This window comes from Oncorhynchus nerka, linkage group LG5 (genome assembly GCF_034236695.1).
Source record: "Oncorhynchus nerka isolate Pitt River linkage group LG5, Oner_Uvic_2.0, whole genome shotgun sequence".
Classification (NCBI taxonomy): domain Eukaryota; kingdom Metazoa; phylum Chordata; class Actinopteri; order Salmoniformes; family Salmonidae; genus Oncorhynchus; species Oncorhynchus nerka.
Genome location: NC_088400.1, coordinates 65351374 through 65423462, shown reverse-complemented (window position 1 = coordinate 65423462; position 72089 = coordinate 65351374). Strand labels below are relative to the sequence as shown.

At 41.1% G+C, this 72089-nt stretch overlaps 2 protein-coding genes across 5 annotated transcripts in view; both read right to left on the bottom strand.

Moving 5' to 3' along the window:
• LOC115119454 (uncharacterized) overlaps positions 1-4902 on the bottom strand; it is a 22064-nt gene extending 17162 nt beyond the window's left edge. Inside the window, exon 1 of the mRNA XM_065018946.1 lies at positions 4710-4902. Coding sequence (XP_064875018.1) covers positions 4710-4776 — 67 coding nt within the window. The 5' untranslated portion in view covers positions 4777-4902. The remainder of the gene's footprint in view (positions 1-4709) is intronic.
• A 26549-nt stretch (positions 4903-31451) lies between these two features.
• LOC115126052 (uncharacterized) lies at positions 31452-65831 on the bottom strand. 4 transcript variants are annotated; one of them, XR_010463995.1, is made up of 16 exons: positions 65506-65831; positions 58652-58930; positions 57346-57597; positions 57128-57196; positions 54719-54745; positions 54512-54580; positions 50018-50062; positions 49759-49803; positions 45413-45697; positions 44033-44116; positions 41244-41331; positions 41023-41091; positions 34087-34113; positions 33770-33898; positions 33173-33228; positions 31452-32863 (listed from the first exon to the last, which is right to left on the bottom strand). XR_010463995.1 is itself a non-coding variant. In XM_065018945.1 (12 exons), exons 1-11 carry the CDS (start codon positions 65570-65572, stop codon positions 41252-41254), a joined length of 1302 nt encoding a protein of 433 aa, XP_064875017.1. In that variant the 5' UTR covers positions 65573-65831; the 3' UTR covers positions 38073-41091; positions 41244-41251. The 4 variants fall into 4 exon arrangements, 2 of the variants coding, with proteins under 2 accessions (XP_064875017.1, XP_064875016.1); XR_010463994.1 differs by having other exon boundaries at positions 41023-41095; positions 65506-65829; XM_065018945.1 differs by lacking the exons at positions 31452-32863; positions 33173-33228; positions 33770-33898; positions 34087-34113 and having other exon boundaries at positions 38073-41091.
• Positions 65832-72089: the final 6258 nt, after the last annotated feature.

Below are 72089 nucleotides of genomic sequence, written 5' to 3'. Positions count from 1 at the left end.
TGCGAAAGTATTCGCCCCCCTTGAACTTTGCGACCTTTTGCCACATTACAGGCTTCAAACATAAAGATATAAAACTGTATTTTTTGTGAAGAATCAACAACAAGTGGGACACAATCATGAAGTGGAACGACATTTATTGGATATTTCAAACTTTTTTAACAAATCAAAAACTGAAAAATTGGGTGTGCAAAATTATTCAGCCCCTTTACTTTCAGTGCAGCAAACTCTCTCCAGAAGTTCAGTGAGGATCTCTGAATGATCCAATGTTGACCTAAATGACTAATGATGATAAATACAATCCACCTGTGTGTAATCAAGTCTCCGTATAAATGCACCTGCACTGTGATAGTCTCAGAGGTCCGTTAAAAGCGCAGAGAGCATCATGAAGAACAAGGAACACACCAGGCACTGTATATATATATATACACACAAACTAATGTAAAGTTAGAAATTGTGCTACTAATGCACCTGATGGCACAAACACATATCGTAAAAGTAATGATGTTTTTGTTTGGTTAGCTTTTGGAAATTGTATAAATAAAAAAATTTCCTTCTTCAGAAATTCCAGCTAGGCAGGCTAACACTAGTTAGCTAATTCATTTTCTAGCTATTATACAGTATTAATTATATAGTTAATATAAGTAGACATGCAATCATAATTGACTGTACCGCATTTGAAGTACCCACAAGCTACCGGTGGCTGAAAACATAATCGCGGGACGAAGAAGTGACAAATTTCTTGCCCTGCAAGTGTAGATTCGTCAGACGTCATGATACGTCATCAGAAGTGTCCACTTAATTTGTGGGGAGTGGGTGCAGTGATCCCAATTTAGCAACTTTTTTTTCAAACAGCACCTAGCAACAAATTAACTATTTTTAAAAATGTATTTTGAACATTTAGCAACTTTTGAAAGGTGACTCAAACGCTAAAATGCACGCATTGTCCCTCTAAATGACACAAAAACGATTTTCTCTGTCACACGCTCAGTCACAACATACGTGCCTGGCTGCAAAAGTGCGTTGTGAGTGACGGCAGCAGCAGGCGCTCAGCTCGTGCACAGGCAGCAGCAGGCCAGCAGCAAATTGCAAATCATTGTTGGCTGACTGCAGCAGCAGTAATACGGCTTCGACGAGCCAAACCCAATGAATATACACTGCTCAAAAAAATAAAGGGAACACTTAAACAACACAATGTAACTCCAAGTCAATCACACTTCTGTGAAATCAAACTGTCCACTTAGGAAGCAACACTGATTGACAAACATTTCACATGCTGTTGTGCAAATGGAATAGACAACAGGTGGAAATTATAGGCAATTAGCAAGACACCCCCAATAAAGGAGTGGTTCTGCAGGTGGTGACCAGAGACCACTTCTCAGTTCCTATGCTTCCTGGCTAATGTTTTGGTCACTTTTGAATGCTGGCGGGGCTTTCACTCTAGTGGTAGCATGAGACGGAGTCTACAACCCACACAAGTGGCTCAGGTAGTGCAGCTCATCCAGGATGGTACATCAATGCGAGCTGTGGCAAGAAGGTTTGCTGTGTCTGTCAGCGTAGTGTCCAGAGCATGGAGGCGCTACCAGGAGACAGGCCAGTACATCAGGAGACGTGGAGGAGACCGTAGGAGGGCAACAACCCAGCAGCAGGACCGCTACCTCTGCCTTTGTGCAAGGAGGAGCAGGAGGAGCACTGCCAGAGCCCTGCAAAATGACCTCCAGCAGGCCACAAATGTGCATGTGTCTGCTCAAACGGTCAGAAACAGACTCCATGAGGGTGGTATGAGGGACCGACGTCCACAGGTGGGGGTTGTGCTTACAGCCCAACACCTTGCCAGAGAACACCAAGAGTGGCAAATTTGCCACTGGCGCCCTGTGCTCTTCACAGATGAAAGCAGGTTCACACTGAGCACGTGACAGACGTGACAGAGTCTGGAGACGCCGTGGAGAACGTTCTGCTGCCTGCAACATCCTCCAGCATGACCAGTTTGGCGGTGGGTCAGTCATGGTGTGGGGTGGCATTTCTTTGGGGGGCCACACAGCCCTCCATGTGCTCGCCAGAGGTAGCCTGACTGCCATTAGGTACCGAGATGAGATCCTCAGACCCCTTGTGAGACCATATGCTGGTGCGGTTGGCCCTGGGTTCCTCCTAATGCAAGACATTGCTAGACCTCATGTGGCTGGAGTGTGTCAGCAGTTCCTGCAAGAGGAAGGCATTGATGCTATGGACTGGCCCGCCCGTTCCCCAGACCTGAATCCAATTGAGCACATCTGGGACATCATGTCCATCCACCAACACCACATTGCACCACAGACTGTCCAGGAGTTGGCAGATGCTTTAGTCCAGGTCTGGGAGGAGATCCCTCAGGAGACCATCCGCCACCTCATCAGGAGCATGCCCAGGTGTTGTAGGGAGGTCATACAGGCACGTGGAGGACACACACACTACTGAGCCTCATTTAGACTTGTTTTAAGGGCATTACATCAAATTTGGATCAGCCTGTAGTGTGGTTTTCCACTTTAATTTTGAGTGTGACTCCAAATCCAGACCTCAATGGGTTGATACATTTGATTTCCATTGATAATTTGTGTGATTTTGTTGTCAGCACATTCAACTATGTAAAGAAAAAAGTATTTAATAAGAATATTTCATTCATTCAGATCTAGGATGTTTTTTTTTGAGCAGTGTAGTTGGTCATGAATGTTTGATCTTGAACAGAACTTACAACATCAATCAACATGCCTCAATCAAAAATGTACAGCCAGAAGTAAAGAAAAGAGTGGGAGTCTGTACCTGAACAAATGTCAAATCATATTTTTTGCCGAGATGGCCAGTCAATTTGAGCAACGTTTGTGTATTCTACGTAATGACGCAGTTTTACGTTACCACGTAATGACATCACAACGTCATTTAGCAACAAATCAACCTGCCTCTAGCAATGTGATACAATCATTTTCCAAAGCGTCTGGTCTATATCTTAACATTAATAAATGTGAACTCATAGCTGTCAAAGATTGTGTGACACATTCATATTATGGTATTCCAGTAAAAGAAGAACTTACATATTTAGGCAGAACCATTACAAAGGATCAGAAGTCTAGAGGCTTACTAAATGTTAACCCTCTTATTAAAAACCCCCAGAAGAAGCTAAATCAATGGCTACAGAGGGACTTATCTTTAAAAGGTAGAGTCCTAATAACCAAGGCTGAAGGCATCTCTAGACTAACATATGGTGCTCTATCTTTATATCTTGACAGTAAAATAAGCAAGGAGATAGACCAGATGCTTTTCAATTTTCTTTGGAGAAACCGTACCCATTACATTAGGAAAACTGTTGTAATGAACACTTATGAGAATGGTGGACGAAATTTTCTGGACTTTACTACTTTAAATAATATTTTTAAGATCAATTGGATAAAACAATTCCTAAGAAGACCCACTTCTATCTGGAATTTTATTCCTCATCATGTCTTCTCTACTTTTGGTGGCCTCGACTTCATGTTGTTTTGCAATTATAATATTGACAAAGTTCCAGTGAAACTTTCTGCTTTTCATCTGCAGGTTTTCTTGTCATGGTCCTTAATTTATAAACACAATTGTTCTCCACACAGATATTATATATGGAATAATCGGGATATATTGTATAAAAATACCTCTCTGTTTTTAGAATATTGGTTCCAAAATAATATCCTGGTAAATACAGAGGGTCTTTTACTCAGTTATAAAGAATTCTTATCACTTTACAAGGTCCCTGTAACACCTAAAGATTTTGCAATTGTTTTAGATGCCATTCCCTCAGGTGTTGCTATGTTATTCAGGAACATGTCAAGACCTGACCCTCAGAGCCTACCTTCTATTGACCCTGTTGACTCATCAGTAGGAAAGATTTGTTTCTCTTTTGGTCCATTCAACAACAGAGCGATGCGATCCTTGTTTCAGCAGGATGTTGTATCTATACCTTATGTCATGCCTTATTGGATCGGATTTATTGATAATATCTGTTGTAAAGAAGTTTGGATGTTGCCACACACTTACCTACTTGTTAACAAAATTAAGGAAGTTTCCTTTAAAATTATTCATTATTCATAAATATTATCCTGCCAACCACTATATGAAGAAGTTTAAGGAAAACATCAACTCAAATTGCTCCTTTGATAATGACCACCCAGAAACAGTGTTGCATCTTTTTTGGCATTGTATGCATGTAAGAAAACTGTGGCAAGACATCAGTAGGTTTATAATTGAACACATTTATGAAGATTTTACAGTATTGTGGAGAGATGTACTGTTTGGATTCTTTACATACAATAGAAATAAGCAGAAACATGTTTATGTAATTAATTTCATTATTCTTTTGGCCAAATTTAATATACACAAATGTAAACTTACAAACAGAAAACCACAATTTCGTACCCTACAAAAAGAAATTGAACTGTATTTTAAGACGGTTAAATGCTCTACTGAGAGGGTGTGTCTTAAGTATTCTATCGCTCCCTGAAGCCTGTGTGTGCGTAGTTAAACGAAATAAGGGTGCGTTCCGACCTTATTTCTCATCGAAACCCACCGACTACGTTAAAAATCTTTCTAACTTTCCATGTTGAAAATCAATATGAAGAGTGTGTTAATGCTGTTGTACATCCATAATTGCGCTATACAAGTTTGATTTCAGAGTGCCATGTTTTTTTTTCAGTGTGGCAGTCGGCTCAACTTACCTCGGGAGACCACCGTTCGCGCCAGACAAAGCCAGAAACACAATCTGATGAGGTTTAGTTTAGGCATATGCGCTAGTTAGCTAGCCTACTTCTGATCTTAATTTCCCAAGGCTGTGAAAGTGAAATGTGGTTTAGTTCTTCCCTCTGCATGCGTCGTGACCGCTTGGTTGAAAATAAAGTAATGTTTTCTTGTTCTGTGATCCAACTTTAAAGTGCATTACCGCCACCAACTGGACTGGAGTGTGGACCAGAGACAGTGAAGGTCTAAATCCTACACAATAATCTCGTCTCCCTAAGGAAACGAAATACATAATTAAATACTACATCCCCTGAAGATTTCCCCAAAAGTTACCTTAATCCTGTTTTATCAACCGCATTACTCCTCAAATCTAATAACAATCGCCCCCTTTCTCGCACATCTTTCTGGCACTGAAATGGAACATCTTCCACTGTCTCCATGTCCTTCTGACATTGATTACACCTCCCAGTCGGATGTTTCCCCACCACTTTCAATGTACTATTTAGCCTTGTGTATCTTGTGTCTCAGCCTTGTGACTAAACGTTCCTCCCTTCTCTCTCAGCCTCTCACCCTGAGGACCTCCCTACCCCCAGCTTTTCCTGGGTCTTATTCTGGTGTCTTCCCTTTCTCTCCCTGTTCCTCATCTCTTGCCACTTAGTTTTAATCACTGTTCTTATTAATCCCCTGGCTTCTGCTTTACTGATTGACAGTATCATCTCAACATTAGGATGTTTAAGAGCCTGCTTGGCAATAATATACACTTCCTCATTCCCCTCTACTCCCACATGAGCTGGTACCCCCATCTATTTCACCCTATACAAACACTGTAAAACCTCATACAATACAATTTAAGCTCATCAGTGCTGCACAGGAGTCAGAGCAGATGACTATCCTGTCTGGCCTCACCTCCTCCACCCACTGCAGCCAATATTTGTATTTTTTTTTAAAACATTTATTTAGTATGGCCAACAACTCCATTGTGTAAACAGATAAATGATCCATTGCTCTTTTTGCCACTGCCACCTTCAACTCAGGAACACTAAAAGCTGCACCTGTCCTCCGTGTTTTAGGGTCCTTAGATTCATCTGTGAATATATTCAAGAAAGCATAGTATTGTGTTCTTAATAAAATTACGTTCCATTTGACTTGTAAATAATGTTTAATAGCTGCAATACAATCCCACTGTATACCAACACATTGCATTATGTTTATATATTATAATAACTTTTATTTTTAAATTCTATATTCCTTGCTGTATTCGTGCCCATACCTGGTCTTTGGCACCTCTCTGTGTGTATAATTGGCTGTAGTATAATGCACACACACATATATATATATAATTTAGCATTGATAGGATCTCTGTACTATAAGGTAACAAAAGCTGGCAATACTGTAATATTCAAAGGTAAATGATATATTTACTATATTCCATAGTAAATGAAATGTTCCTCCTGTCCAGTGAGTGTGTGAGGGATTTTGATTCACCAACCTAGCCATTGACCTATAGACCTAGGTGGCATACACACAAAAACATTCACACAATGAAATATTTTCCTCAAAACATATAATACATTATGGCCATGTTGTTATATGGATCAACATTTCATTATAATTCACATTATTCTAAGTTGAAAAATGATAATTATAGTAGCCTAGGCTAAACATGACAGCACATTACATAACAGGATAACAATATGATACATAATAGACAGAAAGAGATTGAAAAAGAGAGATGAGTTTACTGAATGGGAAACAAACCTTCCCAGTAGAGAATCTAAATACAGTATATCCTTCCTCCTCTACCTCTGCTTTCCCTCTTCCTCCCCCTCTCCATCTTATCTTCCCTCTTCCTCCATCTCGTCTTTCCTTTGTGTCTCCCTCTTCATCTTCCTCATTCTCTCCCTCTGTCTCTCCATCTCCACAGTCTCTGCATCATAACCTCTGACCCTTGTGTCATGTGACTCCTGGCCAGATCCAGTCCCATAATCCTATCTCCCACTGTGTATCCTAATTGTGGGTCGGGCTGTATCCATTGCTGGTATGTGACATCCGAGGGGGCTTTGGAGGGGGTGAGATGAGCCTGTGACATGGACTCCTCCTCCCCCTCACTCTCTTAATTCACTTCTCTCTCTCTTTCTCCCTCTCTGTTTCCATTATACCTTAGTCAGTATCCTCACTTGAGATCTATGCTGGAAGTCATTGGAATTCCGGCCCTGATTCGGGTCATTTCATTTGAGGTGGCTGTTACTCACAACATCACCTGTATTATCAGTAGATCCTGCCTCATTTAGTAACAGCTTCTCTTCCTCACTCTCTCTGGTTATCACAGCCTTGCTGGTGTGGGTAACCTCTGGGGTTTGTGGTATATTGCCAATATACCATGGGCTGTATCCAGGCACTTCGTAGTATCCAACAAGCTTTCTCTACCCTTAACCTTGTTCTGAACACCTCCAAAACAAAGGTTATGTTGTTTGGTAAGAAGAATGCCCCTCTTCCCACAGGTGTTATTACTACCACTGAGGGTTACCTCATACAAGTACTTGGGAGTATGGCTAGACGGTGCACTGTCCTTCTATCAGCACATATCAAAGCTGCAGGCTAAAGTTAGATCGGCAGGTAAGGGTGCTCTCGAGCAGCTAGATGTTCTTTACCATTTGGCCATCAGATTTGCCACCAATGCTCCTTATAGGACACATCACTGCACTCTATACTCCTCTGTAAACTGGTCATCTCTGTATATTTGTCGCAAGACCCACTGGTTGATGCTTATTTATAAAACCCTCTTAGGCCTCACTCCCCCCCCTATCTGAGACATCTACTGCAGCCCTCCACATACAACACCCGTTCTGCCAGTCACATTCTGTTAAAGCTCCCCAAAGCACACGCATCCCTGGGTCACTCCTCTTTTCAGTTCGCTGCAGCCAACGACTGGAACGAGCTGCAACAAACACTCAAACTGGACAGTTTTATCTCTTAATTCAAAGAATCAATCATGGACACTCTTACAGACAGTTGTGGCTGCTTTGTGTGATGTACTGTTGTCTCTACCTTCCTGACCTTTGTGCTGTTGACTGTGCCCAATAATGTTTGTACCATGTTTGTGTTGCTACCATGCTGTGTTGTCATGTGTTGCTGCCTTGCTACGTTGTTGTCTTAGGTCTATCTTTATGTAGTGTTGTGTTGTCTCGTTGTGATTTGTGTTTTGTCCTATATTTACAGTTGAAGACAAAAGTTTACATACACTTAGGTTGGAATCATTCAAATTTGTTTTTTTAACCACTCCACAAATTTCTTGTTAACAAACTATAGTTTTGGCAAGTCGGTTAGGACATCTACTTTTTGCACAAATCATTTTTCCAACAATTGTTTACAGACAGATTATTTCACTTATAATTCACTGTATCACAATTCCAGTGGGTCAGAAGTTTACATACACTAGGTTGTCTGTACCTTTAAACAGCTTGGAAAATTCCAGAAAATGATGTCATGGCTTTAAAAGCTTCTGATAGGCTAATTGACATAATTTGAGTCAATTGGAGGTGTACATGTGGATGCATTTCAAGGCCTACCTTCAAACTCAGTGCCTCTTTGCTTGACATCATGGGATAATCAAAAGAAATCAGACAAGAAAAATGTAGACCTCCACAAGTCTGGTTCATCCTTGGGAGCAATTGCCAAATGCCTGAAGGTACCACGTTCATCTGTACAAACAATAAGCACCATGGGACCACGCAGCCGTCATACTGCTCAGGAAGGAGACGCGTTCTGTCTCGTAGAGATGAACGTATGTTGGTGCGAAAAGTGCAAATCAATCCCAGAACAACAGCAAAGGACCTTGTGAAGATGCTGGACGAAACAGATACAAAAGTATCTATATCCACAGTAAAAACGAGTCCTATATCGACATAACCTGGAAGGCTGCTCAGCAAGGAAGAATCCACTGCTCCAAAACGGACATAAAAAAGCCAACCTATGGTTTACAACTGCACATGGGGACAAAGATCGTACTTTTTTGGAGAAATGTCCCCTGGTCTTATGAAAGAAAAATAGAACTGTTTGGCCATAATGACCATTGTTATGTTTGGACATAAAAGGGGGAGGCTTGCAAGTCGAAGTACAACATCCCAACCGTGAAGCACGGGGGTGGCATTATCGTGTTGTGGGGGTGCTTTGCGACAGGAGGGACTGGTGCACTTCACAAAATAGATGGCATCATGAGGTAGGAAAATGATGGTATATAGTGAAGCAAAATCTCAAGACATCAGTCAGGAAGTTAAAACTTGGTCGCAAATGGGTCTTCCAAATGGACAAGGACCCCAAGCAAACTTCCAAAGTTGTGGCAAAATGGCTTAAGGACAACAAAGTCAAGGTATTGGAGTGGCCATCACAAAGCCCTGACCTCAATCCTATAGAACATTTGTGGGCGTTACTGAAAAAGCGTGTGTGAGCAAGGAGGCCTACAAACCTGACTCCGTTACACCAGCTCTGTCATGAGGAATGGGCCAAAATTCACCCAACTTATTGTGGGAAGCTTGTGGAAGGCTACCAGAAATGTTTGACCCAAGTTAAACAATTTAAAGGCAATGCTACCAAATACTAATTGAGTGTATGTAAACTTCTGACCCACTGGGAATGTGATGAAATAAAATCTGAAATAAATCATCGTCTCTACTATTATTCTGACATTTCACATTCTTAAAATAAAGTGGTGATCCTAACTGATCCTAACTGATCTAAGACAGGGAATTTGTACTAGGATTAAATGTCAGGAATTGTGAAAAACTGTGTTTAAATGTAAGGTGTATGTAAACTTCCGACTTCCAACTGTATATTGTATTTATTTTAATCCCAGGCCCCTGTCCCTGCAGGAGGCCTTTTGGTAGGCCGTCGTTGTAAATAAGAATTGCCTGGTTGAATAAAGGTTAAATAAAAATAAAAACTTTGCGTATCATAACTAGAGAACCAGGGATGTTGGAGCTGGATTGGAGAGTATCACCTGGGGGGTTTAGATCGGGCAAAGTGACAGATATGCTGCAGTCGATGGTGATTCTTAACAGGACACAGAATACTGTTGTCTGTTATTAAATGTGATGTAGTAGATCATATGAAAGTCTATTTCACAAAAACACTTTCACTTTCTTACTTTCAAAATCTGAATATTTTGTTGACCTGGAATCATTCTTTGATCCTGAGATAGCTAGAGATACAATTGTTGATATGAAAAATACATTTCCATCAAACTTCAAGGAGACTCAAATAATGAAACATTCATGGTAATATTTACAGTAAAGACATGGACTTACATTCGGAACACTTCCAGCAGATGAGAAACATGGATGAACAGCCAATAGATCAGAAGCCAAGACATCAATCACAGCACCAGCTATTAGGGGGACGATGGAAACATACAAATACAGAAACAGTTGGAGATGGTCAGACAGACAAAAACATATGTTGTTGATGTCGCCCATATCTGCTTGTACTATCTATCTTGTTAAGCTGTGTCATCTCACTGACTGGGGTTTTGGCCTTATAAGTGTAGCTGTCTGTCTGACTCTGGGGATGTGATGTTGAAGTGCTGTCCAGTAAGCACCTGGCTCCACATCTCCCCCAGGTGCTCAGGCCAAGACCAACGGTACACCACCAGCGGACACTCAGCACTGCAGCAAAGTGTTGCCATGGTACTGTTCCATTCACAGGTGACTTCAGGTTGTGATACTGTGTCTGTGGATGGAAATGGATAAGTATGTCACATAGCACACACACTCTTTCTTTCGCTCGTTCTCATTCTTTACAATCTGTTTGTGTTCTCTGTTTCTCTCTTTCTTTTAATCTCTATTAGGCTGCGTTTCAAAACAGGTTTTGTGGGAGTTACAGGAAGAAGTGATTGTGGGTTTGGGGACTGCCTCTGTAAATCCAGGAGAGACTCAAAGAAAAAGCAGGAAAATTGCTTGAGCCACACACACACACACACACACACTGCAAACAAAGGAACCAACATGCACACACACATACCGTACACACATACACACACGCTTACTGAAAACAGACAGTGTATATGTATATGTCCCACAATAAGTTGTGTAAACTCCATTGTCTGTTTTCATCAAACTGGTGATTCTCAGCTCTCCAGTAGCCTGGTCCATGGTTGTGCCACGTTTGAAGCCACCATAGGTGTACAGGCCAAAATCCTTGTCAAACTCTGCTGTCTTGTTCAAGCCATGCTTCCATAGGATGCATGTGATGGAGTCAGGTATAGTGGACTTGTCCGGCATCAACACAAGAAACTCTCCCACTTTTCTGTAGCTGTTCATTTGGAAAACCAGACATCATACAGGTGAAAGTGAACTAGTGTCCAGGTTAGAGGTTAACATTCTAAATGGATCAACATAACCCTATTGACATTGAATGTGATCCATTCACAATAACAGTTACTCAGTTAACATGCACTTTTAAATGTGTCATTTAATCCCTATGTGGGAATTATGTTATGTGTGATTTATGTAAAGCCCTTAAAATAAAATGATGCCAAAATAAAGGGGAGAAGTGAGGGTTACGACATACAATTTCAGCTGTTAAAATCTCTCTCCTTGCCAATACAATAGGCCTATAACGTCATCATTGGGAGGCAGAAGTGGAAACCCCAAGGGTTGGGGAGTAACTGACTACATGTAACCTACCCAACCCTGGAAACTCCCTATTTATTATGCTAAAGCCACCCACACACACAGCTAAAATGTACCATAATGTTATGGAGCTGCAAATAGGTCTTCTGCAATCACATATTACAGTTACGGTGTACAAAAACGCAGCCTACTTGTGCGAATGTCTTATTATTTATTAGCAGTGTCGTAACATTATGTTTTATTGTGAAATGCTGGTTTGTAATCAGCACACATAACATACCAGTAACTTGTGATAAACATGATTGTGTCTTAAAAAGAAGAGTTTCGCGCCACCCAGACAACAGCCTGTGCAACAGAATTCAGTCAAAGAGACGCTCTAAAGTTTGAGCCTTTTTGCTAGTTTTTTGTAGCTACAGACAAGACCGTCGTGTAGTATGTTGACTCACTGTGGCTGTCTTTAGCCTACTTACCTAGCAGACATGACATGATGTAAAAGTGAAAGTAAAACTTAAATGTGCCTGTTGAGCCACTCGATTGAAAACAATATGTTGGATTTAGCCTATGGCCAGCGACGACCCGTCAAGTTTTGAGCCCCACAAAATGCCTGTTTTGCTTGTTATTTTGGCATTAATATGTGTCACATATCAGTTTGCAAACAATGTAAAAAATAAATAAATTAGTTAATAAAGCCGCATACAAACATGGTCTCTTTTGCTTTCTTGAGTAAGGCAGCTCCTAAATGCAGGGGTTTGAGCCTAGCTCAGTGCTTCCTGTGGTGGTGGTGGTGGGGTAAACCAGCAGAAAATACAGAGCATTGCGCCCCAAATCTAAGGCCAAAGTGAGTCCAAAAATGTATTGTATGCTGCTGCATAAACCATGTAATATGGTAGGGAGATATATATATAATGTATAGCCCATGTGCCTCACCCTAATAATTTGGTCTATTTTCACCTCTTAATTTCGCCTGATGTTACTATTCTGACTCGATGGTGATGCACATGTAGCCTATAACCTGTTTTTGAGAAATGTCATCATCTAATATTGTAAGAGGTTTCATTGTCTGCTTATATGCCTCCTTGATCTGGCTTGGTGTAAAGGGAAAATACTGTAAGAGCATCCCATGTTCTGCATTCTGTCACTGTACATTTCAAAAGTGCTGAACACATAGTTATATTGACTACGTCCGTAGTTGCTCGCTCATTAATGTCTCAATTGAAATTACGGAATGCCTCTTATCCGCTCATCGTTCCCATATGCCATAGTTTGTACATCTCAATTGTGAGTAGAAACCACATTTGTTTAAGCAAGTCAGCCATATCAGCTATGTATTTTTAAAGGGCAGTAAACGAGGCTGAATGAACTGTTTTGCTGCCATTACAAGGCTCTGCTGATTGCCAGGTGTAGCAGTGGTAAGTCCTGGAAAGAAGGTTCTGCTGTTGGGACAGCTTTATGTCGGTCCTAACAGTTTGTGGGCACCACTTGTTGCTGTTATAGTGTAATTAATGTATTGTTTAGTGTTGTGTAGTGTCTTTGCTGGCATGCATCTAAAAAGAAATTGGGGCGTTAGACCCACCAAGATTTACATGATAAAATCGCCACGGCCTATGACTAAGGTAAAAAATAAAATAAAAACCTAGCTAGTGACTTCGAACCAATAAAAATATGAATCAAAGGCTAAACACATGTTTGACAAAGTAATTACGATTAATTTTACTCATCAATTCAGATGAGTCTATACCATTCTGTGCAGTTGTTTGAGGCCTCCCTGTGCCACATGGTAGGTGGTGCATCTAACCTCCTGCCTGGAGCAGTAGTTGTTTATTTCAACACAAACATTGCCTGCTACAGTGTTTCATACAAAATGTTTTTATTTTTCAAGGTAAAATATTTCTCACACACACACACACACACACACACACACACTTGAATTTGTAACTCATGATTTCAAACTGGATTGAATGAATATTGCATTCAGTTTTAAAATGCTATTTTAATTGAATTTAATATTTAAATTGAATATTTATATATTCAGTTACAATATGGTATATATTGCATTCATTGTCTGTGCATCAAGTTTGCAAAATTATTTCTAGTTTATCAAAGTGTCATAATGTAATGTTTTACACATTCGAAAGTCTCTCAGCCTATCACACAATGTTATGCAAATGAGTTGCTGTGAGGATGCAGAAGGCATGCTGGGGGAGTTTTTGGGAAGGCGTGTGCGGCTGGTCAGTGTTGGGGTGCACTGTCTGTTCATTCAAATATAATACACAATGATTATTCCTTGGGAAATCAGTGTCCTAGACTGTTTACACAAGTCCACAAACAATGTGCTAGTTTCGGTGGCCTTACAGGTTCGTTAGAAATTGGTGGCAGCGGTGGGATCAGCACGTCAACTAGCTAACAGCAACTCGCGAGCTTGGCTAATTTTAGCTGGTTAGCTGTGTGGGAAAATGGAGGGAGAAGTCGAACAACCCGGGAACAGCAATCAACAACCACCGACAGCTGGTGGTGGATCAGCCGGGTGCCATGGACAGGCGGATTGACAGGGCGATGTTCATGCCATAATCTTTAGATGGGAAAGAAGTTGAATGGACTGTTTGGATTGAACATTTTGAGTTAGCAGCTCAAGTGAATGGATGGTGAGCGGCAGATCGTTTGAACTTTCTCATGCTTTTGCTGAGGGGAAATGCTCAGAGATTTTGTAGTACTTTACCTCAGGATACAAAGAACGATTACAACAGCGTGAAAGTGGCTTTGCAGAGGCTTTTTGAGCTGCCAGAACATGCTGACTGGAATCATGCCTTTTTTCAGGACAGAAAACGTAAAGTTGGTGAGTGCATTCATGATTTTGGGCATAATTTAAGAAAGCTAGCTTCAACGTCTTATCCAGATTATAGTGTGCGCACACGTGATCCGCTGGCACGAGACATTGGGTGCGGTGATATTTGTATGCACCTGCACAAGGCAGTACCAAAAACGTTGGAGGAAATTAGCATTTACTACAGAGCTTGATCCGATAAGGCAGCTAGAATTGCTCGAAAGCAAAGACACTTCCCAATACAAAGTGAACATGTGTGGGACAAGCAAGGTTCCTCTGCCTCTAGGATCGACTAGACCTTGGACTCGCTTGCCGGTGGTCAGTGGTTTTCCATTTTAGACTTAGCCAGTGGGTACTGGCAAGTCGAGAAGCACCCCGTTTTTCCATTGCAAAACTGTTTTTGTGACAAAGCGAGGGCTTTTAAAATTCCAAGTGGTGGGGTTTGGGTTGACAAATTCTCCAAGCAGCTTCCAGCATCTCATGAACCAAGTTTTGGCTGATTTACAGTGGACAACATGTTTGGTGTACTTAGACGACATCGTAGTGTTTGGTCGTACATTCCAAGAGCATGTGAAGCGTTTAGACGAGGTTTTCAGCAGATTGGAGCAGGCGGGACTTAAGGTGAAGCCATCTAAGTGCCATTTGTTCAGGTCACAGGTGAGCTACCTGGGACACATCATCTCAGGCTGAGGGAGGGTCCACTAACCCCATGAAAACAGAGACAGTCAGGTTATGGCCTAGTCACTGACAGACGCAAGAAGCTTTTTAGGCCTGGCGTCACACTTACAGGAGGTTCCTATCAGATTTTGCAGCTACGGCTGCGGAGCCTTTCTACAGATTGAAAGATAAGGGGGAAATGTTTGAGTGGAACGCAGTGTGTGAAGTGGCCTTTTAATGAATTAAAGTCCAAGCTTACCACATCCCCCATACTTGCTTTCCCAGACCGAAATCTAGATTTCATAATGGATACTGATGCATGTGACATAGGGGCAGTCCTCTCCCAGAAACCCAGGGTAGAGAGAGAGAGTAGTAGCATATGCCAGTCTGGCAAGGTCAAAACAGGAGAGGAAGTATTCAACTACCAAGAAGGAGCTTCTTGCTGTGGTAGTGTTTCTAAAACATTTCAGACACTTTTTGCTGGGGAGGACATTTCTACTGAGAACTGATCACAGCTCACTGAGGTGGCTGAGTAACTTCAAACAACCTGAGGGACAGTTGGCTAGATGGTTAGAGAAACTGGATCAGTTTGACTATGATATTGTCCACAGGCCAGGGAGACTGCACAGTAATGCAGATGGTGTGTAACGCCGACACACACAGACAGAGAGTGTAGAACCAGCCGTCTCACAGGAGGCCACTGTCAATCTGAGAGCCGTCGTAAACAAGCCTCAGGATGTCACTATAGAGCCTGTAGTTGGAGCTCAAACAAGCCAGGCAGTACCCAAAAACACAGCTTTCTTTTTGGAAGCACAGGATAGAGACCCAGTGGTCTCCCAGTTAAAGACATGGAAAAAAGAGGGTAGAACAGAGCTCCTTGAGAGTCAAAACTATGAGACAAATGACACCATCTGGAGAAGGGTTGTTCCAGATGAACTCATACATGAGATACATTTATCAACAATGATACAACAGGAAGCCATTTAGGAGTTGAAAAACTCCCCGTAAAATCTGAGGAAGATGTTATTGTCCAGACTGGCAGAGAGCCATAAAGCAGGGGTGTAAGGGCTGTGTTGCGTGCGCTGTATGCAAGTTACAGGGTCCAGCCTCCAGAGCGCCCATGACGAGTTCTGTCACAGGCCGCCCTTTTGAGAGGATAGCTGTAGACTTAATGGGTCTGTTTACAGAGACGGAACGAGGTAACAAACAAATGATGGTAGTGTCAGATTACTTTACTAAGTGGTCAGAGGCATATGCCATACCCAATCAGGACACAGTAAAAGTGGCCAAGGAACTGGTAGAGGAATTTGTGTTGAAGCTAGGCGTTCCTCTCTATTCGTAGCGACCAGGGGCGGAATTTTGTATCTGCTCTTTTTAGAGAGATCTAAATATTTTACAAATGAACAAAACACGAACCAATCCATACAACCCACAATCAGATGGTTTTGTGGAAAGAATGAACAGAACTCTGATCAATATGCTGTCACTTTGTGTTGATGACAATCAAAGAAATTGGGATGAGATACTCCCATATGTGATGATGTCATACAGGAGTAGTAGCAGAGCTCTCTCTTAGTAATAAAACATATCAGTACTGCAGAGCTCTCTGTTAATAATAAAACATCTCAGTACTACAGAGCTCTCTCTTAGTAATAAAACATCTCAGTACTGCAGAGGTCTCTCTTAGTAATAGAACATCTCAGTACTGCAGAGCTCTCTGTTAGTAATAAAACATATCAGTACTACAGAGCTCTCTCTTAGTAATAAAACATCTCAGTACTGTAGAGCTCTCTCTTAGTAATAAAACAGCTCAGTACTGCAGAGCTCTCTGTTAATAATAAAACATCTCAGTACTACAGAGCTCTCTCTTAGTAATAAAACATCTCAGTACTGCAGAGCTCTCTCTTAGTAATAGAACATCTCAGTACTGCAGAGCTCTCTATTAGTAATAGAACATCTCAGTACTGCAGAGCTCTCTATTAGTAATTAAACATCTTACTGCAGAGCTCTCTCTTAGTAATAAAACATCTCAGTACTGCAGAGCTCTCTCTTAGTAATAAAACATCTCAGTACTGCAGAGCTCTCTCTTAGTAATAAAACATCTCAGTACTGCAGAGCTCTCTTAGTAATAAAACATCTCAGTACTGCAGAGCTCTCTCTTAGTAATAAAACATCTCAGTACTGCAGAGCTCTCTCTTAGTAATAAAAACATCTCAGTACTGCAGAGCTCTCTCTTAGTAATAAAACTACTGCAGAGCTCTCTCTTAGTAATAAAACATCTTACTGCAGAGCTCTCTCTTAGTAATAAAACATCTTACTGCAGAGCTCTCTCTTAGTAATAAAACATCTCAGTACTGTAGAGCTCTCTCTTAGTAATAAAACATCTTACTGCAGAGCTCTCTCTTAGTAATAAAACATCTTACTGCAGAGCTCTCTGTTAGTAATAAAACATCTCAGTACTGCAGAGCTCTCTGTTAGTAATAAAACATCTCAGTACTGCAGAGCTCTCTCTTAGTAATAAAACATCTCAGTACTGTAGAGCTCTCTCTTAGTAATAGAACATCTCAGTACTGCAGAGCTCTCTATTAGTAATTAAACATCTTACTGCAGAGCTCTCTATTAGTAATTAAACATCTTACTGCAGAGCTCTCTCTTAGTAATAAAACATCTTACTGCAGAGCTCTCTCTTAGTAATAAAACATCTCAGTACTGCAGAGTAATAAAACATCTCAGTACTGCAGAGCTCTCTCTTAGTAATAAAACATCTCAGTACTGCAGAGCTCTCTCTTCGTAATAAAACATCTCAGTGCTGTAGAGCTCTCTCTTAGTAATAAAACATCTCAGCACTGCAGAGCTCTCTCTTAGTAATAAAACTTCTCAGTACTGCAGAGCTCTCTCTTAGTAATAAAACATCTCAGTACTGCAGAGCTCTCTCTTAGTAATAAAACATCTTACTGCAGAGTCTCTCTTAGTAATAAACCATCTGAGTACTGCAGAGCTCTCTCTTAGTAATAAAACATCTTACTGCAGAGCTCTCTCTTAGTAATAAAACATCTCAGTACTGCAGAGCTCTCTGTTAGTAATAAAACATCTCAGTACTGCAGAGCTCTCTCTTAGTAATAAAACATCTCAGTACTGCAGAGCTCTCTCTTAGTAATAGAACATCTCAGTACTGCAGAGCTCTCTATTAGTAATTAAACATCTATTAGTAATAAAACATAAAACATCTTACTGCAGAGCTCTCTCTTAGTAATAATAAAACATCTTACTGCAGAGTAATAAAACATCTCTCTCTTAGTAATAAAACATCTCAGTACTGCAGAGCTCTCTCTTAGTAATAGAACATCTCAGTACTGCAGAGCTCTCTCTTCGTAATAAAACATCTCAGTGCTGTAGAGCTCTCTCTTAGTAATAAAACATCTCAGCACGGCAGAGCTCTCTTTTAGTAATAACACTTCTCAGTACTGCAGAGCTCTCTCTTAGTAATAAAACATCTCAGTACTGCAGAGCTCTCTCTTAGTAATAAAACATCTCAGTACTGCAGAGCTCTCTCTTAGTAATAAAACATCTCAGTACTGCAGAGCTCTCTCTTAGTAATAAAACATCTCAGTACTGCAGAGCTCTCTTTAGTAATAAAACATCTCAGTACTGCAGAGCTCTCTCTTAGTAATAAAACATCTCAGTACTGCAGAGCTCTCTCTTAGTAATAAAACATCTCAGTACTGCAGAGCTCTCTCTTAGTAATAAAACATCTCAGTACTGCAGAGCTCTCTCTTAGTAATAAAACATCTCAGTACTGCAGAGCTCTCTCTTAGTAATCTCTCTCTTAGTAATAAAACATCTCAGTACTGCAGAGCTCTCTCTTAGTAATAAAACATCTCAGTAAAACATCTCAGTACTGCAGAGCTCTCTCTTAGTAATAAAACATCTCAGTACTGCAGAGCTCTCTCTTAGTAATAAAAAAACATCTCAGTACTGCAGAGCTCTCTCTTAGTAATAAAACATCTCAGTACTGCAGAACATCTACTGCTCTTAGTAATAAAACATCTCAGTACTGCAGAGCTCTCTTAGTAATAAAACATCTCAGTACTGCAGAGCTCTCTCTTAGTAATAAAACATCTCAGTACTGCAGAGCTCTCTCTTAGTAATAAAACATCTCAGTACTGCAGAGCTCTCTCTTAGTAATAAAACATCTCAGTACTGCAGAGCTCTCTCTTAGTAATAAAACATCTCAGTACTGCAGAGCTCTCTATTAGTAATAAAACATCTCAGTACTGCAGAGCTCTCTATTAGTAATTAAACATCTTACTGCAGAGCTCTCTCTTAGTAATAAAACATCTTACTGCAGAGCTCTCTCTTAGTAATAAAACATCTCAGTACTGTAATAAAAGAGCTCTCTCTTAGTAATAAAAGCTCTCTCTTAGTAATAAAACATCTTACTGCAGAGCTCTCTGTTAGTAATAAAACATCTCAGTACTGCAGAGCTCTCTGTTAGTAATAAAACATCTCAGTACTGTAGAGCTCTCTCTTAGTAATAAAACATCTCAGTACTGCAGAGGTCTCTCTTAGTAATAGAACATCTCAGTACTGCAGAGCTCTCTATTAGTAATTAAACATCTTACTGCAGAGCTCTCTATTAGTAATTAAACATCTTACTGCAGAGCTCTCTCTTAGTAATAAAACATCTTACTGCAGAGCTCTCTCTCTTAGTAATAAAACATCTCAGTACTGCAGAGCTCTCTCTTAGTAATAAAACAACATCTCTTAGTAATAAAACATCTCAGTACTGCAGAGCTCTCTCTTAGTAATAAAAAACATCTCAGTAAAACATCTGTAGAGCTCTCTCTTAGTAATAAAACATCTGCAGAGCTCTCTCTTAGTAATAAAATCATCTCAGTACTGCAGAGCTCTCTCTTAGTAATAAAACATCTCAGTACTGCAGAGCTCTCTCTTAGTAATAAAACATACTGCAGAGTCTCTCTTAGCAGAGCTTAGTAATAAAACACATCTCTCTGCAGAGCTCTCTCTCAAGTAATAGTAATAAAACATCTTACTGCAGAGCTCTCTCTTAGTAATAAAACATCTCAGTACTGCAGAGCTCTCTTAGTAATAAAACATCTCAGTACTGCAGAGTAATAAAATAAAACATCTCAGTACTGCAGAGCTCTCTCTTAGTAATAAAACATCTCAGTACTGCAGAGCTCTCTCTTAGTAATAAACATCTTATGCAGAGCTCTCTGCAGATTAGTAATTAAACATCTTACTGCAGAGCTCTCTCTTAGTAATAAAACATCTTACTGCAGAGCTCTCTTAGTAATCTCAGTACTGCAGAGTAGTAAAAACATCTCAGTACTGCAGAGCTCTCTCTTAGTAATAGAACATCTCAGTACTGCAGAGCTCTCTCTTCGTAATAAAACATCTCAGTGCTGTAGAGCTCTCTCTTAGTAATAAAACATCTCAGCACGGCAGAGCTCTCTTTTAGTAATAACACTTCTCAGTACTGCAGAGCTCTCTCTTAGTAATAAAACATCTCAGTACTGCAGAGCTCTCTCTTAGTAATAAAACAACATCTCAGTACTGCAGAGCTCTCTCTTAGTAATAAAACATCTCAGTAGTAATAAAACATCTCAGTAGCAGAGCTCTCTCTTAGTAATATACTGCAGAAAAACATCTCAGTACTGCAGAGCTCTCTCTTAGTAATAAAACATCTCAGTACTGCAGAGCTCTTAGTAATAAAACATCTTAGTAATAAAACATCTCAGTACTGTAGAGCTCTCTCTTAGTAATAAAACAAACACAGAGCTCTCTCTTAGTAATAAAACATCTCAGTACTGCAGAGCTCTCTCTTAGTAATAAAACATCTCAGTACTGCAGAGCTCTCTCTTAGTAATAAAACATCTCAGTACTGTAGAGCTCTCTCTTAGTAATAAAACATCTCAGTACTGCAGAGCTCTCTCTTAGTAATAAAACATCTCAGTACTGCAGAGCTCTCTCTTAGTAATAAAACATCTCAGTACTGCAGAGCTCTCTCTTAGTAATAAAACATCTCAGTACTGCAGAGCTCTGTCTTAGTAATAAACCATCTCAGTACTGCAGAGCTCTCTCTTAGTAATAGAACATCTCAGTAAAACACTGCAGAGCTCTCTCTTAGTAATAAAACATCTCAGTACTGCAGAGCTCTCTCTTAGTAATAAAACATCTCAGTACTGCAGAGCTCTCTCTTAGTAATAAAACATCTCAGTACTGCAGAGCTCTCTCTTAGTAATAAAACATCTCAGTACTGCAGAGCTCTCTCTTAGTAATAAAACATCTCAGTACTGCAGAGCTCTCTCTTAGTAATAAAACATCTTACTGCAGAGCTCTCTCTTAGTAATAAAACATCTCAGTACTGCAGAGCTCTCTATTAGTAATAGAACATCTATCTGCAGAGCTCTCTATTAGTAATAAAACATCTCAGTACTGCAGAGCTCTCTCTTAGTAATAAAACATCTCAGTACTGCAGAGCTCTCTCTTAGTAATAAAACATCTCAGTACTGCAGAGCTCTCTCTTAGTAATAGAACATCTCAGTACTGCAGAGCTCTCTATTAGTAATTAAACATCTTACTGCAGAGCTCTCTCTTAGTAATAAAACATCTTACTGCAGAGCTCTCTCTTAGTAATAAAACATCTCAGTACTGCAGAGCTCTCTATTAGTAATAAAACATCTCAGAGTAATAAAACATCTCAGTACTGTAGAGCTCTCTCTTAGTAATAAAACATCTCAGTACTGCAGAGCTCTCTCTTAGTAATAAAACATCTCAGTACTGCAGAGCTCTCTCTTCGTAATAAAACATCTCAGTACTGTAGAGCTCTCTCTTAGTAATAAAACATCTCAGTACTGCAGAGCTCTCTCTTAGTAATAGAACATGTCCGTACTGCAGAGCTCTCTATTAGTAATAGAACATCTCAGTACTGCAGAGCTCTCTATTAGTAATTAAACATCTTACTGCAGAGCTCTCTCTTAGTAATAAAACATCTCAGTACTGCAGAGCTCTCTCTTAGTAATAAAACATCTCAGTACTGCAGAGCTCTCTCTTAGTAATAAAACATCTCAGTACTGCAGAGGTCTCTCTTAGTAATAAAACATCTCAGTACTGCAGAGCTCTCTATTAGTAATAGAACATCTCAGTACTGCAGAGCTCTCTATTAGTAATTAAACATCTCAGTACTGCAGAGCTCTCTATTAGTAATAGAGCATCTCAGTACTGCAGAGCTCTCTATTAGTAATAGAACATCTCAGTACTGCAGAGCTCTCTCTTAGTAATAAAACATCTCAGTACTGCAGAGCTCTCTATTAGTAATAGAACATCTCAGTACTGCAGAGCTCTCTATTAGTAATAAAACATCTCAGTACTGCAGAGCTCTCTATTAGTAATAAAACATCTCAGTACTGCAGAGCTCTCTCTTAGTAATAAAACATCTCAGTACTGCAGAGCTCTCTCTTAGTAATAGAACATCTCAGTACTGCAGAGCTCTCTATTAGTAATAGAACATCTCAGTACTGCAGAGCTCTCTATTAGTAATGAAACATCTTACTGCAGAGCTCTCTCTTAGTAATAAAACATCTTACTGCAGAGCTCTCTCTTAGTAATAAAACATCTCAGTACTGTAGAGCTCTTAGTAATAAAACATCTCTTAGTCTTAGTAATAAAACATCTTACTGCAGAGCTCTCTCTTAGTAATAAAACATCTCAGTACTGCAGAGCTCTCTCTTAGTAATAAAACATCTCAGTACTGCAGAGCTCTCTTAGTAATAAAACATCTCAGTACTGCAGAGCTCTCTCTTAGTAATAAAAAAACATCTCAGTAATAAAACACTGCAGAGCTCTCTCTTAGTAATAAAACATCTCAGTACTGCAGAGCTCTCTATTAGTAATAAACAACTGCAGAGCTCTCTCTTATTAATAAAACATCTTACTGCAGAGCTCTCTCTTAGTAATAAAACATCTCAGTACTGCAGAGCTCTCTCTTAGTAATAAAACATCTCAGTACTGCAGAGCTCTCTCTTAGTAATAAAACATCTCAGTACTGCAGAGCTCTCTCTTAGTAATAAAACATCTCAGCACGGCAGAGCTCTCTCTTAGTAATAAAACTTCTCAGTACTGCAGAGCTCTCTCTTAGTAATAAAACATCTCAGTACTGCATAGCTCTCTCTTAGTAATAAAACATCTCAGTACTGCAGAGCTCTCTCTTAGTAATAAAACACAGCTGCAGAGCTCTCTTAGTAATAAAACATCTCAGTACTGCAGAGCTCTCTTTTAGTAATAAAACATCTCTTCTCAGTACTAGCAGTACTGCAGAGCTCTCTCTTAGTAATAAAACATCTCAGTACTGCAGAGCTCTCTCTTAGTAATAAAACATCTCAGTACTGCAGAGCTCTCTCTTAGTAATAAAACATCTCAGTACTGCAGAGCTCTCTCTTAGTAATAAAACAACTGCAGAGCTCTCTCTTAGTAATAAAACATCTCAGTACTGCAGAGCTCTCTCTTAGTAATAAAACATCTCAGTACTGCAGAGCTCTCTCTTAGTAATAAAACATCTCAGTACTGCAGAGCTCTCTCTTAGTAATAAAACATCTCAGTACTGCAGAGCTCTCTCTTAGTAATAAAACATCTCAGTACTGCAGAGCTCTCTCTTAGTAATAAAACATCTCAGTACTGCAGAGCTCTCTATTAGTAATAGAACATCTCAGTACTGCAGAGCTCTCTATTAGTAATAAAACATCTCAGTACTGCAGAGCTCTCTCTTAGTAATAAAACATCTCAGTACTGCAGAGCTCTCTCTTAGTAATAGAACATCTCAGTACTGCAGAGCTCTCTCTTAGTAATAAAACATCTCAGTACTGCAGAGCTCTCTCTTAGTAATAAACATCTTACTGCAGAGCTCTCTCTTAGTAATAAAACATCTCAGTACTGCAGAGCTCTCTCTTAGTAATAAAACATCTCAGTACTGTAGAGCTCTCTCTTAGTAATAAAACATCTTACTGCAGAGCTCTCTCTTAGTAATAAAACATCTCAGTACTGCAGAGCTCTCTCTTAGTAATAAAACATCTCAGTACTGCAGAGAGTAATAAAACATCTTACTGCAGAGCTCTCTCTTAGTAATAAAACATCTCAGTACTGCAGAGCTCTCTCTTAGTAATAAAACATCTCAGTACTGCAGAGCTCTCTCTTAGTAATAGAACATCTCAGTACTGCAGAGCTCTCTATTAGTAATTAAACATCTTACTGCAGAGCTCTCTCTTAGTAATAAAACATCTCAGTACTGCAGAGCTCTCTCTTAGTAATAAAACATCTCAGTACTGCAGAGCTCTCTCTTAGTAATAATCTCAACATCTCTTAGTAATAAACTGCAGAGCTCTCTCTTAGTAATAAAACATCTCAGTACTGCAGAGTAATAAAACATCTCAGTACTCTCTCTTAGTAATAAAACATCTCAGTACTGCAGAGCTCTCTCTTAGTAATAAAACATCTCAGTACTGCAGAGCTCTCTCTTAGTAATAAAACATCTCAGTACTGCAGAGCTCTCTCTTAGTAATAAAACATCTCAGTACTGCAGAGCTCTCTCTTAGTAATAAAACATCTCAGTACTGCAGAGCTCTCTCTTAGTAATAAAACATCTCAGTACTGCAGAGCTCTCTATTAGTAATAAAACATCTCAGTACTGCAGAGCTCTCTCTTAGTAATAAAACATCTCAGTACTGCAGAGCTCTCTCTTAGTAATAAAACATCTCAGTACTGCAGAGCTCTCTCTTAGTAATAAAACATCTCAGTACTGCAGAGCTCTCTATTAGTAATAGAACATCTCAGTACTGCAGAGCTCTCTATTAGTAATAAAACAAAACATCTCTCTTAGTAATAAAACATCTCAGTACTGCAGAGCTCTCTCTTAGTAATAAAAAACATCTAAAAGTACTGCAGTACTGAGCTCTCTCTTAGTAATAGAACATCTCAGTACTGCAGAGCTCTCTATTAGTAATAAAACATCTCAGTACTGCAGAGCTCTCTCTTAGTAATAAACATCTTACTGCAGAGCTCTCTCTTAGTAATAAAACATCTTACTGCAGAGCTCTCTCTTAGTAATAAAACATCTCAGTACTGCAGAGCTCTCTCTTAGTAATAAAACATCTCAGTACTCTAGTAATAAAACATCTTACTGCAGAGCTCTCTCTTAGTACTGCAGAGCTCTCTCTTAGTAATAAAACATCTCAGTACTGCAGAGCTCTCTCTTAGTAATAAAACAAGTACAGAGCTCTCTAGTAATAAAACATCTCAGTACTTAGTAATAAAACATCTCAGTACTGCAGAGCTCTCTCTTAGTAATAAAACATCTCAGTACTGCTTAGTAATAAAACATCTCAGTACTGCAGTCTCTCTTAGTAATAAAACATCAGTCATAGTAATAAAACATCTCAGTACTGCAGAGCTCTCTCTTAGTAATAAAACATCTTACTGCAGAGCTCTCTCTTAGTAATAAAACATCTCAGTACTGCAGAGCTCTCTCTTAGTAATAAAACATCTTACTGCAGAGCTCTCTCTTAGTAATAAAACATCTCAGTACTGCAGAGCTCTCTCTTAGTAATAAAACATCTCAGTACTGCAGAGCTCTCTCTTAGTAATAAAACATCTCAGTACTGCAGAGCTCTCTCTTAGTAATAAAACATCTCAGTACTGCAGAGCTCTCTCTTAGTAATAAAACATCTCAGTACTGCAGAGCTCTCTCTTAGTAATAAACATCTTACTGCAGAGCTCTCTCTTAGTAATAAAAATCTCAGTACTGCAGAGCTCTCTATTAGTAATAGAACATCTCAGTACTGCAGAGCTCTCTATTAGTAATAGAACATCTCAGTACTGCAGAGCTCTCTCTTAGTAATAAAACATCTCAGTACTGCAGAGCTCTCTATTAGTAATAGAACATCTCAGTACTGCAGAGTAATAGAACATCTCAGTACTGCAGAGCTCTCTATTAGTAATAAAACATCTCAGTACTGCAGAGCTCTCTATTAGTAATAAAACATCTCAGTACTGCAGAGCTCTCTGTTAGTAATAGAACATCTCAGTACTGCAGAGCTCTCTATTAGTAATAGAACATCTCAGTACTGCAGAGCTCTCTATTAGTAATTAAACATCTTACTGCAGAGCTCTCTCTTAGTAATAAAACATCTTACTGCAGAGCTCTCTCTTAGTAATAAAACATCTCAGTACTGCAGAGCTCTCTCTTAGTAATAAAACATCTTACTGCAGAGCTCTCTGTTAGTAATAAAACATCTCAGTACTGTAGAGCTCTCTCTTAGTAATAAAACATCTCAGTACTGCAGAGCTCTCTGTTAGTAATAAAACATCTCAGTACTGTAGAGCTCTCTCTTAGTAATAAAACATCTCAGTACTGCAGAGGTCTCTCTTAGTAATAGAACATCTCAGTACTGCAGAGCTCTCTATTAGTAATTAAACATCTTACTGCAGAGCTCTCTCTTAGTAATAAAACATCTTACTGCAGAGCTCTCTCTTAGTAATAAAACATCTCAGTACTGCAGAGCTCTCTCTTAGTAATAAAACATCTCAGTACTGCAGAGCTCTCTCTTAGTAATAAAACATCTCAGTACTGCAGAGCTCTCTCTTAGTAATAAAACATCTCAGTACTGCAGAGCTCTCTCTTAGTAATAACACAGTACTCTCAGTACTGCAGAGCTCTCTCTTAGTAATAAAACATCTCAGTACTGCAGAGCTCTCTCTTAGTAATAAAACATCTCAGTACTCTCTCTTAGTAATAAAACATCTCAGTACTGCAGAGCTCTCTCTTAGTACTGCAGTACTGCAGAGCTCTCTCTTAGTAATAAAACATCTCAGTACTGCAGAGCTCTCTATTAGTAATTAAACAGAGCTCTCTCTTAGTAATAAAACATCTCAGTACTGCAGAGCTCTCTCTTAGTAATAGAACATCTCAGTACTGCAGAGCTCTCTCTTAGTAATAAAACATCTCAGTACTGCAGAGCTCTCTATTAGTAATAGAACATCTCAGTACTGCAGAGCTCTCTATTAGTAATAAAACATCTCAGTACTGCAGAGCTCTCTATTAGTAATAAAACATCTCAGTACTGCAGAGCTCTCTCTTAGTAATAAAACATCTCAGTACTGCAGAGCTCTCTGTTAGTAATAAAACATCTCAGTACTGTAGAGCTCTCTCTTAGTAATAAAACATCTCAGTACTGCAGAGCTCTCTCTTAGTAATAAAACATCTCAGTACTGCAGAGCTCTCTTAGTAATTAAACATCTCAGTACTGCAGAGCTCTCTATTAGTAATTAAACATCTTACTGCAGAGCTCTCTCTTAGTAATAAAACATCTTACTGCAGAGCTCTCTCTTAGTAATAAAACATCTCAGTACTGCAGAGCTCTCTCTTAGTAATAAAACATCTCAGTACTGCAGAGCTCTCTCTTCGTAATAAAACATCTCAGTGCTGTAGAGCTCTCTCTTAGTAATAAAACATCTCAGTACTGTAGAGCTCTCTCTTAGTAATAACTTCTCAGTACTGCAGAGCTCTCTTAGTAATAAAACATCTCAGTACTGCAGAGCTCTCTCTTAGTAATAAAACATCTCAGTACTGCAGAGCTCTCTCTTAGTAATAAACATCTCAGAGCTCTCTCTTAGTAATAAAACATCTCAGTACTGCAGAGCTCTCTCTTAGTAATAAAACATCTCAGTACTGCAGAGCTCTCTCTTAGTAATAAAACATCTCAGTACTGCAGAGCTCTCTCTTAGTAATAAAACATCTCAGTACTGCAGAGCTCTCTCTTAGTAATAAAACATCTCAGTACTGCAGAGCTCTCTCTTAGTAATAAAACATCTCAGTACTGCAGAGCTCTCTCTTAGTAATAGAACATCTCAGTACTGCAGAGCTCTCTATTAGTAATTAAACATCTTACTGCAGAGCTCTCTCTTAGTAATAAAACATCTTACTGCAGAGCTCTCTCTTAGTAATAAAACATCTCAGTACTGTAGAGCTCTCTCTTAGTAATAAAACATCTTACTGCAGAGCTCTCTCTTAGTAATAAAACATCTTACTGCAGAGCTCTCTGTTAGTAATAAAACATCTCAGTACTGTAGAGCTCTCTCTTAGTAATAAAACATCTCAGTACTGCAGAGCTCTCTGTTAGTAATAAAACATCTCAGTACTGTAGAGCTCTCTCTTAGTAATAAAACATCTCAGTACTGCAGAGGTCTCTCTTAGTAATAGAACATCTCAGTACTGCAGAGCTCTCTATTAGTAATTAAACATCTTACTGCAGAGCTCTCTCTTAGTAATAAAACATCTTACTGCAGAGCTCTCTCTCTTAGTAATAAAACATCTCAGTACTGCAGAGCTCTCTCTTAGTAATAGAACATCTCAGTACTGCAGAGCTCTCTCTTCGTAATAAAACATCTCAGTGCTGTAGAGCTCTCTCTTAGTAATAAAACATCTCAGCACGGCAGAGCTCTCTCTTAGTAATAACACTTCTCAGTACTGCAGAGCTCTCTCTTAGTAATAAAACATCTCAGTACTGCAGAGCTCTCTCTTAGTAATAAAACATCTCACGGCAGAGCTCTCTCTTAGTAATAAACCATCTCAGTACTGCAGAGCTCTCTCTTAGTAATAAAACATCTTACTGCAGAGCTCTCTCTTAGTAATAAAACATCTCAGTACTGCAGAACTCTCTCTTAGTAATAAAACATCTCAGTACTGCAGAGCTCTCTCTTAGTAATAAAACATCTCAGTACTGTAGAGCTCTCTCTTAGTAATAAAACATCTCAGTACTGCAGAGCTCTCTCTTAGTAATAGAACATCTCAGTACTGCAGAGCTCTCTATTAGTAATAAAATAAACTTAGTAATAAAACATCTACTGCAGAGCTCTCTCTTAGTAATAAAACATCTTACTGCAGAGCTCTCTCTTAGTAATAAAACATCTCAGTACTGCAGAGCTCTCTTAGTAATAAACATCTCAGTAAGAGCTCTCTCTTAGTAATAAAACATCTCAGTGCTGTAGAGCTCTCTCTTAGTAATAAAACATCTCAGCACTGCAGAGCTCTCTCTTAGTAATAAAACTTCTCAGTACTAATAAAACATCTCAGCAGAGCTCTCTTAGTAATAAAACATCAGTACTGCAGATCTCTTAGTAATAAAACATCTTACTGCAGAGCTCTCTTAGTAATAAAACATCTCAGTACTGCAGAGCTCTCTCTTAGTAATAAAACATCTCTTAGTAATGCAGAGCTCTCTCTTAGTACTGCAGAGCTCTCTTAGTAATAAACCATCTTAGTACTGCAGAGCTCTCTCTTGGTAATAGAACATCTCAGTGCTGCAGAGCTCTCTCTTAGTAATAGAACATCTCAGTACTGCAGAGCTCTCTCTTAGTAATAAAACATCTTACTGCAGAGCTCTCTCTTAGTAATAGAACATCTCAGTACTGCAGAGCTCTCTCTTAGTAATTAAACATCTTACTGCAGAGCTCGCTCTTAGTAATTAAACATCTTACTGCAGAGCTCGCTCTTAGTAATAAAACATCTCAGTACTGCAGAGCTCTCTCTTAGTAATAAAACATCTCAGTACTGCAGAGCTCTCTCTTAGTAATAAAACATCTTACTGCAGAGCTCTCTCTTAGTAATAAAACATCTCAGTACTGCAGAGCTCTCTCTTAGTAATAAAACATCTCAGTACTGCAGAGCTCTCTCTTAGTAATAAAACATCTCAGTACTGCAGAGCTCTCTTAGTAATAAAACATCTTAGTAATAAAACATCTCAGTACTGCAGAGCTCTCTCTTAGTAATAAAACATCTCTCTTAGTAATAAAACATCTCAGTACTGCAGAGCTCTCTCTTAGTAATAAAACATCTCAGTACTGCAGAGCTCTCTCTTAGTAATAAAACATCTCAGTACTGTAGAGCTCTCTCTTAGTAATAAAACATCTCAGTACTGCAGAGCTCTCTCTTAGTAATAAAACATCTCAGTACTGCAGAGCTCTCTCTTAGTAATAAAACAGCTTACTGCAGAGCTCTCTCTTAGTAATAAAACATCTCAGTACTGTAGAGCTCTCTCTTAGTAATAAAACATCTCAGTACTGCAGAGCTCTCTCTTAGTAATAAAACATCTCAGTACTGCAGAGCTCTCTCTTAGTAATAAAACATCTCAGTACTGCAGAGCTCTCTCTTAGTAATAAAACATCTTACTGCAGAGCTCTCTCTTAGTAATAAAACATCTCAGTACTGTAGAGCTCTCTCTTAGTAATAAAACATCTCATTACTGCAGAGCTCTCTCTTAGTAATAAAACATCTCAGTACTGCAGAGCTCTCTCTTAGTAATAAAACATCTCAGTACTGTAGAGCTCTCTCTTAGTAATAAAACTTCAGTACTGCAGAGCTCTCTCTTAGTAATAAAACATCTCAGTACTGCAGAGCTCTCTCTTAGTAATAAAACATCTCAGTACTGCAGAGCTCTCTCTTAGTAATAAAACATCTCAGTACTGCAGAGCTCTCTCTTAGTAATAAAACATCTCAGTACTGCAGAAACATCTCTCTCTTAGTAATAAAACATCTCAGCACTGCAGAGCTCTCTCTTAGTAATAAAACTTCTCAGTACTGCAGAGCTCTCTCTTAGTAATAAAACATCTCAGTACTGCAGAGCTCTCTCTTAGTAATAAAACATCTTACTGCAGAGCTCTCTCTTAGTAATAAAACATCTCAGTAATGCAGAGCTCTCTCTTAGTAATAAACCATCTTAGTACTGCAGAGCTCTCTCTTGGTAATAGAACATCTCAGTGCTGCAGAGCTCTCTCTTAGTAATAGAACATCTCAGTACTGCAGAGCTCTCTCTTAGTAATAAAACATCTTACTGCAGAGCTCTCTCTTAGTAATAAAACATCTTACTTCAGAGCTCTCTCTTAGTAATAAAACATCTCAGTACTGCAGAGCTCTCTCTTAGTAATAAAACATCTCAGTACTGCAGAGCTCTCTTAGTAATAAAACATCTCAGTACTGCAGAGCTCTCTCTTAGTAATAAAACATCTCAGTACTGCAGAGCTCTCTCTTAGTAATAAAACATCTCAGTACTGCAGAGCTCTCTCTTAGTAATAAAACATCTCAGTGCTGTAGAGCTCTCTCTTAGTAATAAAACATCTCAGTACTGTAGAGCTCTCTCTTAGTAATAAAACTTCAGTACTGCAGAGCTCTCTCTTAGTAATAAAACATCTAAGTACTGCAGAGCTCTCTCTTCGTAATAAAACATCTCAGTGCTGCAGAGCTCTCTCCCTTTGCAAGGCAGATAAGGATGAGCTCTACCTCTCAAGGCTGGTTCCTCTCAACCAACACTCTCTCCCTACAGTATACTTTGCCTAGTGGGGGGGGGGTTGGCTTAAGTTATTCTGAGAAAAATAAACAATACCAACCCATACAAGGCTTACAAGGCTTGAAGAACTTTGAAATTCACAAGCTGCGATTTAAAACAGAAAGTGCATTGGGTTGGCATTAAGCGCTCTGGGGAAAATACCTGAAAAGGAATCATACAACCACAAAGTGATTGACACTATCAGACCTCATGATAAGGCCCAGACAGTTTGAAGAAACAAAAGTTTATTACAAACAGAGTAGGTAAAACGACAGGTCAACAGGCTCATGGTCAGGGCAGGCAGAGGTTAGTAATCCAGGACAGTGTCACAAGGTACAGAACGGCAGGCAGGCTCAGGGCAGGCAGGCTCAGGGCAAGCAGGCTCAGGGCAGGCAGGCAGGCTCAGGGCAGGCAGGCAGGCTCAGGGCAGGCAGGCAGGCTCAGGGCAGGCAGGCTCAGGGCAAGCAGGCTCAGGGCAGGCAGGCTCAGGGCAGGCAGGCTCAGGCTCAGGGCAGGCAGATGGTCAAAACTGGGAAAACAGGGACTAGAAAGACACAGGTGTATGGGGGAAAACGCTGGTAGGCTTGACGAGACAAGATGAACTGGCAACAGACAAACAGAAAACACAGGATAGGAGATAATGGACGACATCTGGAGGGAGGGGGGGGGGCAGACTGTCAGCTTTAATTTGAGGGTATTCTCATCCGTATCGGGTGAGCCGTTTAGAAATTACAGGACTTTTTCTACATAGGCCTCCCATTTTATGGACCCAAAGTATTGGGACAAATTCACCATATTTGGTCCCATATTTCTAGCACACAATAATTACATCAAGCTTGTGACTAAAAACTTGTTGGATCCATTTGCTGTTTGTTTTGCAGATTATTTTGTGCCCAATAGAAATGAATGGTAAATAATGTATTCTGTCACTTTTATTGTAAATTAGAATATATGTTTCTTTACACCTCTACATTAATATGGATGCTACCATGATTATGGATAATCCTGAATGAATCATAAATAATGAGTGAGAAAGTTAGACGCACAAATATCAGACCCCCAAGACTTGCTAACCTCTGCATCTAACTTTCTCACTCCTCACTGCCATTATTCATGATTCATTCAGGATTATCCGTGTTAATGTAAAAGTGTTTAGAAACATTATTTTCTTATTTAGAATAAAAGTGACACAATAATACACATAAGTGAATTTGTCCCAATACTTTAGGTCCCCTAAAATGGGGCGACTATGTACAAAAGTGCTGTAATTTCTAAACGGTTCAACTGATATGGATGAAAATACCCTCAAATCAGAGCTGTCAGTCTGTACTTTAACTTTATAGTCATTGTATAATTTCAAATTCAAAGTGCTGGAGTACAGAGCCAAAACAACAAAAGATGTCTGTGCCAATACTTCGTAGCTCAATGTACTTAATCTGATTCCATGCATGTTACTTTGTGAAACGTTCGCCTGTTGTTTTCCCTCATTTTACATTTAATTTAAAACATCTCCAACAGTTCAAACATGTTTCTCTCTTCTTGGTCGTTTGTCTCAATGTAACATAGGGAGTCATGTACTGAGAGCCTTCAAACCCCATGTTTCTGCTCCTCAGTTACCCCACCAGGAAGACCACCAGCTGGAAGGAAGCAACAGAGGAAAGAGCTCATGAGACAAAACATTACTAATGACTAGGGCCAGGTGTTTTTCCTGGTCAGGTCACATGGTCTGGAAAAACTCTTGGTCTTTTGTTATAAATGCAACAACAGGTGTTCTTCCTTTCCAGCAACAATCAGACTTGTTCATTGTTTGTCTTTCATTGCATCCAAATTAAAATTAAAATACCATGTTGATCATCACTAACATAATAATGTGATAACAATGTGAGCACTTCCTAATGCTTCTTAATAAATGTAGTGGTTGGTGTCTTTCTCAGACTCAGACTTACCATCCTAAAATACTGGATTCTTTACTGGTGGTCTTTCTACTTCAACGGAGTGGCATCTGGCAAGAAAACACACAACAAAAGAGTTGGACATAATCATACGCACATGCAGGTAAACATACACATCCCTGCTCTCCCTTCACACCCTCACAAGCTACAACAATACAAAAAATAAAAATACATCCTGGTTAATGTCTATTCTGGACCACTAACTAGCTCTAGTTATATCATTTCAAGTAACACTCTAGATCACGTGACAAACTCATTCCACGGAGGGTCGAGTGTCTGAGGGGTGTTCGCCCCTCGTACTCGATTGATTAATTAATGTCATTAATTAGTAAGGAACTCCCCTCACCTGGTTGTCTAGGTCTTAAACTGAAAGGTAAAAACTAAAATCCGTAGACGCTAAGCCCTTCGTGGAATGAGTTTGTTCTAGATGAACCCTCTCTTCTTATAATACAACACACGATAATGTATTTAGCTTTTCAGAATCAGTCAGTTACAGGAATAAAATCATCAGGACAAATATGGTTTGAGTTCACTGTAACTGCCAGAGCACTCTGTTACCAGGTGAACTATCTGCTTAAGTTTCATACACACCTTCCTTCCCCTGCCCAGCTTGGTCTGCGTCCTCTTCCCCTTCATTCCCGTTGAAAGCAAGTATCAGAAGCATTCTGTGTGCTATTTCTATGCTTCCCGTTTCGGGTTTTGTACACCAGCTTCAAACAGCTGAATAAACAATATGTTTGGTTATTCAACATATATTTTACACAATGATTGCTTATTTTGTGACAAAGTGAAATTATGTACACTTTTATAATTATATCACCCAGGAAATGGAGGAATGATTTCTGTATAGTCCATCTTTAAAGAAGTTGCTTCTGTTTGTACAGCCTTAAATTAACTGGATGACTTGCCTTGTTCTGACTGGACTACATCACTGCCTTTAGTTGAGAAGAAGAGAAGAGAGAAGTTTAGAGTTTAGCATTCTCATACACAGATCACATTAGCATTGGTTGTGTTCACTTCTGGATGACAATGAAAAGGATGCTAAGTGGCAGAATTCCAGGTGAATGCCACTGTCTTCTTACCCTCAGGCTTTGACTCATCTTTAGGACTATTGGATCTGCTAGGTTTATCTGCTAATGAGAACAGAATGACAAACTCTTTCTAATTCGATCATTTGAAAGAAATCTCCAATACTTTTATAATACACAGTATAATGTATACTAAACAAAAAAATGCTTGTGAGGCATTGCATAACCTTCTGTTTCTACATGACCACACACAGACATACACACGGGTACATACACACAGATATATACATACGCACACAGAAACACATACTGATAACAGTGTACAGTCGTGGCCATACGTTTTGAGAATCACACAATTTATTTTCACAAAGTCTGTTGCCTCAGTTTGTATGATGGCATTTCGCATATACTCCAGAATGTTATGAAGATTGCAATTAATTGCAATTCATCTGATCAAAGTCCCTCTTTGCCATGCAAATGAAAAAAACATTTCCAATGCATTTCAGCCCTGCCACAAAAAGACCAGCTGACATCATGTCAGTGATTATCTCGTTAACACAGGTGTGAGTGTTGAAGGCTGGAGATCACTCTGTCATGCTGATTGAGTTCGAATAACAGACTGGAAGCTTCAAAAGGAGGGTGGTGCTTGGAATCATTGTTCTTCCTTTGTCAACCATGGTTACCTGCAAGGAAACACGTGCTGTCATCATTTCTTTGCACAAAAAGGGCTTCACAGGCAAGGATATTGGTGCCAGTAAGATTGCACCTAAATCAACCATTTATCGGATCATCAAGAACTTCAAGGAGAGCGGTTCAATTGTTGTGAAGAAGGCTTCAGGGAGCCCAAGAAAGTCCAGCAAGTGCCAGGATTGTCTCCTAAAGTTGATTCAGCTGCGGGATTGGGGCAGCACCAGTACAGAGCATGCTCAGGAATGGCAGCAGGCAGGTGTGAGTGCATCTGCACGCAGTGAGGAGAAGACTTTTGGAGGATGGCCTGGTGTCAAGAAGGGCAGCAAAGAAGCCACTTCTCTCCAGGAAAAACATCAGGGACAGACTGAAAGTCTGCAAAAGGTACAGGGATTGGACTGCTGAGGACTGGGGTAAAGTCATTTTCTCTGATGAATCCCCTTTCCGATTGTTTGGGGCATACAGAAAAAAGCTTGTCCGGAGAAGACAAGGTGAGTGCTACCATCAGTTCTGTGTCATGCCAACAGTAAAGCATCCTTAGACCATTCATGTGTGGGGTTGCTTCTCAGCCAAGGGAGTGGGCTCACTCACAATATTGCCTAAGAACACAGCCATGAATAAAGAAATGGTACCAACACATCCTCCGAGAGCAACTTCTCCCAACCATCCAGGAAGTTTGGTGACGAACAATGCCTTTTCCAGCATGATAGAGCACCTTGCCATAAGGAAAAAGTGGTAACTAAGTAGCTTGGCGAACAAAACATCAATATTTTGGGTCCATGGCCAGGAAACTACCCAGACCTTAATCCCATTGAGAACTTGTGGTCAATCCTCAAGACGCGGGTGGACAAACAAAAACCCACAAATTCTGACAAACTCCAAGCATTAATTTTGCAAGAATGGGCTGCCATCAGTCAGGATGTGGCCCAGAAGTTAATTGACAGCATGCCAGGGCGGATTGAAAAAGAAGGGTCAACACTGTAAATATTGACTTTTTGCATCAACTTCATGTAATTGTCAATAAAAGCCTTTGACACTTATGAAATGCTTGTAATTATACTTCAGTATTCCATAGTAACATCTGACAAAAATATCTAAAGACACTGAGGCAGCAAACTTTGTGGAAATTAATATTTGTGTCATTCTCAAAACTTTTGGCCACGACTGTATATGTCAAGCTGTTTTCTGTTGAACTCCACAGAATAAACTCCACTGTCTTATATCTTCAATCCACTGATTCTCAGCTCTCCAGTAGTGTGGTTCAGGGTTGTGCGGTTTATGAAGGCAGCATAGATACCCAGACCACCCGGATCTGTGTACTTCCCATGCTTCCATACGATGCTGGTGATGGAGTCAGGCACTGTGGACTTGTCCGGTGCCAACACGAGCTCACCTCCCAGGTGGTGAAGGTAGGAAACAACATCTCCACCCCGCTGATCCGCAACACTGGGGCCCCACAAGGGTGCGTTCTCAGCCTTCTCCTGTACTCCCTGTTCACCCATGACTGCGTGGCCGTGCACGCCTCCAACTCAATCAAGTTTGTAGACGACACTACAGTGGTAGGCTTGAATACCAACAACGACGAGACGGCCTACAGGGAGGAGGTGAGGGCCCTTGGAGTGTGGTGTCAGGAAAATAACCTATCACTCAACATCAACAAAACAAAGGAGATGATCGTGGAATTCAGGAAACAGCAGAGGGAGCACTCCCCCATCCACATCGATGGGACAGTAGTGGAGAAGGTGGAAAGTTTTAAGTTCCTCGGCGTACACATCACAGACAAACTGAATTGGTCCACCCACACAGACAGCGTGGTGAAGAAGGTGCAACAGCGCCTCTTCAACCTCAGGAGGCTGAAGAAATTGGCTTGTCACCTAAAACACTCACAAACCTTTACAGATGCACAATCGAGAGCATGCTGTCGGGCTGTATCACCGCCTGGTACGGCAAGTGCTCCGCCCTCAACCGCAAGGCTCTCCAGAGGGCAGTGCGAGCTGCACAATGCAGCACCAGGGGCAAACTACCTGCCCTCCAGGACACCTGCAGCACCCGATATCACAGGAAGGCCAAAAAGATCATCAAGGACAACAACCACCCGAGCCACTGCCTGTTCACCCCGCTATCATCCAGAAGGCGAGGTCAGTACAGGTGCATCAAAGCTGGGACAGAGAGACTGAAAAACAGCTTCTATCTCAAGGCCATCAGACTGTTGAACAGCCATCACTAACATAGAGAGGCTGCTGCCAACATACAGACTCAAATCTCTGGCCACTTTAATAAATTGACTCAATAAAAGCATCATTAGTAACTTTAAATAACGGCACTTGAATAATCTTTACATATCCAACATTACTCATCTATATACTGTATTCTATACCATCTACTGCATCTTGCCTATGCCGCACGGTCATCGCTCATCCATATATTTACATGTACATATTCTTATTCATCCCTTTACATTTGTGTGTATAAGGTAGTTGTTGTGAATTTGTTAAGATTACTTGTTAGATATTACTGTATTGTCAGAACTAGAAGCACAAGCATTTCGCTACACTCGCATTAACATCAGCAAACCATGTGTATGTGACCAATAAAATTTGATTTAATTTCATGATAAAGATCATCTAGGAAAGCAGACATTTCATACATGTATCAGAGTATCAATGTATCCAGGGTAACACATTATGGTGAGGGTATAAATATGTAGTCCTAAGCCTATTGGCATTGAACTGACATTATTATCAACCTTTACTGTTTATATCTAGAATTCTGTTTGCTGGGTGTATCTGGTCTATGTAGTCTGAACACCGTGACTAGTATCCCCCCCCCCCCCCCCTCACCACCACCACCGGAGCAGAAATGTATCTAGACTACACTACAGATTAAAGTCTTTGGGGACACCCTGTCCATTATTATATCAATATAGATCCTATTAAACCACTAGAGGGGCTATGTCATAGTCCCTCAAAGTTCCAGAATGGGGCAAAAATAGCAAACATCTTGTTCAGGGAGAAATCCAAAACCAGTCTAATTGGATTGAATGGCGGTAGAGGCATAGATGATGCACTTCCTGATTTTACTGATGCAGGAAAATAAACGTAAGGCATGAGATGTATCAGAAATTGTGTAATGAAATTATAGTCAACCTAAAATAGTCATATAATTATAGATACAGCGTATAGGAAGAGGATGAACTTTAATGTCCCGATGGGAAAATGGTCTTAGACACACAGTTCTGCTGTATACAAAATAGACACTGTACATTACACACTCAACATAATACATACATTACACATAAGCCTTATACACTTCTCATACAGCCACGGGGAGGGATGTTGTCTCACACCTATATGGGTTTTATACAAATTGTATGTACTGTACACATAGTCATTAAGATTTACTGAATAAAAATAATAAATGTAACATGTAAAGTGTTGGCCCCATGTTTCATGAGCTGAAATAAAAGATTCCAGAAATGTTCCATATGCAAAAAAGCTTATTTCTCTAAAGATTTCTGCACAAATTTGTTTACATCCCTGTTAGTGAACATTTCTCATTTGCCAGGATACAGTGCATTTGGAAAGTATTCAGACCCTTTGACTTTTTCAACATTTTGTTACATTAGTCTTATTCTAAAATGGATTCAATAGTTTTTCCCCCCTCATCAGTCTGAACACAATATCTCATTGTCTGCGGTCGAACGACCACCCCTCATCACTGTCAAACGCTCTCTAAAACACTTCAGTGAGCAGGCCTTTCTAATCATCCTGGCCCGGGTATCCTGGAAGGATATTGACCTCATTCCGTCAGTAGAGGATGCCTGGTTATTCTTTAAAAGTCCTTTCCTCACCATCTTAAATAAGCATGCCCCATTCAAAAAAATGTAGAACTAAGAACAGATATAGCCCTTGGTTCACTCCAGACCTGACTGCCCTTGACCAGCACAAAAACATCCTGTGGCATTCTGCATTAGCATCGAATATCCCCCGTGATATGCAACTTTTCAGGGAAGTTAGGAACCAATATACACAGGCAGTTAGGAAAGCAAAGGCTAGCTTTTTCAAACAGAAATTTGCATCCTGTAGCACAAACTCCAAAAAGTTCTGGGACACTGTAAAAGTCCATGGAGAATAAGAGCACTTCCTCCCAGCTGCCCACTGCACTGAGGCTAGGAAACACTGTCACCACCGATAAATCCGCGATAAGTGAGAACTTCAATAAGCATTTTTCCACGGCTGGCTGTGCTTTCCACCTGGCTACCCCTACCCCGGTCAACAGCCCTGCACCCCCCACAGAAACTTGCGCAAGCCTCCCCATTTCTCCTTCACCCAAATCCAGATAGCTGATGTTCTGAAAGAGCTGCAAAATCTGGAGCCCTACAAATCAACCGGGCTAGACAATCTGGACCCTCTCTTTCTAAAATGAGATTTTCTAAAATAGGGTTGCAACCCCTATTACTAGCCTGTTCAAGCTCTCTTTCATATCATCTGAGATCCCCAGAGATTAGAAAGCCGTATTCTCTTTGTTCTTGTTTCCTTATTAGGATGCCGGTGGGCGGAGTTGGGAGGGTCGTCAGCTACATGGGAAACACCTGGGCCCCGCTGTGTCATAGAATAAATACACCACTTCCCCATTCATGGAAGAGACTCTCTCCATGCAGACACCTTTATAGATTTTGTTGTGTTTCTTGGTGGCTTTTTGGTTGGTTTGCTTTGGCATCTTTCAACACCCTGCATTATCACATTTATGCATGCAAAACACTCACTTACACTACTGATTACACACACCAGTGTGTATTGTACATAGTTTAGTTTATTTAGTAAATATATGTTTTGTTACGGGCTTTGAGCCGGTTCGTAACACTATTCTGTATACTTCTGGCCCTTCTTTGGACACTGTGTTAACAACCCTCCAGATGAGCTTCAATGCCATACAACTCTCCTTCTGTGGCCTCCAACTGCTCTTAAATGCAAGTAAAACTAAATGCATGCTCTTCAACCGATCGCTGCCCGCACCTGCCCGCCCTTCCAGCATCACTATTTTGGACGATTCTGACTTAGAATATGTGGACAACTACAAATACCTAGGTGTCTGGTTAGACTGCAAACTCTCCTTCCAGACTCACATTAAGCATCTCCAATCCAAAATTAAATCTGGAATCGGCTTCCTAGTTCGCAACAAAGCATCCTTCACTCATGCTGCCAAACATACCCTCGTAAATCTGACTATATAAACCGATCCTCCGATGTCATTTACAAAATAGCCTCCAACACTCTACTCAGCAAATTGGAATCAGTCTATCACAGTGCCATCCGTTTTGTCACCAAAGCCCCATATACTACCCACCACTGCGACCTGTATGCTCTCGTTGGCTGGCCCTCGCTTCATATTCGTAGCCAAACACACTGGCTCCAGGTCATCTATAAGTCTTTGCTAGGTGAAGCTCCGCCTTATCTCAGCTCACTGGTCACCATAGCAGCACCCACCCGTAGTACGCGCTCCAGCAGGTATATTTCACTGGTCACCCTAAAAAGCCGATTCCTCCTTCAGGCCGCCTTTCCTTCCAGTTCTCTGCTGCCAATGACTGGAACGTACTGCAAAATTCACTGAAGCTGGAGACTCATATCTCCCTCACTAGCTAAGCACCAGCGGTCAGAGCAGCTCACAGATCACTGCACCTGTAAATAGCCCATCCAACTACCTCATCTCCATAATGTTATTTATTTTTGCTTCTTTGCACCCCAGTATCTCTACTTGCACATTCATCTTCTGCACATCTATCACTCCCGTGTTGAATTGCTATATTGTAATTATTTCGCCACTATGGTCTATTTATTGCCTGTATATATACTTTTTCTATTGTATTTTTGACTATGTTTGTTTATTCCATGTGTAACTCTGTTGTTGTTTGTGTCGCACTGCTTTGCTTTATCTTGGCCAGGTTGCAGTTGTAAATGAGAACTTGTTCTCATCTAGCCTACATGGTTAAATAAAGGTGAAATATATATATTTTTTAAATAGTCAAGAAGTCAAAGTCAAAAAGAGATTCAGTTCCTTTAAATCCATGATTCTCAATAATGATTCAATTCAGATCTTTCCCAAAAAAGGTAAATCCACAAAAAACGCAACCTCAGAGGGGCACCCATGTCGTCCAGTGCTGGTGGTCAAGATGAGACGGTGCCTCTGGTCCACAGTTCCCTGGCTAGAGAGATGTCAGTTAGGAATAAATCATTAGGAATAAGAGTTGGTAACAGACTAACAGTCTACTTATAGTGAGTTGACCAGAAGTATTGCACAATAAAGGGAAATGAAGTGAAAACAGTCTACATTGTTATCACACTCTAACTTACCGTCTGTCCTACAATGCTGAATTCTCTTCTGCTTCCCCCTTTCCATTGTCGTACTTCACCGTGTCTTCTTTCAGCAGCACGGACCCCTCTGCAAGAAAACACAATAGGAGAACTCAACTAGAGAAATGGAACCATTCAGAATGAATGTGATTCAAGAATGCTGTAATAACAATGGCACTGATTCCTTCTCTGTTATCACCGTTTGTGACTAAACTAAAACAAGGAGCTCCCGCGCTGAGGTCTGTTCAACGCTGGTCCGACCAATCTGATTCCACACACCAAGACTGCTTCCATCACGTGGAATGGGATATGTTCCGTATTGCGTCAGACGACAACATTGACGAATACGCTGATTCGGTGTGCGAGTCCATTAGAACGTGCGTTGAAGATGTCGTTCCCATAGCAACGATTAAAACATTCCCAAACCAGAAACCGTGGATTGATGGCAGCATTCGCGTGAAACTGAAAGCGCGAACCACTGCTTTTAATCAGGGCAAGGTGACTGGAAACATGACCGAATACAAACAGTGTAACTATTCCCTCCGCAAGGCAATCAAACAAGCTAAGCGTCAGTATAGAGACAAAGTAGAATCTCAATTCAACGGCTCAGACACAAGAGGTATGTGGCAGGGTCTACAGTCAATCACGGATTACAAAAAGAAAACCAGCACCGTCACGGACCAGGAAGTCTTGCTCCCAGGCAGACTAAATAACTTTTTTGCCCGCTTTGAGGACAATACAGTGCCACTGACACGGCCCGCAACTAAAACATGCGGACTCTCCTTCACTGCAGCCGACGTGAGGAAAACATTTAAACGTGTCAACCCTCGCAAGGCTGCAGGCCCAGACGGCATCCCCAGCCGCGCCCTCAGAGCATGCGGAGACCAGCTGGCTGGTGTGTTTACGGACATATTCAATCAATCCCTATCCCAGTCTGTTGTTCCCACATGCTTCAAGAGGGCCACCATTGTTCCTGTTCCCAAGAAAGCTAAGGTAACTGAGCTAAACGACTACCGCCCCGTAGCACTCACTTCCGTCATCATGAAGTGCTTTGAGAGACTAGTCAAGGACCATATCACCTCTACCCTACCTGACACCCTAGACCCACTCCAATTTGCTTACTGCCCAAATAGGTCCACAGACGATGCAATCTCAACCACACTGCACACTGCCCTAACCCATCTGGACAAGAGGAATACCTATGTGAGAATGCTGTTCATCGACTACAGCTCGGCATTTAACACCATAGTGCCCTCCAAGCTCGTCATCAAGCTCGAGACCCTGGGTCTCGACCCCGACCTGTGCAACTGGGTACTGGACTTCCTGACGGGCCGCCCCCAGGTGGTGAGGGTAGGCAACAACATCTCCACCCCGCTGATCCTCAACACTGGGGCCCCACAAGGGTGCGTTCTGAGCCCTCTCCTGTACTCTCTGTTCACCCACAACTGCGTGGCCACGCACGCCTCCAACTCAATCATCAAGTTTGAGGACGACACAACAGTGGTAGGCTTGATTACCAACAACGACAAGACGGCCTACAGGGAGAAGGTGAGGGCCCTCGGAGTGTGGTGTCAGGAAAATAACCTCACACTCAACGTCAACAAAACTAAGGAGATGATTGTGGACTTCAGGAAACAGCAGAGGGAACACCCCCCTATCCACATCGATGGAACAGTAGTGGAGAGGGTAGTAAGTTTTAAGTTCCTCGGCGTACACATCACAGACAAACTGAATTGGTCCACCCACACAGACAGCATCGTGAAGAAGGTGCAGCAGCGCCTCTTCAACCTCAGGAGGCTGAAGAAATTCGGCTTGTCACCAAAAGCACTCAACTTCTACAGATGCACAATCGAGAGCATCCTGTCGGGCTGTATCACCGCCTGGTACGGCAACTGCTCCGCCCACAACCGTAAGGCTCTCCAGAGGGTAGTGAGGTCTGCACAACGCATCACCGGGGGCAAACTACCTGCCCTCCAGGACAACTACACCACCCGATGTCACAGGAAGGCCATAAAGATCATCAAGGACAACAACCACCCGAGCCACTGCCTGTTCACCCCGCTATCATCCAGAAGGTGAGGTCAGTACAGGTGCATCAAAGCTGGGACCGAGAGACTGAAAAACAGCTTCTATCTCAAGGCCATCAGACTGTTAAACAGCCACCACTAACATTGAGTGGCTGCTGCCAACACACTGACTCAACTCCAACCACTTTAATAATGGGAATTGATGGGAAATGATGTAAAATATATCACTAGCCACTTTAAACAATGCTACCTAATATAATGTTTACATACCCTACATTATTCATCTCATATGTATACGTATATACTGTACTCTATATCATCTACTGCATCCTTATGTAATACATGTATCACTAGCCACTTTAACTATGCCACTTTGTTTACATACTCATCTCATATGTATATACTGCACTCAATACCATCTACTGTATCTTGCCTATGCCGCTCTGTACCATCACTCATTCATATATCTTATGTACATATTCTTTATCCCCTTACACTTGTGTCTATAAGGTAGTAGTTTTGGAATTGTTAGCTAGATTACTTGTTGGTTATTACTGCATTGTCGGAACTAGAAGCACAAGCATTTCGCTACACTCGCACTAACATCTGCTAACCATGTGTATGTGACAAATAAAATTGGATTTGTTTTGTGACAGTTTAAGATGATGCCAGTCTTTCCCATCTATTTGAGACTGAGGTCTGTACATTTATCCTGACGCATACAGAGGGACTTGAGGTGAACTGTCCCTTTCTCATACACACCTCCATTTGCCTCTCCTTTTTCAGCGGCGTCAAGGTCGCCCCCTGGTGCAGCGCTGCCATTCGTTGTAGTCTCATCATCGCCCCCTGAGGAAACACACAGAGAAGGTAAAACATGTACGACAGCCTCTCTACTGAACCACCAGTGTTTCCCAGACCGTGTTTTCTTAGACAGGATAAGCCCTCCCACCACAATATGTTTTTTAAACCAGACTTGTTCTAACAATCCTCAACATATTTGATGGTAGAATTCCAGTGTAACACCACTTTCACCTCAATCTGTAACCAGGTTTCCATCCAACCTTTTTATGCGTACCGTGTACATTTACACCATCAACATTGTTTACAGCAAACCGAGTAGAAGAGGTTCCTTGAATTTAAAATGTATTTGCCCTTTAAATTTGCATAAGGTTGAGAAAAAAATATTCTCAGCGGTGGGATTTACAGCTGTGCAATCTCTCACACACACACACACACAAAGGTCCCTAATTTAATTAAAACAGATTTCTGGAGATGGCCATTAGTGGAACCGTAACCTCTGCAGAATCAAATAAAAGGAAAACATCAACTACAGCCTCTCTCCTACTGCATCAAACACTGCTTAAAGCAACAATATGTAACTTTTTGGGCGATCCAACCAAATCCACATAGAAATGTGAGTTATAGATTTTTCACTCCCATTGCAAGCAAGTCTAAGTGGTAGATCTGTTCTATGTGTGATAGTTCTATGCTTCCCATTTTGGTTTTGTACACCAGCTTCAAAAATATGAATATACAATATTTTTGGTTATGGAAAATATATTTTTCAGAGGTTTAGATGGTAAAATGATTCTCTACACAATGGCAGCTTGTTTTTTTCACATAAACTGAAATTAGGCAAACTACTAGAATTTTATCAACAAGGAAATGGAGTGATTTCTGTGTAGTACATCTTTAAAGAAGTTAAAGGCAGTGATGATGTAGTCCAGCCAGAACAAGGCAAGTCATCCAGTTAATTTAAGACTGTACAAACATAAGTGAGGGGAAGAGAAGAGAGCTTTAGCATTCTCATACACAAACCATATTAGTATTTGTTGTGTTCACTTCTGGATGACAATGAAAAGGAGGCTCAGTGAATTCCAGGTGAATGGCACTGTCTTCTTACCCTCAGGCTTTGACTCACATTTAGGACTGTTTGACCTGCTGCTAAGGAGAACAGAAGTTCAAACTTTCTCTAATCAGATAACTTGAAAGAAAAACTGCAATACTTATAATACACAGTATAATGTGTACTGAACCCCAACAAATGCCTGTGAGGCATTGCATAATCTGCTGTTTCTACACGGCAACGCACACACATGGGTACATACACACAGATATATGGACACGCACAGAAACACTTACTGATAACAGATATTTTATATGTCTTGTCAAGAAGTTCTCTGTTGAACTCCACAGAATAAACTCCACTGTCTGTTTTCTTCAAGCCACTGATTCTCAGCTCTCCAGTAGTCTGGTTCAGGGTTGTGCGGCCTTTGAAGACACCATAGATGTCCAGTTTTCTAAATTCCTTGTCCCACTCTGCCACGTAGCACTTCCCATGCTTCCATAGGATGCTTGTGATGGAGTCAGGCACTGTGGACTTGTCCGGCGTCAACACGAGCTCACCTCCCACTTTATGATAAAGATCTGGAAAAGCAGACATTTCATACATGTATCAGAGTATCAATGTATCCAGGGTAACACATTATGGTTAGGGTATAAATATGTAGTCCTAACCCTATAGGCATTGAAAGAGACATTATTATCAACCTTGACTTTTTATGTATAGAATTCTGCATGCTGGGTGTATCTGGTCTATGTAGTCTGAACATCGTGACTAGTATGTCCCCCCTCACTACCACCACCACCACCGGAGCAGAAATGTATCTAGACTACACTACAGATTAAAGTCTTTGGGGACACCCTGTCCATTATTATATCAATATAGATCATATTAAACCACTAGAGGGGCTATGTCATAGTCCCTCAAAGTTCCAGAATGGGGCAAAAATGGCAAACATCTTGTTCAGGGAGAAATCCAAAACCAGTCTAATTGGATTGGATGGCGGTAGAGGCATAGATGATGCACTTCCTGATTTTACTGATGCAGGAAAATAAAAGTAAGGCATGAGATGTATCAGAAATTGTGTAATGAAATTATAGTCAACCTAAAATAGTCAAATAATTATAGATACAGTGTATAGGAAGAGGATGAACTTTAATGTCCCAAGCGGAAAATGGTCTTAGACACACAGTTCTGCTGTATACAAAATAGACACTGTACATTACACACTCAACATAATACATACATTACACATAAGCCTTATCATACACTTCTCATACAGCCACGGGGAGGGATGTTGTCTCATACAATCTGTATAAATAGCCTTTAAGATATACTGAATAAAAATATAAACGTAACATGTAAAGTGTTGGTCCCATGTTTCATGAGCTGAAATAAAAGATTCCAGAAATGTTCCATATGCACAAAAAAACATGCACAAATTTGTTTACATCCCTGTTAGTGAACATTTCTCCTTTGCCAGGATACAGTGCATTTGGAAAGTATTCAGACCCCTTGACTTTTTCAGCATTTTGTTACATTAGCCTTATTCTAAATTGGAATCAATCGTTTTTCCCCCCTCATCAATCCACAGACAATACCCCATAATGACAAAACAAAAACAGGTTTGTTTAAATTTTTCGAAATGTACTAATAAATCAAAAATGTAAATATAACATTACATTAGTATTCACACCCTTTACTCAATACTTTGTTGAAACACATTTGGCTGCGATTACAGCCTCGTGTCCTCTTGGGTATGACGCTACAAGCTTGGCACACTTGTATTTGGGGAGTGTCTCCCATTTCTCTCTGCAGATCCTCTCAAGCTCGGTCAGGTTGTATGGGGAGCATCGCTGCGCAGCTATTTTCAGGACTCTCCAGAGATGTTCAATCGGGTTCAAGTCCGGGCTCTGACTGGGCTACTCAAGGACATTCAGAGACTTGTCTCGAAACCACTCCTGCGTTGACTTGGCTGTGTGATTAGGGTCGCTGTCCTGTTGGAAGGTGAACGTCTGCCCCGTTCTGAGCGCTCTGGAGCAGGTTTTCATCAAGGATTTCTCTGTACTTTGCTCCGTTCTTCTTTCCCTCGATCCTGACTAGTCTCCCAGTCCCTGCCGCTGAAAAAGATCCCCAAAGCACGATGCTGCCACCATTCTTCACCGTAGGGGTGGTGCCAGGTTTCCTCCAGACGTGATGCTTGGTATTCAGGCCAAAGAGTTCAATCTTGGTTTCATCAGACCAGAGTCCATCAGGTGCCTTTTGCCAAACTTCAAGTGGGCTGTCATGTGCCTTTTACTGAGGAATGGCTTCTGTCTGGCCACTCTACCATAAAGGCCTGATTGGTGGAGTGCTGCAGAGATGGTTGTCCTTCTAAAAGCTTCTCCCATCTCCACAGAGGAACTCTGGGAGAATCGGGTTCTTGGTCACCTCCCTGACCAAGGCCCTTCTCCCCTGATTGCTCAGTTTGGCCGGGCGTCCAGCTCTAGGAAGAGTCTTGCTGGTTCCAATTTTTTTCAATTTAAGAACGATGGAGGCTACTGTGTTCTTGGGGACCTTCAATGCTGCAGAAATGTTTTGGTACCCTTCCCCACATATGTGCCATGACACAATCCTGTCTCGGGGCTCTACGGGCAATTCCTTTGACCTCATGGCTTGGTTTTGGTTTTATATACACAGGTGTTTGCCTTTCCAAATCATGTCCAATCAATTTAATTGTCTACAGGTGGACACCAATCAAGTTGTAGAAACATTTCAAGGATGATCCATGAAAACAGAGATGCACCTGAGCTCAATTTTGAGTCTCATAACAAAGGTTCTGAATACTAATATATAAATAAAGGTATTTTTATTTTTTATACATTTTCCCAAAAAATCTATAAACCTGTTCTCGTTTTGTCATTATGGGGTATTGTGTGTAGATTGATGAGAAAAAATGAATTTAAACCATTTTAGAATAAGGCTGTAACATAAGAATGGTGGAAAAAGTCAAGGGGTCTGAATACTTTACAAATACACTGCAATCCATCCACCTGAAAGGTGTGGCATATCAAGAAGCTGATTAACCAGCATGATCATTACAAAAGTGCACCTTGTGCTGTGGACAATAAAAGGCCACTCTAAAATGTGCAGTTTTGAGGGAGCGTGCAATTGGCATGCTGACTGCAGGAATGTCCAACTGAGCTGTTGCCAGAGAATTGAATGTTCATTTCTCTGCCAAAAGTCGCCTGCAACGTCGTTTCAGAGAATTTGGCAGTACGTCCAACCGGCTTCAATACCGCAGACTGTGTAACCATGCCAGCCCATGACTTCCACATCTGGCTTCTTCACATGCGGGATTGCCTGAGACCAGCCACTTAGACAGCTGATTAACCTCACTAGGGTAGGGGGCACTATTTTCACATCCGGATGAAAAGCGTGCCCAAAGTAAACTGCCTTTTACTCAGGCCCAGAAGCTAGGATATACATATAATTGGTGGATTTGGATAGAAAACACTAACGTTTCCAACACTGTTAAAATAATGCCTGTGAGTATAACAGAACTGATATGGCAGGCGAAAACCTGAGAAAAATCCATCCAGGAAGTGTGATTTTTTAAATGTTTGTATTTTAATATTGAATGCCTATACAGTATCCCATTACTTAGGACTCTAATTGCACTTCCTATGGCTTCCACTAGATGTCAACAGTCTTTAGAAATGGTTTTAGGCTTGTATTCTGAAAAATTAGGGAGTAAGACCACAGTCCCCAGACTTTGTTTGCTGCGCACGACTGAGAGCGCGCCTTTCTGTTTTTTCTTTTATATTGACAAAGCTATTGTCCGGTTGAAATATGATTGATTATTATGACTAAAAACAACCTGAGGATTGATTATAAACATTGTTTGACATGTTTTTTTGTCTGCCTGTTGTGACTGCCTTTGAGCCATTGGCTTACTGAACAAAACATGCCAACAAAACGGAGGTTTTTGGATATAAAGAGGGACTTTATCGAACAAAACAAACATTTATTGTGTAACTGGGAGTCTTGTGAGTGCAACCATATGAAGATCATCAAAGGTAAGTTATACATTTTATTGCTATTTCTGACTAATCTACTTGGCTGGTAACTGTATGTAATGTTTTGTGTGCTGGGCGCTGTCCTCAGATAATCGCATGGTATGCTTTCGCCGTAAAGCCTTTTTGAAATCTGACACAGCGGCTGGATTAACAAGAAGTTAAGCTTTATTTTCATGTATAACATATATTTTGAAGAATGTTAAATATTTGAATTGAGTATTTTTGAATTACGCGCTCTGCAATTTCACTGGATGTTGGCCAGGTGGGACGCTACCGTCCCACGTACCCTAGAGAGGTTAAACTTGATTTGTGTCTGTAATAAAGCCTTTTTGTATAGAAAAATTCATTCTGATTGGCTGGGCCTGGCTCCCCAGTGGGTGGGCAGGCCTACTGAATTTAATTGAATGATTTCCTTATATGAAACTCAGTAAAATCGTTGCATGTATATATTTTTTCAGTATATTTAGCTTTTAAGAATCAGTAAGTTACAGGAATCAACTCATGTGGGACAAATATGTCTTGAGTGTATTGTAACCGCCAGAGCACTCTGTTACCAGGTAAACTGTCCACTTAAGTTTCATACATACCTTCATTCCCCTGCCCCTTTTCAGCTCTATCGGAATTGCTTTTCCCTGTTTTGGACACACACACACACACACACACACGTGAGTAAAGGTCCCTAATTGAGTTAAAACAGATTTCTGTGGATGGCATTAGAGGAAAAGTAACCTCTGCAGAATCACACAGAAGGAAAACATCAACTACAGCCTCTCTCCTACGGCACCAAATGCTACTTAAAGAAGTTACTTCTGCTTTATACAGTCTTAAATTAACTGGATTACTTGCCTTGTTCTGGCTGGACTCCATCGGTGCCTTTAGCTGAGAAGAAGACTTGAAGAGGAGAAAAGTTGAGTTTAGCATTCTCATACACAGATCACATTAGCATTTGTTGTGTTCACTTCTGGATGACAATGAAAAGGATGCTCAGCGGCAGAATTCCAGTCGAATGACACCGTCTTACCATCAAGTGTCATTGACTTAAACAGCGACTTCATATTTAAAGTAATTAACAGAATTAAAATAAAATAGCAATCAATGTATGTTCTTGTGATATTCTGGGATATGCAGATGAGCATCTAACTTCTAATGCTACTTCTGCTTCATGACGTCTTAAATTAGCTGGAGGACTTGCCTGTGGTTTGGTTGTTTCCATCCCTGGCTTTAACTGAAACAACCAAACCGGTACGGGTAGGCATAGTTGAGCTCCATGGTGCTGAATGGACAGCTCCTTGGTACAGGTAGGCATAGTTGAGCTCCATGGTGCTGAATGGACAGCACCTCTGTCTCGTAGACAGCTATATCATTCTACATACTTAATGAGGAGTGTGTGTGACGTTTGGTGTGGCGTTCTTTTATGTTTTTAATTTGTACACTTGGTTTGTAAACCATCTGTCAACGATGGTTTTACAGTGGTGATGTGTTGGGACTGATCTTGTTGATCGTGTACATACCCGCTACAAACGGACCAAATTATGAAAACGCTGCTGGCAGCGGAATCCGCAAAAAGTTCCTACTACAATGCAACTCAAACACGATGGATATCCAAATGGCCCATCTAATCCCTGATTGTCTGCGAGAGGATTACAAACCCAAACGCAAATGTGGAAAACTCGGGGGAATCAGACACCACCTCTCTTACCCACCACCTTGCTGATCAATGCCCAGTCACTGAGGGGAAAGAGGATGAGCTGTCAACGACTCTGCGCTTCCAACACGAATACCGGGAGGCCTGTTTGTTGGCGTTTACTGAGACTTGTTTGGATGACAGAGTACCAGACAGGGAAGTGGCTTCACACTGGTCAGAGCGGACCGTGATCTGACCGGCACAGGGAAACATCACGGTGGGGGAGTCTGCCTGCTTGTCAGGGACCAGACTCCGTACCCCCGACATTCAACTGCTTCTGTGTCACTGTGACCCTACTATCTGCCCTGTGAGTTCCCCCAATTGTTTGTTACCATTGTGTACATTCAACCGAAAGCTAATGTAACAAAAGCATCAGAGATTATTCATAATCTGTCACAGAAACTGGAATCCATCTCCCCCGACGCACCCACATTTATTTGAGGGGATTTTAACAACTGTACTTTGCACTAGGTCCTGTTCACGTACCACTAGTATGTGAAATGTCACACTAGAAAAAATAAGACTCTTGATTTGTGCTCTGGGACAATAAATGCTTTCTCTGCCACCACCAGACCTCCCCTGGGGACATCAGACCACAATCATGTCTACCTCCGTCCAACCTACTGAGGGAGAAACCTACAGTTAAAACTGTCCACATCTGGAACGACAATAGTGCACTCGTCTCCAAGGGTGTTTTGACTGTACTATGTGGGAGGTACGAGGACAGCAGCTCTGATCTTGATGAACTCACAGGTGTCGTTTCAGACTATGTGAACTTCTGTGTTGAGCCAGTTGTGTAAAATCTTCCCTAACAATAAGCCTTGCGTATCAAAACATCTAAAATCACTACTTAAATGGGAAGAAGGCAGTTTATGAGGAGGGTAATAGACAGGCTTTAAGAGACGTACAACATGAGATCAAAAGACAGATACTGGTGGACAAGGAGGCATAAAGGAAAGGGTGGAGAGGACCCTCTCCTCAGAAAACTCAAGGGTGGCCTGGCAAGGGATTAAATCCATGGCAAGTGCCCTCCACATAGGCAGGGGAAAACCAATGTTGAGCTTGGGAGACATGAGGGCCAGAACATGGCTAATGAACTGGATGTTTTCTTCTCAAGATTTGAATCTGACGACCTTGTGTCGGAGCTAAAACAAATGGAAGCATCATTACGAATGTTTGAGAGGGTTGTTGTTAAACAGGCTGATGTTGTGAAGTTGTTCCTGGATGTAACTCTCACTAAAGCCCAGACAAAATAACTGTGCATGTGTTAAAGCACTGGGCTGAACAATTGGCTGGTGTTTTTACATTTTCCAATCCTCGGTCGACCAGCAACACATTTAATCCCTCTGTGCTGAATGACTACCGCAATGTCGCCTTGACATCCTTAGTAATGAAATGATTTGAGAAAATTGTGAAAAGTCATTCTCCACGCCACCGAGAATCTCCTATCAGCCCAGCAGAGGAGTTGATGACGCCATTTTTAATCTTCTCAACATAGTCTATAGACATCTAGAGGGTGTAGTCTCCTTAACATAGTCTATAGACATCTAGAGGGGGCCAAATCCCCTGTCAGAGTTTTATTTGTTGACTCTTCTGTTTTCAACACAATCCAGCCTTACATTCTGTCACAGAGACTCATTCGGAAATTCTCCTAAAATGGGGGGCTGGTTTTGTGGCTGTTGGACTTCCTGAGCCAGAGGTCATAGCGGATCAAAGTAGGTCCCCACATGTGGGACATACGCACCATCAACAGAGGATCTCCTCAGGGATGTGTTTTGTCCCCACTCCTGTACACTAATAGTTGTACTAGTTACCATCCTGACAGACACCTCAATAAGTTCTCTGATGACACTGCCTTGATCAGCCTGTTGCATGATGACGAGGAACAACATGGCCCGGTCCTTTGTAGAGTGGTGTGATGAATTACACTTGGTCCTCAATACCAACAAGACCAAAGAGATGTTCATAGACTTCAGGAAGCGTATTAACACCAACCTCTGCAACATCTTTCAGAGGTCAGAATATAGAGATTGTAGAGGAATACAAATATCTGGGTGTTCTCTTGGACAATAAGCTTCAGTGGAGTAAATGTACAGACCTGATCTACAAAAAGAGTCAACAGAGACTGTACTTTCTCAAAAAGCTGGGATCTTTTCATGTTGACTTTACTATATACTGACAATGTATTGTTTGTTGATTTGGCAATGCCACTGTCAGCCAGAGAAATATGCTGAGAAGGATTATCACCACAACGAGCAAGGTAATTGGAGTCACACAGACAGTCCTGGATGAGATCCTTAAGGTCAGGGCCCTCCGCAAGGCACAAAATCATTTTGGACCCAAGCCACTTTAAACATGTAGATGACACTGCAACAACATTTCCCCATGGGGACAATAATGTCAGTAAAGTAGGAACTGCAGGAATTTGTTCCAACTAGGCACCACACCAGACCAACTGAGCTAATTGATCAGTTCAGTGATTGCCTAAATTCAACACACCTGGTCTTCTAGGTCAGTTAAATCAAAAACATGAAGTGCCTGCGGCCCTCCAGGACCAGGGTTACCTACCCCTGCAGTAGATAAATACTGTAAGCTCTAAAAGACACAAAACCTGCAAATGATTTGAGACGTTCTGATACAAGCTACATCTCTAAACCAGCAACAATCATATCAAACAAAACAACATGGAAACAGTTGTCAGAACTGAAAGCGTCCTGAATGACAACCATGGAGTAAATCAAACAGAGCAGAAGATTGTGAAATAATAGGCTTTTCAACAGTACAAACTAGCAAGGGATGACAGTGACAATCTTTATCCACAGTGTTACCTCTATGGGTGACATTTTGCAGTGCAAAAATGCACAGATGTAAAGATAAACCAAAACCAAGCAGGTTATTTCAAATACTCATCACAAGTACATCATTTACATTAAAAATTCTCCTTGCAGATTCCAACTGCATCATTCACATTCAATATATGCTATTCTACACACTGCTAACTTTAAACTCACATTAGTAATCACCTTCTCATACTGTATGTAGACGTCACTAAAACATGTTCTTCAAATAAATGTCACCACAAATAATATGAGAAACACATTTCTGACAACATCTCCACATATCTGCATGGTCAAAATGTCCCTATAGAAGTACCATGTAAAAGGGGTGTTAGTGTTACTACCTGTGTTAGTGGGCTGATTGTTATTATTCTGATTCATGGAGTAAATCTCTAGAAGACTTCTCTCCTACAACGCTGTAAACTGTATCCAGGGCAACAGTATTCTGATTGTTGCCTGCATCCCCTGTAAAGTTACACCATCCATCAACATTGTTTACTGTAAACAGAGTAGAATAGGTTCCTTGAATTTAGGAGGCATTTGCCCTTTAAATTTGCATAAGAGAAAACATGGAAATATTCTGGGTTGTGGGATTACTGCTGTGGACTCTCTCTCTCTCACACACACATAGATTAAAAGTTTTCTGGAATGGGACAAATACAACACTACTGTCTTGTGCTGTGAGGAAGCATGTGTGTAGTGCATGGAAGGTTGTGTATATAGTACAGTACATGAATAATGTTGTGTTTGTATTACTTTGGGGACCCTGTCAGCAGGTTGCATATGGATCAGAGTCAAGTTAAGGTAAGTAACACTTACCACAAATTCTACCATAAATTCCACCAAAATACTTTCTCAAAAAGTCGATCCAGGTGTCTTGGGGATATTCTGAGATGAAATAGAAACTCAAAAATGTAAGACAATAACATTTTCATTCAAATGGTTATTTGTTTTCACTGAAATCCAAATGTTCTGTGAAGTAGTGAGTATGAATAATTGAGACAGGAAGAGACAGAATCATCCTACCTGTCTTTTTCTTCCACACCAAAAATCCTGAGGAGTACAAATATACACATTTTATTTTCCATGTTGACCCATGGTTCAGTAGCTTATGTGTCATGTTTAACAGAGTGAGAAATAACCCCTCTTAAAGTACAAGTCTGTGTATTAACCATTCTGTCAGCTGTTGAGTGTGACTTCACCCACATTTACATGCTTAAGCTGCAATAAGGAGACATCATTTCTGAGAGCACCAATAAACAACATGCGTACAGTACCTGCACCAGGCCGACTTCAATGTGAAAGTAACCAATGCATAAAACAGCCGATTTACGAATTTAAACTATGCTAGATAAATACTACACATGCATTGAAATAAAAGCCATACATCAAATGACATACTAAGGCCTACAATCGACAAGGACGCATGAAGACAAAAAAAAACTAAACGAATTTCGAAAATCACAAAATCTACACATGCTTTTTTAGGGGAACCTAAGGCTGCGTCCGTGACTCAGCACTGCCTCAGGACAGGTAGGCATAGTGGAGCTCCGTGGCATGGTGCTGAATGGACAGCTCCTCGGTACAGGTAGGCATAGTGGAGCTCCGTGGCATGGTGCTGAATGGACAGCGCCTCTGTCTAGTCGACAGCTATATCATGATTTAGTTTGTGGGCAGTTAGACATTTTTTGGGCATGGTTAGGTAGCCTACAATGCGCATATGAAAATCATAACTGACACGCAGAACTTTAGAAATGGTAGGAATAACTGTAAATTGGCACTCCAGATGAAAAACGTTGCCGACCCCCTAGACTATAGCCATCCTTGTGGAACGGAGCATACAGTGTAGATCTGTAATGACCTCCCACCAACTTTGTAGAAAGTGGGAAGAGCACAAGACAATGTTGGTGGGGACTCATGATAGTGTCTTCAACGACAAAGGAGAAGAGAACACGAACAGACTAAAAACCATTAGCCTAGCTTATATAAAACAAACAGGACATTTCTTTTGGGGAAGTTGTTCAGTTGTGTTTATTTTTATAACAATACATGAAACCAAAATGGCACTAGCCTCCTGGGCCAAATGAATGAAGATAGCAATTAGGCTACAGCTATCACAACCTATATTTTAATAGCTATAAAATAGCTTTTGGTTTTGAATGGTCACCAAAAAGGAGGACTCCACCACCTCCCAATTCCCTGGCTATCAGATTACAAGGTTTACAAGGCCGAGTTCAAATCCTGACATCAAATTCAAAGCAATCGGTGACCAGCCTAAACTGCTGACCGGCAAAACAAACTGTCACTCTCTACTTTCTAAAAGTGAAACAAAAGGTACCATGCTGGCAGCTGCTCTCCGAGCCAATGATTTTAGTCTACTTTTTTGTCTACTTTAAATGATTGTTCTTGAGTGACTGCTAGACCCCGCTATACCCAATGGAAACCCCCAGGGTTAGGGGTGACTGATTACATGTAACCTACCCAACCAGGGAAACACCACAATTCTTATGGTGAAGCCACACACACACAGCTAAAATGAAAAATCCTTTTATGGACTTGCAGATAGGCCTGATGCACAGTCACATATTACAGTTATAGTGGATGGTCGATATGGTATCGAACATGTAGCATACTTGTGCGACTAGGGGAGAATATCAATGGCATACTCCTTGCATCCTCTCTCCTACTTCTCAAAACACATTGGATGAGAAAGCCAGAGGTCCCTCCCCTCTGACCTTCTCCTCCAATAGGTTTTGAGAAGGAAGCGAGAAGAGAGGATGCAAGAAGTAAATAATTCAGATTCTACCCATGACTTATTATTAGCAGTTTTCTAACATTGTTTTATTGATTTGTGATGTACTTCAAGTGCGCCGCGATGGTGGGAAGTATTTGCATAAAGTTCAGCTTTCCCCAACTTTGGTTCCGCCCTGTTCACGACCCTCGTCCATGCTACCAACTGTCCCTCACACACTTTGCTTCTCTTCCATTGGAAATTAATGGCTTTCCGTGGTTTCATCACCCATATCGTCTTCAGAGAGGCACTGTGAGCCTTTTCTTTAAAGTCATGTTTGTAGTTTGTCTGTAACAACAGTTGTATAGTATGTTGACTGTGGCTATGTCTTCATATGTTTAGGTTAACACAAAGTAATTACAATTCCTTTAAATGATTCATTCAGGTTAGACTAATCCAAACTGTGCGGGGTCCAAATTGGTGCCTCCCTGTGACACATTATGAAGACTGTTCCCTACAGCAGGTGGTGCATCTAACCCCTTGTCTTGACTGTAACAGTAGCCTGAACAGTCCTGTAATAACAGGTAGAACAGGTATCCCCTTCAGGGGGTATAGCTCACTGTTGTTGGTGCTGTTATGTCAATCTGTGATTCACAACTATGTACATGTACAGTGATCTGTTACTATAGATGTGCTGTTCTTACCTGTTATGACAGCAAACACTACAATGGTAACGACAACCAAAGCAACAACAGCACCGATACTGGAATGCTCTGAAATGAAAACACATTTTGTATTGATACTTTTGACAGGATTTGATCAGGAACACAACATTTTGCCACACTCAAAATGTCCTACAACACTAGCAGTGTTACTAACATATCAATACATAAGACTGTAACACACTTGAGTGTCCACTCACCTGGACCAAACACCTCTCCAACTGGCTCACTGACATTCGAACTAACATCATTACTCAGCTTGCAGGTGTACTTGATACCATTGGTTGATTTAGAGACAATCAGCTGTTTTCCTATGACCTCCCACGCCTCCTCCCCCACTTTCCAGCTGTAGGTGACTCGTTCAGCATCAGTGGTGTTGCCCTCACAGGTCAGAGTGCAGGAGGTTTTGTCTGGGTTACAGGAAGAAGTGATGGTGGGTTTGGGGACTGCCTCTGTAAATAGAGGAAAGAAACAGGAATCATTTGGGAAAAAGCTTGTGAGGCACTGCAATACATAACCTGCTGTTTCTACACGGCTGCAACACGACTGTTGTGTTAAATAGACTGTTGTGTTATATCGACTGTTGTGTTATAGACTGTTGTGTTATATAGACTGTTGTGTTATAGACTGTTGTGTTATAGACTGTTGCGTTATATAGACTGTTGTAATATATATAGATTGTTGTGTTATAGACTGTTGTGTTATATAGACTGTTGTGTTATAGACTGTTGTGTTATATAGACTTGTCTGTTGTGCTAGACTGTTGTGTTATAGACTGTTGTGTTATATAGACTGTTGTGTTATAGACTGTTGTGTTATAGACTGTTGTGTTATATAGACTTGTCTGTTGTGCTAGACTGTTGTGTTATAGACTGTTGTGTTATATAGACTTGTCTGTTGTGCTAGACTGTTGTGTTATATAGACTGTTGTGTTATAGACTGTTGTGTTATATAGACTGTTGTGTTATATAGACTGTTGTGTTATAGACTGTTGTGTTATATAGACTGTTGTGTTATATAGACTGTTGTGTTATAGACTGTTGTGTTATATAGACTGTTGTGTTATATAGACTGTTGTGTTATAGACTGTTGTGTTATAGACTGTTGTGTTATATAGACTTGTCTGTTGTGCTAGACTGTTGTGTTATATAAACTGTTGTTATAGACTGTTGTGTTATATAGACTGTTGTGTTATATAGACTGTTGTGTTATAGACTGTTGTGTTATATAGACTGTTGTGTTATATAGACTGGTGTGTTATAGACTGTTGTGTTATAGACTGTTGTGTTATATAGACTGGTGTGTTATAGACTGTTGTGTTATATAGACTGTTGTGTTATATAGACTGGGTTACAGGAAGAAGTGATTGTGGGTTTGGGGACTGCCTCTGTAAAGAGGAAAGAAACAGGAATCAATTAGGAAAATGCTTGTGAGGCACTGCAATACATAACCTGCTGTTTCTACACAACCACACAAGCACACACACAAGGACACAGAAACACTTACTGATAACAGACAGTGTATATGTCTGGTCAAGCAGTTTGCTGTTAAACTCCACAGAATAAACTCCACTGTCGTTTTTCATCAATCCACTGATTCTCAGCTCTCCAGTAGTATTGTCCAGGGTTGTACGGTTTTTGAAGGCAGGATAGATGTCCAGACCACCAAAATTCTGGTCCCACTCTGCCACCTTGTTCTTCCCATGCTTCCATAGGATGCTTGTGATGGGGTCAGTCACTGTGGACTTGTCCGGCGTCAACACGAGCTCACCTCCCACTTTATGATCTGGGAAAGCAGACATTTCATACATGTATCAGAGTATCAATGCATCCAGGGTAACACATTATGGTGAGGGTATAAATATGTAGTCCTAACCCTATTGGCATTGAACTGACATTATTATCAACCTTTACTGTTTATATCTAGAATTCTGCTTGCTGGGTGTATCTGGTCTATGTAGTCTGAACACCGTGACTAGTATGCCCCCCCCACCACCAAATGTATCTAGACTACACTACAGATGAAAGTCTTTGTCTACACCCTGTCCACTATCATATCACTAGCTAGGTTTCCATCCAGTTTGCGACAGATTTTCATGCTATTATTCTAAAATCTGCATAAAACAATAATTACATTTCCCCTCAGAGATATGTTTCCATCAGACTGACTTTTTGATGATAAAAGTCTGAGTTACGAGGTAGTGTACATAGCCCTCCACACCTCTCTGATTCAGAGGGGTTGGGTTAAATGAGGAAGACACATTTCAGTTGAATACATTCAGTTGTACAACTGACTAGGTATCCACATTCCCTTTCACTTTACATAAAAATAACTTTTGCAGATAAATTCCCATGTACCAAATGAAAAATACAAGTTTAAATGGGTTCCAAAGCATTTTCAACTGTATTGATGGTTTGTCACAAACTGCTACGTTATATAGACTGTTGTGCGTTATATAGACTGTTGTGCGTTATACAGACCGTTGTGCGTTATACAGACCGTTGTGCGTTATACAGACGGTTGTGCGTTATACAGACGGTTGTGCGTTATACAGACGGTTGTGCGTTATACAGACTGTTGTGCGTTATACAGACGGTTGTGCGTTATACAGACGGTTGTGCGTTATACAGACTGTTGTGCGTTATACAGACGGTTGTGCGTTATACAGACTGTTGCGGTATATAGACTGATGTGCGTTATACAGACGGTTGTGCGTTATACAGACGGTTGTGCGTTATACAGACTGTTGTGTTATATAGACTGATGTGCGTTATACAGACGGTTGTGCGTTATATAGACTGTTGTGCGTTATACAGACCGTTGTGCGTTATATAGACTGTTGTGCGTTATACAGGCTGTTGTGCGTTATACAGACGGTTGTGCGTTATACAGACTGTTGTGCGTTATACAGACGGTTGTGCGTTATACAGACTGTTGCGGTATATAGACTGATGTGCGTTATACAGGCTGTTGTGCGTTATACAGACGGTTGTGCGTTATACAGGCTGTTGTGCGTTATACAGACGGTTGTGCGTTATACAGACTGATGTGCGTTATACAGGCTGTTGTGCGTTATACAGACTGTTGCGGTATATAGACTGATGTGCGTCATACAGGCTGTTGTGCGTTATACAGACGGTTGTGCGTTATACAGGCTGTTGTGCGTTATACAGACGGTTGTGCGTTATACAGACTGTTGTGCGTTATACAGACGGTTGTGCGTTATACAGACTGTTGCGGTATATAGACTGATGTGCGTTATACAGACTGTTGTGCGTTATACAGACGGTTGTGCATTATACAGGCTGTTGTGCGTTATACAGACTGTTGCGGTATATAGATTGTTGTGCGTTATACAGACGGTTGTGCGTTATACAGACTGTTGCAGTATATAGACTGATGTGCGTTATACAGACTGTTGTGCGTTATACAGACTGTTGTGCCTTATACAGACTGTTGTGCGTTATACAGACTGTTGTGCCTTATACAGACTGATGTGCGTTATACAGACTGTTGTGCGTTATACAGACTGTTGTGCCTTATACAGACTGTTGTGCGTTATACAGACTGTTGTGCGTTATACAGACTGTTGTGCCTTATACAGACTGTTGCGATATAAAGATTGCAGTCTGTTGTGTTATATAGACTGCTGTGTTATATAGACTGCTGTGTTATATAGACTGCTGTGCGTTATATTTTGTATTTATTTAACCAGGTAGGCCAGTTGAAAACAAGTTCTCATTTACAACTTAGACCTGGCCAAGATATAGCAAAGCAGTGTGAAAAAAATCAACAACACAGAGTTACACATGGGATAAACAAACATACAGTCAATAACACAATAGAAAAATCTGTATACAGTGTGTGCAAATGAAGTATGGAGGTAAGGCAATAAATAGGCCAATGGTGGCAAATTAATTACAATTGAGAAATGTACACTGGAGTGATATATGTGCAGATGAGGATGTGCAAGTAGAAATACTGGTGTGCAAAAGAGCAGAAAAACAAAAACAAATATGGGGATGAGGTAGGTAGTTGGTTGGATGAGCTATTTACAGATGGGCTGTGTACAGCTGCAGCGATCAGTATAAGCTGCTCTAACAGCTGACACTTAAAGTTAGTGAGGGAGATATAAGTCTCCAACTTCAGTGGTTTTTGCAATTCGTTCCAGTCATAGGCAGCAGAGAACTGGAAGGAGAGGCGGCCAAAGTAGGTGTTGGCTTTGGGGATGACCAGTGAAATATACCTGCTGGAGTGCGTGCTACGGGTGGGTGCTGCTATGGTGACCAGTGAGCTGAGAGAAGGTGGAGCTTTACCTAGCAAAGACTTATAGATGACCTGGAGCCAATGTGTTTGGCAATGAATATGTAGCGAGGACCAGTCAACGAGAGCATACAGGTCGCAGTGGTGGGTAGTATATGGGGCTGTGGTGACAAAACGGATGGCACTGTGATAGACTGCATCCAATTTGCTGAGTAGAGTGTTGGAGGCTATTTTGTAAATTACATCGCCAAAGTGAAGGATCGGTAGGATAGTCAGTTTTACGAGGGTATGTTTGGCAGCATGAGTGAAGGAGGCTTTATTGCGAAATAGGAAGCCGATTCCAGATTTAACTTTGGATTGGAGATGCTTAATGTGAGTCTGGAAGGAGAGTTTACCGTCTAGCCAGACACCTTGGTATTTATAGTTGTCCACATATTCTAAGTCAGAACCCTCCAGAGTAGTGATGCTAGTCGGGCGGGTGGGTGCGGGCAGCAATCGGTTGAAGAGCATGCATTTAGTTTTACTTGCATTTAAGAGCAGTTGGAGGCCACGGAAGGAGTGTTGTATGGATTTGAAGCTCGTTTGGAGGTTTGTTTACAGTGTCCAAAGAAGGGCCAGAGGTATACAGAATGGTGTCGTCTGCGTAGAGGTGGATCAAAGAATCACCCGCAGCAAGAGCAACATCATTGATATATACAGAGAAAAGAGTTGGCTGCGGGGGGTGCAGAGCTGTTGACCGGGGTTGGGGTAGCCAGGTGGAAAGCATGGCCAGCCGTAGAGAAATGCTTATTGAAATTCTCAATTATCGTGGATTTATCAGTGGTGACAGTGTCTCCTAGTCTCAGTGCAGTGGGCAGCTGGGAGGAGGTACTCTTATTCTCCATGGACTTTACAGTGTCCTAAAACCTTTGGGAATTAGTGCTGCAGGATGCAAATTTCTGTTACAGGCTGCTGTGCTTTATAGACTGCTATGTTATATAGACATTTGTCTGTTATATAGACAGCAGTGTTATATAGCCTGCTGCATTATATAGCCTGCTGCATTATATAGACTGTTGTGTTATATAGACTGTTGTGCGTTATATAGACTGTTGCGCAATATAGACTTGTTTTATATAGACTGTTGTGCGTTGTATAGACTGCTGTGTGTTATATAGACTATATTATATAGACTGTTGTGTTATATAGACTGTTGTGCGCTATATAGACTGTTGCGCTATATAGACTGTGGTCTGTTGTGTTATATAGAGTAGACTGCTGCGTTAAATAGACTGCTGCATTATATAGACTGGTGCGTTATATAGACTGTATTATAGGCTGTTACATAGTAAATGTGCCCAATCTGGTCTTGGCACATGCGCTCTAGCCAACAGCTACAGTGGGGGTAAACTATCTACATTATGACATTATTATGGATGAGAGCAATTATTATTTTTATTTGTCAAATGGCCGCAAAGCATCGATCGTCATGTCACCAAAATAACAATGTCAATATTTATTGGAAAGGAGCTTCAAACTCATAACCTTGCACTTTCACCACCCTGTGAAGTTCATCATCATTTATTTCATCTGTAGTCTAATAAACTGCATACAGCACCTTCCCAAGTCATAGTGGGAGGACCACACAACATATTATCACATGACTCCAAGTTTACTTCGATGTGATGGTTATTATATCAAAATTTGTGCATAAAGGAGGGAAGGTGTTATGGGGGCCTGCCCACCCTACTGTACCTCCTTGCCTCCTCCTCCAAATAAAATATTGAAATATTGATCATTTATTTGACCGAGACGCACGCCAACAGAAAGAATCATCAATCTTAGATAAAGCATCCAGAGCGAGCGAAACAGCGCCCCTCTGTCTCTGTATGTGTAAATCATGTATCTGATGCTGTCTGGACAAAGGGAGTATGACATGTCATACTTTTTCTGGCCAGACAGTATCAGATACATGGGCCACATATAGTAAGACAGAGGAGCGCTGTTTCACTTGCTAGTTTCAGCAGGGAGGAAGAGGCTAAGCGAGAGGGTTCACTCTCACCAAAAATCTGTCCTGAATCAGTCCGCAGTCTCCGGACAATTCTTGCACATTCATTGTTACATTGTGTGAATTGTTTGCCCTTTTGATTTTGATCAATACCCCATGTAAAGGGAAAGGGGGATACCTAGTCAGTTGTACAACTGAATTTATTCTACTGAAATGTATCTTCTGCATTTAACCCAATCCCTCTCAAATGCGTATTTCTGTTTTTTTTATTTGTAATACATTTGCCAAGATGTCTAAAGACCTGTTTTCAGTTTGTCATTATGGGGTATTGTGATGAGGAACATTTTCTATTTAACCCATTTAAGAATAAAGCTGTAACGTAACAAAATGTGTAAAAAGAGGTCTGAATACTTTCTGAATGCACTGTATGTAACCAGTAGGCCTAAATACACCATTCATCACTGTCATTTGGTTACATGAATTACTGTTAATGCAAGCATTCCATTCATTTACCGTCATCATTTTTGGAGTGGAAATATTGTTTGCAGAATTCACAACCTACTACACTTGTGAGAAACAAATTTAGGTTCATTTAATAACCGTCATTTAGGAGTTGTACATTTTTTTTATTGTCTTTTGTTTTCAGTGCTCCATGTGAGCAATGAGCATGTGTAGTTTCTCTGTCCTGATAATGTGGAGGGAGCGTGCAAGCAGAACTAACCAGTTGAATGGGCCTTTGATATCCATAGGTGGACACGGCTTGCGCGTTCACTATTTTTTTACAAGGTGTTATAGTGAAGCTCTTATCTTACCGTTTCTACCTATCTGCATGAAAGTTTAAGCACGGCTGGCCCTTAAATGTACACGGAGAGCTAACATTAATGATATGCATGTCAATCTCTCATGGCTGAAAGTGGGGGAGATTGACTTCATCAATACTTGTTTTTGTGAGAAGTGTTGACAATCTGAATGCACTGAGCTTGTCTGTTTAAACTACTAGCTCACAGCTCAGACACCCATGCATACCCCACCAGAGGTCTCTTCACAATCCCCTAGTCCAGAACAGACTATGGGAGGCGCACAGTACTACATAGAGCCATGACTACATGGAACTCTATTCCACATCAGGTAACTGATGCAAGTAGTAGAATCAGATTATAAAAACCTGATAAAAATCCACCTTATGGAACAGCAGGTACCGTGAAGAGACACACACACAGGTAGACACACACATACACACACACATGTTAGCACACACACTCTACACAGATGTACATTGTAATATTGTTGTATGGTGGTATTATACATGTTGTATTGTAGATGTGTAGTGGTGTAATAATGTCATATGATGTACTGTTTTATCTTTGTTTTGTGTGTAATGTAAGTAAGTGCCTTAATGTGTTTGGACCCCAGGAAGAGTAGCTGCTGCCTTGGCATCCCAAATACTTTAGGGGAAGCCAGCCTCCTTTATCTGGCCTCTGGATCTGATGTGGTCTGGACAGAAATAGTATAACATGCCATACTCTTTTGGTCCAGACAGAATCAGATACATTGTCTACACATACAGAGACAGAGGAGCACTGTTTCGCTTGCTCGGGTTCTTTATCTGAGATTGATGGGTCTTTCTGTCGAAGTGCGTCTCAGTCAAATAAATGATCAATATTTCAATATTTTATTTGGATGGGCCCCACTAAGGCTCGCCCATAACGCAGGGACTGCCCTGATCACGCAGACCCGTCTGTAGGTTTTAGCCTTGGTTAGGCCAGGATTCAACATCTGATCACTTCCTGAAGTTGGCTCTGTGTGTAGCTAAACGGAATATGAAGGGTGCGGTCCGTAACGTTACCCACACAGACGTCGTTTAAAACCATTCTTCAATAGGAAGAGTGTGTTTAGACCATCACTCCATAATGTCGTTTATGATTTCAGATTGCCATGTTTCTTATTTTCTTTGATATGAATCCCACTCGGCGGCTGCAGCGCGGTGTTCATAAGGCACGTTTAGTATGTGATGTTGTAGGCTAGGCTATACAACTAGCACACAATAGCAAACAAGTAGCCTAACAAATATTAGGTAGGCCAAACGCTACCGCCAGTCGGTTCAACTTACCTTTGGAGACCACCGTTCGCACCAGATAAAACCAGAAGCACAATCTGATAAGCTTAAGTTTGGACATCTTTGTTAGTTCGTTCGTTTATTTCTATACTAAATAAAAGTAAGTTCAAATGAGATATGCTAAAACACTATGTGGTTCATAACCTTGCCTACCGAGGCTGTGAAAGTGAAAGTAAAATGTGGATTTTAGTTCTTCCCTCTGAAGGCATGACCACTTGGTTGAAAATAACGTTCCATTTGATTTGTAAATCATGATTAATAGCTGAAATACAATCACACTGTATACCAACACATTGTATTATGTTGATATGCTATAATAACTTTATTTTATTTTTCTTCCCTAACGTCTGGAATAATCCTTGCCCATACATACATGGTCTCTGGCGCCTCCCTGTGTGTATAATTGGCTACAATGTACAGAATTATATATATCATTTAGAATTGATAGGATCACTGTGCTATAATGTAACCAAAGTTGGCAATATTGTAATATTCAAAGGTAACTTAATAATTATAGTTCATTTAATTATCCTCCTGTCCACTGAGCCTACTGTATGAGGCATGCACACTAAAACAGTCACACAATGAAATATTTTCCTATGAAATAATACATTTGCCATCTTGTTGCATGGATCAAGATTTCATTATAATTCACATTATTCAGAGTTCATAAAAATCATAGTAGCCTAGGCTAAACATGACAGCACATACAGGATAATAATATGATACATGATAACCCAAAATAGATAGAAAAAGAGAGATGTGTTTACTGGAGAGAAACAAACTTTCCCTGTACAGAATCAAAATATTTATCAAACAAACTATATATTCAACAAGTGCTTTTCAACTGGCTTCTTCTGGTACAGAGGCTGTAGCTGTTCTGGTCTGGTCTCTGTTGGTACAGAGGATTTAGCTGTACTTCCCTGTGAAGTAGACAGAGTATCTGAGCTACTCTCTATTAATGTACAAATTGTATCTGAGCTCATGTCTCCTGCTCTGGAAGGTGCACCTGAACTGTAGTATACTGGAGTAGATATTGTACCTACATGCTGTGGCTCTGAGACCAGCTGACAATCCTGGACTGCTTCTATCAGGAGTGTCTGTACTGTCTGACACTGAGTTAGTGGGTCTCCTCAGACCTGATAGGCCAGGTATTCCTCTCTCTCTGTCTACCTGACCACTGCTCCTCTGGGTTTCCATTGTCTTCACTACGCTTCCTTGTTCTACACCCATCTGATAGCCATGATATTGTCTTATAGATCAGGGTATTCCTTGGGTCTTGATGTATGGGAATTCAGGATGGGGGTGTTTGTTTGGGAGGAGTTGGGTTCTTTCACCTCTATCTCTGACGCTCCATCTTTGTTCTTTCTCTGAGGGGTTGGTGGAGACCTCTGACCGTCAGTCTGGCTGTTGAGTGTGGCTCTGCTGGATTCCTCCTCTTCCTTCCCTTCATCCTGTGTTTTCTCTTCCTTCCCCTCTCCATCTCTTCTACCCTCTCCCTCCCCTCTCCATCTCGTCTTCCCTCATTCTCTTCATCTCCCCCTGTCTCTGCATCATAATCTCAGACCATTGCCTTATGTGACTCCTGGTCAGATCCATTCCCATAATCCTCTGTCCCCCACAGTGTATCCTGATTGTGCTTCAGGCTGTATCCATCTCTGGGCTTTGGAGGGGGTCAGATGAGCCCGTGACATGGCCTCCTCCTCTCCCTTACTCTCTTCCTTCACTTCCCTCTCTCTTTCCATTATTCCTTAATCAGTGTCCTCACTTGAGATCTATGCTGGAAGGCATTGGAATTCCGGCCCTGATTCTGGTCATTCGTTTGAGCGAGCTGTTACTCACAACATCACCTGTGTTATCAGTAGATCCTGCCTCATCTAGTAACGTCTTCTTCTCATCCTCACTCTCTCTGGTTATCACAGCCTTGCTGGTGTGGGTAATCTGGTTATACTTAACAAAAAAGGGGTCAATGGGAAAGGGGGATACCTAGTCAGTTGTACAACTGAATACATTCAACTGAAATATGTCTTCCGCATTTAATCGACATCCACGTGTTCGGCGTCCGGGGAACATTTACATTTACATTTACATTTAAGTCATTTAGCAGACGCTCTTATCCAGAGCGACTTACAAATTGGGAACTGGTCGTCTAGTGCGTTGTGAACAGAGAATAAAAGGAGCAGATTTCTGGGCGTGGCAGGATAGATTCAAGGCATAATGTACAGAGAGGGGTATGGTAGGGTGCGGGTACAGTAGAGGTAAACCTAGACATAAACAGTGGGTAAGCTGCCTTGCTCAGGGGCAGAACGACATAAGGCCCAAGGAGGTGTGGTATATGGCTAGTATACCATGACTATGGACTGTTCTTATGCACGACGCAACGCAAACCCGAGGTTAATTATTTCTATTATAAACTGGTTACCAATGTAATTAGAGCAGTAAAAATACATGTTTTTCATACCCGAAAATGCGTGTGTGAGCAAGGAGGCCTTACAAACCTGACTCAGTCCACCAGCTCTGTCAGGAGGAATGGGCCAAAATTCACCCAACATATTGTGGAAAGCTTGTGGAAGGCTACCCGAAAGCTTTGACCCAAGTTAAACAATTTAAAGACAATGCTACCAAATACTAATTGAGTGTATGTAAACTTCTGACCATTGGGAATGTGATGAAAGAAATAAAAGCTTAAATAAATCATTCTCGCTACTATTATTCTGACATTTCACATTCTCAAAATAAAGTGGTGATCCTAACTGACCTAAGACAGGGAATTTTTACTAAGATTAAATGTCAGGAATTGTGAAAAACTGAGTTTAAATGTAAACTTCCGACTTCAACTGTACATATTAACCACAATAACAGTTGTCAGTTTACATGTATGTGGGAATTATGTTATGTGTGGTTTATGTATAGCCCTTAAAATAAACTGATGCCAAAATAAAGGGGAGAAGTGTGGGTTACCACGTACAATTTCAGCTGTTAAAATCTCTCTCCTTGCCAATACAATAGGCCAATAATATGTTATCATTGGGGGGGGCAGAGGTAGAAACCCCAAGGTTAGGGAGTAACTGACTACATGTAACCTACCCAACCCTGGAAACACCTGGTAGAAACCCCAAGGGTTAGGGAGTAACTGATTACATGTAACCTACCCAACCCTGGAAACACCTGGTAGAAACCCCAAGGGTTAGGGAGTAACTGATTACATGTAACCTACCCAACCCTGGAAACACCTGGTAGAAACCCCAAGGTTAGGGAGTAACTGACTACATGTAACCTACCCAACCCTGGAAACACCTGGTAGAAACCCCAAGGTTAGGGAGTAACTGACTACATGTAACCTACCCAACCCTGGAAACACCTGGTAGAAACCCCAAGGTTAGAGAGTAACTGACTACATGTAACCTACCCAACCCTGGAAACACCTGGTAGAAACCCCAAGGTTAGGGAGTAACTGACTACATGTAACCTACCCAACCCTGGAAACACCTGGTAGAAACCCCAAGGGTTAGGGAGTAACTGATTACATGTAACCTACCCAACCCTGGAAACACCTGGTAGAAACCCCAAGGTTAGGGAGTAACTGACTACATGTAACCTACCCAACCCTGGAAACACCTGGTAGAAACCCCAAGGTTAGGGAGTAACTGACTACATGTAACCTACCCAACCCTGGAAACACCTGGTAGAAACCCCAAGGTTAGGGAGTAACTGACTACATGTAACCTACCCAACCCTGAAACACCTGGTAGAAACCCCAAGGTTAGGGAGTAACTGACTACATGTAACCTACCCAACCCTGGAAACACCTGGTAGAAACCCCAAGGTTAGGGAGTAACTGACTACATGTAACCTACCCAACCCTGGAAACTCCCTACTTCTTAAGGTGAAGCCACACACACACACACACACACACAGCTAAAATGTACCATAATGTTATGGACCTGCAAATAGGCCTGCAGTCACATATTCTAGTTATGTGGTGCGGTCGATACTGAAAACGTAACCTACTTGTGCGAACATGGCTTATTATTTACTATCAGTTTTGTAACATTATGTTTTATTGACTTGTGATAACCTTGTTTGTAATCAGCACACATAACAGACCAGTACCTTGTAATAAACACGAGTGCATCTTTAAAATAAAAGTTTCACGCCACCCAGACAACAGCCTGTGCAACAGAATAACCTACTTGATGAAACTGCGCAGCGTATCATTTCCGTGAAAAAGACGCTCAAAAGTGAGCCTTTTCTTAGAAGTCATTTTGTTGGTTTGTTTGTAGCTACAGACAAGACCGTCGCGTAGTATGTTGACTCACTGTGGCTGTCTTTAGCCTACTTACCTAGCAGACATGACATGATGTAAAAGTGAAAGTAAAACTTAGACTTGTCTGTTGAGCCACTCGATTGAAAACAATATGTTGGATTTAAAATCAAATCAAATTTGATTGGTCACATACATGTGTTTAGCATATGTTATTGCGGGTGTATTACAGTGCAGTAATATCTAACAAGTAATGTCTAACAATTTCACAACATATACTAATACACACAAATCTAAGAAAAGGAACGTAATTAGAATATATAAATGGATGAGCAATGTCAGAGCGGCATAGACTAAGATAAAGTAGAATAATATAGAATACAGTATATACATAAGAGATGAGTAATGCAAGATATGTAAACATTATTAAAGTGACTAGAGTTCCATTTATTAAAGTGGCCAGTGGTTACAAGTCTATGAATATAGGCAGCATCCTCTATGTGCTAGCGATGGCTATTTGATGTGCCTGTACCGACCTCGTCTTCTGAATGATAGCAGGGTGATCAGGCAGTAGCTCGGGTGGTTGAGGTCCTTGATTATCTTTTTGTCTGTCCTGTGACATCAGGTGCTGTTTGTGTCCTGGAGGGCATGTAGTTTGCCCCCGGTGATACGTGGTGCAGTCCGCTCAACCCTCTGGAGAGCCCTGCGGTGGCGGGCGGTGCAGTTGCCATACCGAGTGGTGATAAGCCTGACAGGAAAGTCTCAGTTGTGCATCTGTAAAAATTTGTGAGGGTTTTAGGTGCCAAGCCAAATTTCTTCAGCCTCCTGAGGTTGAAGAGGCACTGTTGCACCTTCTTCACCACACTGTCTGTGTGGGTGGACCATTTCAGTTTGTCAGTGATGTGTACGCTGAGGAACTTGAAGCTTTCCACCTTCTCCATGGCAGTCCTGTCGATGTGGATAAGGGGTGCTCCCTCTGCTGTTTCCTGAAGTCCACGATCATCTCATTTGTTTTGGTGACGCTTGAGATGTTATTTTCCTGGCACCACACTCCCAGAGCCCTTACCTCCTCTCTGTAGGCAGTCTCGTCATTGTTGGTAATCAAGCCCACTACTGTTGTGTCATCTGCAAACTTGATGACTGAGTTGGAGGCGTGCATGGCCACGCAGTCATGGGTGAACAGGGAGTACAGAGGGGCGGAGCACGTACCCTTGTGGGGCCCCATGTTGAGGATCAGCCAAGTGGAGGGGTTGTTTCCTACCTTCACCACCTGGGGGCAGCCCGTCAGGAAGTCCAGGACCCAGTTGCACAGGGCGGGGTTCAGAACCAGGGCCTCAAGCTTAATGATGAGCTTGGAGGGTACTATGGTGTTGAATGCTGAGATATAGTCAATGAACAGAATTTTTACATAGTTATTCCTTTTGTCCAGATGGGATAGGGCAGTGTGCAGCGTGATGGCGATTGCATCGTCTGTGGATCTATTGTGGCGATAAGCAAATTGAAGTGGGTCTAGGGTGACAGGTAAAGTGGAGGTAATATGATCCTTGACTAGTCTCTCAATGCACTTCATGATGACAGAAGTAAGTGCTACGGGCGATAGTCATTTAGTTGAGTTAACTTCGCTTTCTTGGGTACAGGAACAATGGTGGCCATCTTGAAGCAAGTTGGGACAGCAGACTGGGATAGGGAGAGATTGAATATGTCCGTAAACACACCAACCAGCCAGCTGGTCTGCGCATGCTCTGAGGACGCGGCTAGGGATGCCGTCTGGGCCCGCCGCCTTGCGAGGGTTAACACGCTTAAATGTCTTACTCACGTCGGTCACGGGGAGCCCACAGTCCTTGGTAGCGGGCTGCGTTGGTGGCACTGGGTTACCTTCAAAGAGAGCGAAAAAGGTGTTTAGCTTATCCGGTAGCAAGACGTTGGCTGGACAATGTGGCTGGTTTTCTTTTGTAGTCCACCATTGTCTGTAGACCCTGCCACATACATCTTGTGTCTGAGCCATTGAATTGCTACTCCACTTTGTCTCTCTACTGATGTTTTGCCTGTTTGATTGCCTTTCCAGAGGGAATAGTCACATTGTTTGTATTCTGCCATATTCCCAGTCACCTTGTTATGGTTAAATGCGGTGGTTCGCACTTTCAGTTTTGCGTGAATGCTGCCATCTATCTACGGTTTCTGGTTAGGGTATGTTTTAATAGTCACAGTGGGTACAACATCTCCTATACACTTCCTGATAAACTCAGTCACTGTATCAGTGTATAGGTCTATATTATTCTCTTAAGCCTCTCTCCCCTTGTTTCACCAAGGACAA

Excerpts from the sequence above, each read along its gene's own strand:
- LOC115126052 (XM_065018945.1), bottom strand. The coding sequence starts at position 65,572 with ATGTCCAAACTTAAGCTTATCAGATTGTGCTTCTGGTTTTATCTGGTG. Across the intron at positions 58,931-65,505 it reads GCGAACGGTGGTCTCCAAAG|ATCATAAAGTGGGAGGTGAG; the intron begins GTAAGTTGAACC and ends CTGCTTTCCCAG. Across the intron at positions 57,598-58,651 it reads ATATACACTGTCTGTTATCA|AGGCAGTCCCCAAACCCACC; the intron begins GTAAGTGTTTCT and ends CTCTATTTACAG.